The 72,089-nt window shown below is 45.7% G+C and overlaps 1 protein-coding gene across 1 annotated transcript; it reads right to left on the bottom strand.

Moving 5' to 3' along the window:
• Positions 1 to 18,661: 18,661 nt before the first annotated feature.
• Positions 18,662 to 51,172, bottom strand: RNF125 (ring finger protein 125). The gene is given in 8 exon segments (XM_073583715.1): positions 18,662 to 25,497; positions 28,035 to 28,139; positions 30,326 to 30,425; positions 37,385 to 37,479; positions 37,635 to 37,788; positions 50,753 to 50,897; positions 50,900 to 50,920; positions 50,923 to 51,172. Coding segments are annotated over 8 exon segments (945 nt in total). The 5' UTR covers positions 51,161 to 51,172; the 3' UTR covers positions 18,662 to 25,410.
• Between the last annotated feature and the right edge of the window lie 20,917 nt (positions 51,173 to 72,089).

Raw genomic sequence — 72,089 nt, 5'->3', positions numbered from 1 at the left:
TAGTAAAAACCTGGTCACACTTGTCAAACACTATGTTTGACGAGTGTGACCAACCTGTCAATCACTTTCCAAGCGATGCTTCAAATTGTTTGGAAAGTGCTTGAATATCGCACGCGAGAATCGCGGCAAAATCGCGATCATAATCGCGGTAAAATCGCGGTGAAATCGCGTGGAAAAAACTGCGTGATTTCTGGGAAGGAGTCCGGTTTTTAGTGAGCGTTTTAAAACGCTACGTGGGCACATAGCCTAATACTGATTAATCAAAGCTTTTATGTTGTATGTAAAAAGCTTTGAAAAGTTGCATAATTTTGGCGCAGCATGAGGCGACGCTATTTTATGATTTATGGCAATCAGGATCGCCCGACTCCAGCAAATCTGGCGTGACTAATGTCGGACAGCCAATCCGAGCATTATGTTGCCATCCCCTTTCCGAGTTATGCGGCTATCTGACTCTTCCCTTATTGTAGTCTGCACAAGGTCTTACCGCGAATTACAGCAGTTTTTTTTAGCAGCCTATTCATGTAAAATTATTGTTTTTCAAACCCTGCTTCACAAAGCGATGACAGATCAGAAGGAAATTATAGCAGTTTTCAAGTTTTTGATGGTGGGGTTTTTTTTTTTACCACGTGGTCAAAAAGTCTCATATAAATATACGCAAACACATTAAGGTCTCATTAAGACGAGTTTCACATCCATCTTTTTCACGAATACAACACATAGTCTCAGGGCTGCCGCATCAATTTTGGGGCCCCATACTGGCAAAATTTTCCCTTGAAACTCCACCCAGGCTACACCCTAGCCCCACCTTCACCCCGTGAACCTTCCACAGTCCCACCACCCTCTCTTGGAAAAATGCCACTTCTGCACCACATCCTCACCAATCACACATTTACAGTTCCCATCACCACATACTGTATATACTGTATTTTTCAGATTATAAGACGTACTTTTTTCCCCAAATTTGTGGGGAAAATGGGGGTGCATCTTATAATGCGGATATACCTTGCCGGTCACCGTGGTGCAGGGTCCCAGGGTCACTGCAGGCTGCAGGTTGGGATGAGAGTGTGTTTGGACGTGCGGCACGCCGCTGCTGGTGTTCAGTGCTGCGGGGGCTCTGCCGACATTTTGTGAAAGGCCAGGGCTCCTGCAATTGCATGAATTCCTATGCGGTGGACTCTGGGAAAATGGTTGGCAGGGGCGGCACATGCGCAGATGATCTCGTCACCAAGATCTTGAGAGAGGGGACACCAAGCAAACTTTGTTTGACCTCTTATTCTGGTAAAGTTACCCATATCATCATTTTGGATAGGGACTCTGTATACCTTTTTCGTTATAGCCATTAATGCATTATCATTGTATTTTATTTTGGTAACATTGTCTCTGATATTAATACTTACCTTCATCTTATCTTCATTAGTATTCTATGGTATAAGGGGTCTTTTTGTGGGGATATAGGATGTTGTGCCTTACATGGTTTATGCTTTGAGGACTATTCACATGAAATGTAGATTATCATATTCTATGAGTCTATCCTCCAGTATTTTACAAAGATTAGGCCACTTCAGCCATTTGGATTAGTTGTATACATGGATATAAATGTGTTATATTGTCACTCACGTGCATCTTAATTGATGTAATACCCTCTTTCTTTGTTTCTGCTTGGTGTCCCTGGATGGTATTTTGCTTTTGCTTTTTAGATTATTTTAAATTGATATTCAAATAAAGTCTAATTTTTTATCTTTACCTGTTTGGGATCGCTTCATATTTCCATGAGTGTTATACCTTTTTGAGATTTTTTTTGTTGCACTATTGATATATCTATCAATCTATCTATAGATATATCTATATATAAATATATATATGGATAGATAGATATATCGATAGATACAGTAGATAGATAATTCCAAAGCCGATGTTTATTAATGAAAATAATAAAATGGTACATAAAGAGTTAAATAAAGAAACACACACAAAATCTGCATTAAACGCAATATCTGTTTAATTTTAAAAAAGGGGGGGGAATTGTGTGGGCTCCCGCGCAATTTTCAAAACCAGAACAGGGAATGCTGGTGACTGGGGGCAGATATTTATAGCCTGGGAGGGAGGTATTACCCATGGATCTTGATCTTCCCAGGCTATTAATATCAGCTCACAGCTGTATAATTAGCCTTTACTGGCTATTAAAATAGGGGATCCCCCAAAAAATGATATGGGGTCCCCCTATAATTAATAGCCAGAAAAGGCTATGCAGCAAGCTGCAGGCTCATATTAATAGCCTAGGAAGGGGCCATGGCTATTGGCCCCCCGGATACAAACACCAACTCTCAGCCGCCCCTGAAATGGCGCATCTCTAAGATGCACCAATTCTGGCATTTAGCTTCTCTCTTCCCACTGTCCTATAGTGGTGGCATATGGGGTAATAGTTGTGGTTGATGTCACCTTTGTATTGTAAGGTGACATCAAGCCTGGCTTAGTAATGGAGAGGCATCAATAAGACACCTATCCATTACTAATCCTATAGTTGTTAAGGGGTTAAATAAAGAAACAGCCAGAATAAAGTATTGTAATTAAATAAAACAGCACACAGTTTCCCATATTTATTATACACCTAATTCCTGGGATGCCCTAGATCATCTGCAAAAAAACTAAAATAATAAACCAACACAAATACTCCCTGTTCCTATGTAATTGTGATGTGCGAACATGCTCACCACTACTCGGTAGTCGCCCGAGTATCGCTATACTGTACTATATATTCCGGGATTATTCAGTGGGACCACTGATCTCCGCCCTGCAAGTTTGGCAGAATCAGACAGTGTAGGGAGAGCTACGCCCCCCGAGGAAGAGGTATCTACATCGCGAAACACACGTTGGAGTTCTCCGACCAGCGGCTTATTCATGACATGATGGGTATGTGTTGATATACTATACTGTCTTTGTACGGGCATTGTGCAATATACTTTCTTATGTGACATCGGCATTTTGATTGACAGCACATTGCGGCTCTCTCCAGTGCTGTACTTTTTGACCTGCAACTACAGCACTGGTGGTGGCGCCCTGCAACTACAGCAGATATGACTACAGGCCATTATGACCCACAATGCAGTAACTATATACATGTTACTTTTATTGTGACTACTGTATGTCTGCTGTGACTGCGTCCTCCACCACCATGTCAGCAGCCTATATTTAGAGGCAGAGTGCAATAGACTGTGATCAATTTTCTGACACTTTTACATCTTTCATATATGACTATTTACTAGTTCGACTTCACATTTGATAGGCACTATATCTATCCCGATATTATTGTTTCAATTGACCTTCATATTGTCATTGTCGCTGCTCTGTTTCATTTTTTCAGGCTATTTCACCCTGAGGCTATGTGCACACGTATGCAGAAATTTCTGCATAAAAACCGGACTCCCTTCCCAGAAAACGCGCTTTTTTTTCGCGCGTTTTTGGCGCAAAAAAACACGTGTTTATGCGGATTTTTTCTGTGCGTTTCCAGACCCATAGAAAATAGCTAGAAACGCGGAATTTTCCACGAAATTAATGAGCATGCTGCGTTTTTTACCGCAAAGCGGTTTTTTCGCGGTAAAAAACGCATCCATATGCACAAAAAGTGCAAAATGCATAGAAATGAATGGGAAGCTTATTTTAAGCGTTTTTTGAGCGGATCTTTTTGCAAATCCACGGAAAAAACACTAAGTGTGAACACAGCCTCAGACCATCTTATTTATCTATACATGTCCTGTATCTCACCTATGTGTCTTCTTATAGAATAATACAATATTTATGCATATAGTTTTTGGACTCTTATTTTCTCTAGTTTTTTCATTTGGTATAGAGTCGTCTCTATGGGTACTTCATGAGGCAAGACTTAGGAATTTGATATTATGTGCTAAAGATGTATTTTTGTGGTCCTTTTTTCATTTCAAGTGTAGGGAGAGCTGCTGCTGAGATAGGGAGAGATTTGGGGGTTTATAAGTTAGTGTGGGTATACCATCAAAGAATCCACAAATCCAGCTAAACCAACAGTCCTTCTAAGGACTAATTATGGGGTATATACACTGCTCAAAAAATAAAGGGAACACTTAAACAACAGAATATAACTCCAAGTAAATCAAATTTCTGTGAAATCAAACTGTTCACTTAGGAAGCAACACTGTTTGACAATCAATTTCACATGCTGTTGTGCAAATGGAAAAGACACCTGATGGAAATGATTGGCAATTATCAAGACACCCTCAATAAAGGAGTGGTTCTGCAGGTGGGGACCACAGACCACATCTCAGTACCAATGCTTTATGGCTGATGTTTTGGTCACTTTTGAATGTTGGTTGTGCTTTTACACTCGTGGTAGCATGAGACGGACTCTACAACCCACACATGTAGCTAAGGTAGTGCAGCTCATCCAGGATGGCACATCAATGCGAACTGTGGCAAGAAGATTTGCTGTGTCTGTCAGCGTAGTGTCCAGAGGCTGGAGGCGCTACCAGGAGACAGGCCAGTACACCAGGAGACATGGAAGGGGCCATAGGAGGGCAACAACCCAGCAGCAGGACCGCTACCTCAGCCTTTGTGCAAGGAGGAACAGAAGAAGCACTGCCAGAGCCCTGCAAAACGACCTCCAGCAGGCCACAAATGTGCATGTGTCTACACAAATGGTTAGAAACCGACTCCATGAGGATGGTCTGAGTGCTCAACATCCACAGATGGGGGTTGTGCTCACAGCCCAACACCGTGCAGGACGCTTGACATTTGCCACAGAACACCAGGATTGGCAAATTCACCACTGGCACCCTGTGCTCTTCACAGATGAAAGCAGGTTCACACTGAGCACATATGACAGATGTGAGAGTCTGGAGACGCCGTGGAGAGCGGTCTGCTGCCTGCAACATCCTTCAGCATGACCAGTTTAGCAGTGGGTCAGTAATTGAGTGAAGTGGCATTTCTTTGGAGGCCCGCACGGTGTTGCGCTGTGATCACAACCCCCATCTGTGGACGTCGGGCACTCAGACCATCCTCATGGAGTCAGTTTCTAACTGTGCAGACACATGCACATTTGTGGCCTGCTGGAGGTCATTTTGCAGGGCTCTGGCAGTGCTCCTCCTGTTCCTCCTTGCACAAAGGCTGAGGTAGCGATCCTGCTGCTGGGTTGCTGCCCTCCTTTGGCCCCCTCCACATCTCCTGGTTTACTGGCCTGTCTCCTGGTAGCACCTCCAGCCTCTGGACACTACGCTGACAGACACAGCAAACCTTCTTGCCACAGCTCGCATTGATGTGCCATCCTGGAAGAGCTACACTACCTGAGCCACTTGTGTGGGTTGTAGAGTCTGTCTCATGCTACCACGAGTGTGAAAGCACAACCATTTAAAAGTGACCAAAACATCAGCCATAAAGCATTGGTACTGAGATGTGGTCTGTGGGTCCCACCTGCAGAACCACTCCTTTATTGAGGGTGTCTTGATAATTGCCAATCATTTCCATCTGTTGTCTTTTCCATTTGCACAACAGCATGTGAAATTGATTGTCAAGCAGTGTTGCTTCCTAAGTGGATAGTTTGATTTCACAGAAGTTTGATTTACTTGGAGTTATATTCTGTTGTTTAAGTGTTCCCTGTATTTTTTTGAGCAGTGTAGATTGCAGTGCTAGGTAGGCAGGGAGTGTATGTGTGTGTGTATATACACATCAGTGCAAGGCATGCAGACACTGTATGTGGGTATATAGATATCATTGCATACATAAAAAGGGACCATTTCTGTCTGCTGTTGCTGCCAATTACATACAGTCATGGCCAAAAGTATTGACACCCTTGCAATTGTGTCAGATAATATTCAGTTTCTTCCTGAAAATGATTGCAAACACAAATTCTTTGGTATTATTATCTTCATTTAATTTGTCTTAAATGAAAAAACACAAAAGAGAATGAAGCAAAAAGCAAAACATTGATCATTTCACACAAAACTTCAAAAATGGGCCGGACAAAAGTATTGGCACCCTCAGCCTAATACTTGGTTGCACAACCTTTAGCCAAAATAACTGCGACCAACTGCTTCCGGTAACCATCAATGAGTTTCTTACAATGCTCTGCTGGAATTTTAGACCATTCTTCTTTGGCAAACTACTCCAGGTCCCTGATATTTGAAGGGTGCCTTCTCCAAACTGCCATTTTTAGATCTCTCCACAGGTGTTCTATGGGATTCAGGTCTGGACTCATTGCTGGCCACCTTAGAAGTCTCCAGTGCTTTCTCTCAAACCATTTTCTAGTGCTTTTTGAAGTGTGTTTTGGGTTATTGTCCTGCTGGAAGACCCATGACCTCTGAGGTAGACCCAGCTTTCTCACACTGGGCCCTATATTATGCTGCAAAATTTGTTGGTAGTCTTCTGACTTCATAATGCCAAGCACACGGTCAAGCAGTCCAGTGCCAGAGGCAGCAAAGCAACCCCAAAACATCAGGGAACCTCCGCCATGTTTGACTGTAGGGACCGTGTACTTTTCTTTGAATGCCTCTTTTTTCTCCTGTAAACTCTATGTTGATGCTTTTGCCCTAAAAGCTCTACTTTTATCTCATCTGACCAGAGAACATTCTTCCAAAATGTTTTAGGCTTTTTCAGGTAAGTTTTGGAAAACTCCAGCCTGGCTTTTTTATGTCTCGGGGTAAGAAGTGGAGTCTTCCTGGGTCTCCTACCATACAGTCCCTTTTCATTCAGATGCCGACGGATAGTACGGGTTGACACCGTTGTACCATTGGACTGCAGGGCAGCTTGAACTTGTTTGGATGTTAGTGGAGGTTCTTTATCCAACATCCGCACAATCTTGCATTGAAATCTCTTGTCAATTTTTCTTTTCCGGCCACATCTAGAGAGGTTAGCCACAGTGCCATGGGCTTTAAACTTCTTGATGACACTGCGCACGGTAGACACAGGAACATTCAGGTCTTTGGAGATGGACTTGTAGCCTTGATATTGCTCATGCTTCCTCACAATTTGGTTTCTCAAGTCCTCAGACAGTTCTTTGGTCTTCTTTCTTTTCTCCATGCTCAATGTGGTACACACAAGGACGCAGGACAGAGGTTGAGTCAACTTTAATCCATGTCAACTGGCTACAAATGTGATTTAGTTATTGCCAACACCTGTTAGGTGCCACAGGTAAGTTATAGGTGCTGTTAATTACACAAATTAGAGAAGCATCACATGATTTTTCGAACAGTGCCAATACTTTTGTCCACCCTCTTTGTTATGTTTGGTGTGGAATTATATCCAATTTGGCTTTAGGACAATTCTTTTTGTGTTTTTTCATTTAAGACAAAGTAAATGAAGATAATAATACCAAAGAATTTGTGTTTGCAATCATTTTCAGGAAGAAACTGAGTATTATCTGACAGAATTGCAGGGGTGTCAATACTTTTGGCCATGACTGTATATACCTAACTCCAGGTATCAGTGGCTAGGAATAATTTTTTTTGCACCTCAATCCTGATTATTTTATTCCAAATCAATCCTGAACCCTTTTTTGCTCCATTTGCTTGTTGACACTGCAGACTACAGCCAGGTCCTTTTAATAGCACTGCGTGAAAATCCAGCAATTTTAAACACCTTTGCCTATCCCAGGCATCACATCTGAGTGCGCAGAAAATTCTATAATTTTTTGTGGTATTGTAGTATTTTTTGGAGTGTCTTATCCATTTTTTTGACACCATTTTGCTGACCAAAAATTTTTTAGCTGCCAAGAAAATATTTAGCTGGCAAAAAAATATTTATCTACCAACAAAATATTTAGCTAAAGTTCATATATTTAACACTGTTTTGTCTGCCACACGCAGCGCACATCATTGTGCTAAATATTTTACAATTTTAGTCCTCCAATGAATGTTTTTTGCAGTGTCATAGCCTACTTATTGACACAATTTTGGTGGCCAAAAATAAAAACAAGCCAAGTATTGAAGAGTCTGGTATCTCAGTCAAATGCCAGATCTATCTTTGGCCTACAAATTGTGCCATTTCAGGGCTACATTCCACTGTATTTGCTGTCTTTGACCATATTTCTATACACTATTTTCAGGTCCAAATTGTAAAAATACAGGCCACATATTGAACAGTCTGGTATAGACGCCTGATCTCTCTGTGGGCAACAAATTGTGACATTTCAGGCCTCCATTCTCCTTTTTTACTGTGTCTTACCCTAGATATTGACACCAGCTTGATAACCTAAAATAAATTTTTACCTACAGTCCAGATATTTTAAAGTGTGGTTTTACCTGCACACGGATCACATACAAGTTTGCTACCAATTCAGCCATTTGTAGTGAGCATGGAAAATATTGTAGTCCATTTAAAATGGGCAAGGCGCGTGGGCAAGGGCCGGGGAAGTGGACGTGATGGTGATGGTGCATGCAGAGGCCGAGGCAGTGGGCAAGATGAAATTGTGCCACAACAAACACCGACATCTTCAAGCATGACCTTTCTGTCTAAACTCCTAAGGGACCACAGAACAGCACTATTGAAACCAGAGCAGTGTCAAAAGGTTGTTGGTTGGATAGCGGATAATGTTTCCACTCACTTTTCCACCACCAACAGTACCCTGCCTTCCACACGGTCAAGTCTGAGTAGCCATGAGTGTGGACTGCATATTTCTCACCCTAATCCTCCTTCCTCCCGCCATGCTGAGAGCCTGGAGACAACTGATCCCACATTTGGACACTTTGAAGAGCTGTTCAGTTTTCCATTTACAGATTGGGGCCTTTCACCCGGTCTACTTGAAGCGGGGCAAGATGAGATCGTATGTAGCGATGCCCAAATATTTGAGCAGCCACGGTCACACAAAGGCAACAGCAGGAATGTGTAACAAGAGGTGGACAATGATGAGACACAAATTGCCAGCAAGTCAGGAGGAGAACCAGGGTGCGAATGTGGAATCCAAGTTGGTGGATGATATAGTAACTGACCCAACCTGGCAGGAGGACATGCAGACTAAGGACAGCAGACAGGGGGAGGGAGGTGTAGCACCCCAACAGGCAGGAAGAAGCAGTGTGTTGGCTACAGACAGAATGCAGGCAACAGTTCCTCGTAACACCAGTACGACGGAAGCTAGCAGTACAACTGTTAGATCTTCCAGAGTCTGATTGTTTTTTAAAGACTCTGCCGATAACCCCAAACAGGCCATTTGCACCACCTGCCATGCCCGCATCAGCAGGGGTAGCAAAACTAACAGCCTGACCACCACCAGCATGATCAGGCACGTGGCAGCAAAGCATCCGACTTTGTGGGCTGAACCCCAGGATCCAGGAACAATGTCTGTGAGTGAAAACACTGCTTCTTCCACTGTTGTGCGTGCAAGCCAATCCCCTGTCCATGGTGCATGCGAAGATGCCTCCTGTCCTGCACCTGTCATTGCGCACACTCGCCATCATCAAGCACGTCAACGTCCTTGTTCCAGCGCAGGCTTCAGTTGTCCATACCCCAGTCATTGGAACCCAAGCGTAAATACGCAACCAATGCCCCACAGGCCACAGTACTAAATTCATACATTTCTCATCTGTGGTCGAAATGTTGCCTTTTAGGCTGGTGGAGATGGAAGCTTTCCGCAACCTGATGGTGGCAGCCTTCCCAAGGTACTTGGTCCCCAGCCGCCACTATTTCTCCCGGTGTGCCGTCCCAGCATTACACAAGCATGTGTCCCTTAACATTACCCGTGCCCTGAACAATGCTGTTACTGGGAAAGTCCACCTAACCACGGGCATGTGGACAAGTGCCTGTGGGCAGGGATGCTAAATCTCGCTGATAGCACACTGGGTTAACATAGTGGAAGACGGGACCCAGACAGACCTTGGAATGGAACACGTCCTCCCGATGCCGAGGATTGCGGGCCCTACGTCAATCAGAGTTGCCCCCAGAGTCTACAACTCCTCCACCTCCTCCTCCTCCTGCTCTTCAGCCTATATCTCCAAAATGAGCACATCAGTCACAAGCTGGAAGCATTGCAGCACTGCCTCAGCCAAGCGTTAACAGGCTGTACTGAAGCTAATATGCTTAGTTGACAAACTGCACAATGCTGAAGAGTTGTGGACTGCATTGAAAGAGCAGGCAGATGTGTGGCTGACACCGCTGAACCTACAGCCAGGCCTGGTCGTGTGTGACAATGGCCAGAACCTGGTCGCGGCTCTGAGGCAAGGCAAGCTCACACACGTACCATGCCTGGCCCATGTGCTTAACCTCGTTGCTCAATGTTTTCTCAAAAGCTATCCAGAGCTGCCGGATCTGCTTGTGAAGGTACGCCGCCTGTGTGGGCATTTTTGAAAGTCAGTTCTAGCTTCCTTCGCTCTTGCCGTGCTTCAGCAGTGATTGCAGCTTCCAGCTCACTGACTGATGTGTGATATCCCCACACGTTGGAACTCTATACTGCATATGTTGGAAAGGCCGTCGTTATTCAGGTCAGTCTCCACACATAAGACCTCAGGAGTGGACATGGATGTCAGACATATGTACCATCCTCCAAAACTTTGAGGAATCCACCAATATGGTGAGCGGCGATGATGCCATAATTAGCGTCACCATCCCACTTCTCTGCATTCTGAAAAGCTCTCTGCTCACAATGAAAGAGGATGCATTGCAGGCGGAGCACAAGAACATGCAGCAAGAAAGCATACAGGGTAATTACATGCAAATTGCCTCTTCAGAAAGAAAGAGGACTTTTACTCTACAGCGCCACCTATTGGTAGTAGCGATCCTACAAGTCACAATCAACCCTTTAACGAGTCTTGCAATATGACTTAGGATACAAGCCAAATCAGAATCTCAATTTGCAGACACGGTGTTTCAAGCTATTGGCTCTCGTCAGTGCAAAGTATGAGATCTGATTTGGCTAGGTGAGAGGCTCTGGACTGAGGTCTAAGAGGTAAGGTTTCTCCTTGCGGAGAGTGACATGCCAGCTGTGGCTTGTCAAGGTAAGGAGGCTTATTCGCCGTGCAATGCTCCTCTGGGAAAATAATATGCAAATTGCCTCTTCAGAAAGAAAGAGGACTTTTACTCTACAGCGCCACCTATTGGTAGTAGCGATCCTACAAGTCACAATCAACCCTTTAACGAGTCTTGCAATATGACTTAGGATACAAGCCAAATCAGAATCTCAATTTGCAGACACGGTGTTTCGAGCTATTGGCTCTCGTCAGTGCAAAGTATGAGATTTCTGAAGAGGCAATTTGCATATTATTTTCCCAGAGGAGCATTGCACAGCGAATAAGCCTCCTTACCTTGACAAGCCACAGCTGGCATGTCACTCTCCGCAAGGAGAAACCTTACCTCTTAGACCTCAGTCCAGAGCCTCTCACCTAGCCAAATCAGATCTCATACTTTGCACTGACGAGAGCCAATAGCTCGAAACACCGTGTCTGCAAATTGAGATTCTGATTTGGCTTGTATCCTAAGTCATATTGCAAGACTCGTTAAAGGGTTGATTGTGACTTGTAGGATCGCTACTACCAATAGGTGGCGCTGTAGAGTAAAAGTCCTCTTTCTTTCTGAAGAGGCAATTTGCATATTATTTTCCCAGAGGAGCACTGCACGGCGAATAAGCCTCCTTACCTTGACAAGCCACAGCTGGCATGTCACTCTCCGCAAGGAGAAACCTTACCTCTTAGACCTCAGTCCAGAGCCTCTCACCTAGCCAAATCAGATCTCATACTTTGCACTGACGAGAGCCAATAGCTCGAAACACCGTGTCTGCAAATTGAGATTCTGATTTGGCTTGTATCCTAAGTCATATTGCAAGACTCGTTAAAGGGTTGATTGTGACTTGTAGGATCGCTACTACCAATAGGTGGCGCTGTAGAGTAAAAGTCCTCTTTCTTTCTGAAGAGGCAATTTGCATATTATTTTCCCAGAGGAGCATTGCACGGCGAATAAGCCTCCTTACCTTGACAAGCCACAGCTGGCATGTCACTCTCCGCAAGGAGAAACCTTACCTCTTAGAGGGTAATTACACAAATCCTAGCCTCATGTCATGCCAACGTGGATTGGTTGATATTGAGGAAGAGGAGGAAGAACAGGAGCTACTTTCATGCACTATAGATGGTACTACAAGCACAACTGTCATACCGTCTGTTCAGCGTGGATGGCCTGAGGACAGGGAGGAGGAGTACGCCTTGGTCAGTCATCCTGTTGGTGAGGACATGGAAGCAAAATCCAAGGATAAATGGCAGGCACCGTCACATAGATCCACAACTCTGAACCACACTTAGTGTGTGTGAGAGACACAGCCGGCAATTAGCTGTTAACCCTTAGGTGCACATTCATAAAAAACAAGCAAATCCAGATTGCAAAAATGTAGAAAGAATGGCACTCACCGTGTAATCAAGGCTTTATTATAAAAGCATGTTAACGGGAGAACAGGTGCAGGAAAGTAGCAATGACGATTGTTTCGCGCGGAGAAGGCGCTTCCACGGGTCACATGGAAGGCTTGCCTGTTACCAGTCTGGTACACATGGCTGACTTTATGTTGTGCTGCCTTTCTCGTGACCCTCGCATTATGAAAATTTACAGTGACACTCATTACTGGTTGGTGACACTTCTAGACCCACGCTACAAGGAGAACTTTCAATCTCTTCTTCCAGAGGCAGACAGGTCTATTAAAATGGTGCAGTACCAGCGGGCCCTTGTTGTGGAATTATTAAAAAATTCCCATCTGAAAACGCTGGCGGCAGATGTCACAGTTCGTTGGACAACAAAGGAGTACAGGTGAGAGAGACAACTCCAATCCAGCAGAGGCAGGGGAACACTGGACAAGTTCTGGGAGAGTTTTCTCAGACCCTCCCATCGCCCTGGCCCAGAGGCGCTGGGTAATGTCACAAGGAATGGAATGTTTTAGAAGATGCTGAGGGAGTACCTTGCTGACCGTACCAACGTCCTCCATGATTCCTCTGTGCCTTTTAACTCTTGGGTATCCAAGCTGGACACGTGGCATGAACTGGCTCTCTACGCCTTGGAGGTCCTGGCCTGTCCTGCCGCTAGCGTTTTGTCAGAGTGGATTTTGAGTGCCGCTGGTGGAATTATAATTGATAAGCGCATTCGCCTTTCAACTGAAAATGCAGACAGGCTGACTGTTAAAAATGAACAAGGGCTGGATTGGGCCAGACTTCTCTGCACCACTGAATGATAATAGCGAAACATAACCTCCAATACAGTGTCTTTTTTGGGAGGTGTATTCCCATGCACCTCTTTACACCCACACATGGGTATACGCTTCCTGATTTTGGCTATTTGTCCTCATCCTCATCATCCACCAGATCACCAGCACTAGAACACAAGGGTGATCGTGTTCAGTGCTGCTACAGTCACTCTAGCTTGTTGAAAGGGTCTTTAAGATGCCCGTCAAAAAATTTTAAAAAAAATATGTACCCTACAGGGGGAAATGTTTGTCAGCCCATACACTTAGTGTATAGGCATTCCAAGTAAAGGAGACCCGCTCCTTTATAATGGGAAAAAAAATTAAGAGGCCTTCCTACACGCACCTCCTAATTTTTGGCAGGCCTTTCATTCAATGCATAGGCAAACACAATAGCAGACCCACTTCCTAATAATGGAGACATTGTTTTCAAGAGGCCCACCTCTACATATGTTCCAAGGATTATTGTGATGCATGTAACTTTGGTGCAGGGCAGGCCTTGCATTCAATGCATAGGCTAACAGCATGGCAGTACCAAAAGAATGTGAAATTGGTTTTCCTGTGTCCATCCAGTCTGTGAGTTCAAAGGCTTATTGGGGTGCATGTAAATTTGGGGCAGGGCGGGCCTTGCATTCGATGCATAGGCTAACAGTATGGCAGTACCAAATGAAAAATAATGGAAACTTTTGTTTCATTTGACCATCCAGGACATCTGTTTAAAGGGTTATTGGAGTGCGTGTAACTTTGGTGCAAGGCAGCCCTTCAATACATAGGCAAACACTATGGGAGACCCACTTTCTCACAACGGGAACATTTTTTCAGGCGGCCCTCCTGTATGTCTCGTGAAAGGGGTATGGGGGTGCGTCCTAATTTTTGGCAGCCCACCCACACAATGCATAGGCAATAACTGTATAGGAGACACACTGTTTTATAATGGCACTTTAAAAATAGTTATGCGGATTGATGCCCCTATAAAAATAGGCTTTGTGACTTTAAGAGTCACTCCTTCATAAATGATACAAGATATGACTGATGATGTGTCACACACCACATGGCCAGCTAAGGTTGTTAAATGCTACAATGACATTTCCCAGTAAATGCATTTGTATTGGTTGAAAGCAATGGTAACGTTGAAAAACGCATAAAAAACGCTATGTGTGAACATAGCCAAAATGCTACGTGTGAACATAGCCAAAATGGTGGAGGAGCATTTTTTGGGGGGGTTATTTCTTTTGCCTTACATACTAATTATTACCCTGGAAAGGATGTCCCTTAACATATTTCCCTGTAAAATCAATTTTGGTTTCATTTTTGTATGTTTTTGTGTGCGCCTGTAAAAGTGGCATCACACTCTGGCAACACTGGTCACAGCAGTGACCTAGGAGTCAGAAATACTTCCAGGGGTGATCCCCATGTCATTTTTGCACTGTTCCCATACATTTCCGACATTTTTATAAACTAGAAACACCGCCTGGGGAGGGGGTGTCATGGCAAAAAAGCTCGGATTTCCCATAGACTAACATTTGGTTACCCGAGTATTCCAATTTGCTTGACCCGAGCAACGAGCACCCGAGCATTTTAATGCTCGCTCATCACAATATGTAATCCATTTAATAACGAGTGTCCCAAGATGATCTCCTGTGTAGAGCTGTCACATCAGGAGATGTGACCGTTCTACAGGGCCTCCGATGACACACTGACCGGAGATAATACTCCCGCAGTGTACTTCATCTGCATTCACTTTACTGCACTACTGCTGTGAGAATTTTCTCACGCAGCGGTGCCGCAAGTGACAGGATGAACTCCAGTGACCTCCAGGCGGCGGAGTGATACACTGCGGGAGCTCCTGATGTGACAGCTCTCCACAGGAGATCGTTGAGGGACAATCATTATTAAATGGATTACGTTGGAGCAGGGAGAATTTGTGTTGGTTTTTTTTTTTTTGTCAGGTGATCGAAGGTGGCAGGGATTAGCTGTTTGCTGAGTATGTGTACTGTGTGTATGTTTTTGTTTATTTTTTAGTATTCAACACAGTAGCCGGATGATGGGACTACTACTGTCCCATCATCGGCTAATGCTGTCACTGTTAGCAGACATAGCCGGATGGGACTAGTAGTCCCATCGGACGATGCATGCTTACATCCAGACCCCCGCACACACACACACACAGATACCTGCAGACAGACCTGTACACATTCTCTGTACACACAGTCTCCGCCCACACACACTTCCTCCTCCTTATCTGCGTTTTTCACATGCAACTCCGCAGCAAAACTGCAAATATTTTTACACCTGTGGTTTTTCTGCGAATGTAACTGACTCAATGGAAGTCAATGGGTGCAGAAACACTGCCGATCAGCTAAAAGAAATGACATGCTGCGGAAAATAAAAGGCTGCAAATCTCCCTGTTATTTTTCCGCAGCATATGCACACCAATTCTGAATTTCCCATTGACTAACATGTTGTGTGCTACACTGCGGATTTGATGCAATTCCGCATGTCCAAAAACACTGGGGATAAGCATCAAAATCTGCAATGTGTGCACATAGCCTAAGATTTTAATCAATATGCCACTTATCAATTTCCAAAATCAACAGGGCAGATAAGTATGCCTGCGCAGGAGCGCAATGCCGGGGAGCGATGAAGCAAGCAGGAGGCTGGCATCGCAAGAAGACGGGAGGTGCCGGACTCAGACCTGCGACACCCATCGGACCAGACCGCCCCCTCAGGTGAGTATGTTATTTTTCTTCTCTTGCAAGTCGGATCGGGGGCTTATCTACAGCATTATAGAATGCTGTAGATAAGCCCTGAAATGCAGTGGCCATATCTTATATCGGCCAAAATTGCTGACAGGGTCACTAAGATAATATCATGCTACTACAAGCAACTACTTGATAACTAATCACCATACACCTCGGCTTCACGATGCTCACTGGGCATGAGGTGTTCACACCCCGGGGGTCACATCTACGCTGACGTCAGCTGCCTGGAGCGAGCTAAGGAAAAAGAGTATACTGTACCATCCGATGACATAGTAGCGGTTTTTCACTCATGAAAGTTAGTTTTTACTTTATAGCGATAGCAAAACCACTACAGACACGTAATTACATGTAGATCATGGGATTAGTGTAATAAGCAAGTGATGATATAGCTTCACAGAGACCGGATCTCATCATCATCCAGTCTGACCTGGATTATCATGAAGAGACAGAACGATTTGTAGAAGCCTACATCCACAGGAGATCTGTGATTATTTCTCCAAGAAGTGTGCCAGTGTAAGTAGAAGAATTGATGCTGTTTTGCAGGGAAAGGGTTAAATTTTATTTAGATTTTTGTCTTTTGATCATTCACGTTGCATTCTTTAACAGCATTACTTTGAAGCATTTTTTTCATATCTTCCTAAAACATTTGTACAATACTGTATTTGTAAGCGAAAGCATAGAATATATGACTATTAAAAAGGAACTAGTCGGGTCCTCTAACTGTCCCAAAATGATACTATTAGGGTATGTGCACACATTGCAGATTATCCTTCAGAATTTTTCAGAGGATCCGCAGCTCCTGGCAGAAAACGCAGGGAAAACTGCTTGCGTTTTTCATGCGGAAGTGATGCGGATTTTAATACATTTTTTGCTGTGCGGATTTGTTTGGTGTTACTGAGAAAGGATTCGGGTAAACTTTTTCCTTTGTATCTCTGGAGGAGAGATTTTTATATGAGACTGGAAAACGCTGCTGTGGATCCACAAAAAGAATTTACCTGCTCTGGGAAAAAAAAACGCAAATCTGCGAGGATTTTTCCGCACGTGCACAGCAATTCTTCATTTACCATCTACTAACATTAGATGTGCCCTACACTGCAGATTTCATGCAATTCCTCGCGTCAAAAACCACTGCGGATCCGCATGAAAATCTGCAACGTGTGCACACAGCCTTAGTGTTATATATGTAATTTTCACTATTTTAGTGGCAAGCACGGCACCCGCATCCACAAGATTTCCTACAGTCCTACCACGGCAGGGATTGTTGGAGTAAGTCAATTATGCCCAAGAAGGTGTGGATAGAGGAGCCGCTACCACGGCAGGGATTGTTGGAGTAAAGCCCCCGTCACACACAGCGAGATCGCTTGTGAGTCACAAGTTTTATGACGCAACAGCGATATTGCTGTGTGTGACACTTATCAGTGGCCGGCCCCCCTGCCGGGTATCGCTGATCGTACTCGAATGGCCTGGACATTTTTTTGATCATTGGTCTCCCGCTGGCCAGCACGCATCGCTGCGTGTGGCAGGCGGGAGACCAGCGATCAGCGAGCTGGTAACCAAGGTAAACATCGGGTTTCTAAGCGCCGCGCGGCGCTTAGAAACCCGATGTTTACCTTGGTTACCAGCTCCATGCACCAGCGCGCTGGTATCTAACGTAAACTGCAGGTAACTAAGCGACGTGCATCGCTTGTTACCCGTGTCGTCGCTGTCCTGATTGCTGCTGAGATCTGCCTTTTTGGCAGCTCACCAGCAATCATGTAGCGACACACCAGCGATCCTGACAAGTTCATATCCTTGTCGGGATCGCTGGTGAGCTGCTAGGTGTGACGGGGCCCCTAGTCAATTATGACCAAGTTGGTGTGGATAGAGGAGCAGAGGCAGGACTAGTCGGGGGGGACAATGTCTCGTTGGACTAGACCTGCCTCATTAGGATAAGCCAAGCCAAGCTCAGGAGTACATTTCAATTTTAAACTATAGCATTGCTAGTGTTGCACAAGAAAACCCTCACTAGAATACAAACATTGGCATATATAATGCTACAGTGGTGTTTGGGGACATGTGTAAGTGTCCCTGAAAGAATTGATGCTTTTTTGAAGGCAACTAAATTAAGATTTCTCGTTTGAAGTGAATGAACAATTTGTTAATGATTTATTTTTTTTAACACTTCGATTTTTAAAAGTATTCTTACTTTGTGGCATTTTTTTTCCCCACACCTGACTAAAACTTTTGCACAGTACTGCACATCTGTATAGAATAAAAATAGAGTAAGTGTTCTTACCGCTAGTGGAGTAAAGTAACTGCACAGACGTGAAGGCCCGTGGTCTAAATGCACGGGTTAAGTTTGTAGCATTCATAGTTTACCAGCATCAATTGTCCACAACGCGTAGTTGAAATGTTCCTCCTTTATTGATGATTAAAAATTCTAAAAAGTTTCCAGACACGTCTGTACGACACCAACGTGATTCAAACTGTAAGATCTTGCATCCAGCATGATGTGAACGAAAAGTTAAGGTTCAAAATGCACTGGTGTTGTACAGACGTTTCTGGAAGCTTTTTATCATTTTTCGTCATGCATCTACAATCATTCCCAATGAGTTGATTGTACCTTACTTGTGTAAATGCTGCACATAAACATCGTACAGTCATCTCAGTGGGACTGAAGGTTGTCCAAATTGCTTGTTGAATGACATTTACAAATTCCCAAAGAGTAAAAGTGAAGTAATCACAATCAAAACACCACATTTTTCAAAACATCTTTATTATAAGAAATGGGAATTAAGACTGTAGAAAAACCATATACAAAATACAGTACTTTTAATGATAGTGGAAAATAGAAGGCATATTATAGGCATCATTCTGAAACTACTGTATGAAATGGCTTATAAAACCCAAGATGTGACCAGATTTGTAATGTGCATATTTACTATATGAAAAATCCAATGTTGGCCTTGAACTGCCGCCAATGCTGTCCTTACAAACCTCAGTTATGGTTTTCCCGGTCGCAGGCCGTGCTGTAGAGCCATAGGTTACATAGTCCTGGAATGGGTTCTTATATTGAGATTTACCTGCATTCAAGGTAAATATCGAAGCGCAAGCAGATGGCACCCTGCAGTCAGGCCAGGGGTACACAGCAACATCACAATACCAGTAACGGTGTGTGACCAAAAACATTTATGCAGCCGGTCTGTGATATTTTAAAGCTGCAACACATCGCTCTCCAGCCCTAATTTTGTAAAATGTCCGTCCTCCTTTGGCATCATAACAGGATCTCTTTGTAGAGATAGCATGAATGCAAGAGACCAAAAAAAAAAAATGAATGCATGCAGCGCCTCCTATGGGAAGAAGAAGGCACTGAACCCATTAGAAGAAGCAAAGCAGTGATTACTGGACAATACAGAATTACGAGTAAAATTCTGATTCTTTTTCAGTTTATACCGAGACCGGTGCTTGTGGTTAACTTACCACAAGCTTCAACCCTGTCGTGTATAAAGACAGCCAAGGTGGATCATGGTAAATAAGACAAAAGAATGAGCTCACATCTGTAAAAGAGCCAACAGGTTATGGTTCATGGTTCAATGTTTCATCTTAGTAATAGATTATTATCCCCTTAATGACAGCCAATACGTCTTTTTACTAACCGGAGCTATAAGAGAACAGTTTCCCTATACAGGTGACAATCCAGCAGCTGCCGGCTGTCCACTATAGCTGACAACTTGCTGTATCGCGAACGGTCAGTGTTGTCACCGTCCATATCTGTTTATCTCCTTAATGCTGCTGTCAATGACTACATCATATAAATTATTAACAGAGTGTGAGGGCTCCCTCTTTATCCCCATCGTCACCCTGAGATCATGATTGTGTGGTTCTGATGTTTGCGATGGCAATTCACACCCAAATAGCGGCCTTAGAGTCTGCCGGATACAGTAACATGTACAGACGTTAGCGAGATTTAGGTGGTAAAAATCAGTTTTTCATTCCTGTCATGCCACTTTGAATTAATTCTTGAAAAGCACCTGATGGGTTAATAAACTACCAGACAACAGTTTTTAGAATGTTAAGGGGTGCGGTTTTTAAAAAGGTATCATTTTTGGGGGGTTCCCAATATATAGGACCCCCAAAGCCACATCAAACCTGGATAGGTCCATAAAAAAAATGATTTTGTAAATTTCCTTGGGAAAATGAAAAATTTCTGCTACACTTTTAAACCTCCTAAAATGCTAACAAAATAAAATAACATTTTACAAATGGTGCCAATGTAAAGCAGACATGTGATAAATGTTATTTATTAATGTTTTGCTGTTGAATGACTATCTGGATTAAAGGGATAATTATTCAAATAAAAAAAAAAAAAGCACCTTTTTTTTTACATTTATGTCAAGTTTGTGATTTTTTTTTTTATAAATAAACGCAAAACAAATCGCCCTAAATATACCGCTATCATAAAGTATAATGTGTCATGAAAAAACAAAAAATGACAAAATCGCTGGGATTTATGGAAGCGTTCCAGATTTATTATCACATAAAATGACACTGGTGAGATTTCAAAAATGTGGCCGGGTCACTAAGGGGTTAATAATAAAGGCACACATGCTTAGTAATAAGCCTGTCTACACCCGAGTCCTACAAGAAGAGAGAATTACCGGTCCGTGTCATCAACATCTGCTTGTACGTTTTTCCATCACAATTATATAGCTATAAAATCCGTAGACCTGAATCATAAATCTATTGATCGTCTGCAGCCCTTAAAATGGCACTCATGTTTACTCATATTCATCCCCCCAAAATTACTTAATGTTTTGAGAGGTGAAAGAGGATCAGCCAGGAAAGCAGGGGACATCTGTACAAAAATCTTACAAATGTATTCAATCTTATAAATATCAGACGTCCTTGTTCTAGTTACCTGACCGCTGCAGTCAATCACAGTGAACACAATCTTCAATGGACAGGTGACGAAAGAATGGGGCATCATCGTTTTTATGCAGACCACCGGAGCGGCCAGCGCTGGATCCACGGTGGTAAGTGTGTGACTATGCCCCATATTATTGGTTTATAACCAACCTTGACATTTTTGAAAAAGTTGGACGACCTCTTTCACTCTATGCATGGTTTACTAATGCCCAACTTCTAACATGTGGATGATTTAAGGTATGGCACTTTGGTAAAGGCTTGGGTGCAGGCACAGAACAGTAAACAGGCCACACTGTAAGAGGTTACTGCTGGAAAAAGGCCAAGAGTCCACGTTTCTGGACACCAGCCTGTTCTAGCTGCAACAAAAGGAATTTCTGAATGAGGGAAACACTTAATGAATCAATTGCACCAATTTGTTCTGCCATGACGGCTCCTGTCTACATCGGTAAGGCCTCTTTCACACATCAAAAATACTGATCAGTATTTCATCAGTATTTGTATGCCAAAACCAGGAGTGTCTCCAAAACAAAGAACAGGAGTCAGTTTTTCAATTATATTTTTTCTTGCTAAGTTCCATTCCTGGCTTTGGCATACAAACACTGATGCAAAATACTGACCAAATACTGATGTCTGAATGAGCCTTAAGGAACACTCTACCTTACTACCTGATCATAGGATCAAAGGCCCTCGTTAGTTCAAATTAGCAACAAAGGTACCACAGGTCAACTGTGTGTTCACGCTGTATGTACCTGTGTGTATGACACATGTATACATCCTACATATCATAGTTCACAGTATGTGACCTTAAGGCCGGGATCACACTAAAGTGTGTGATGCAAGATACTCGCACAAGTCTCTCACATCAACATCCGGCACTCAGGACCGAATTTTGTGGCTTCATATATTTCTATGCAGCCGCAGCGCCGGTCGAGTGTCGTCGGCAACGCTGGGTGTTGATCCGAGAGACTCATGCGAGTCTCTCACATTACACACGGTAGTGTGATCCCGGCCTAATAGTCATGGTTATTACGCAGACTGATTACAATGCAGGCTGATCGTGCAAATTACATAGAAGCACTGTTGTATAGAAGCCATGGACTCTACAGATAGCACTACGGACTTTGTGGACTATTTGTGATACTGGAATGTATATATTTTTTTTTTTACATGTCCATCAGATTCAAATACAATAATAGTAAAGGAAAGGTTAGCACGCACTCATTGCACCTATATTACTACCCATACATAATAATGAACTTTTTTTAAGAGAAGTATCCATTCTCCAGTGCTCAAACACCTCCATAGAAAAAGTAACGCAATGTACCTTCTCATAATGGCTCCTTCCAATACTAGTGTAGGCTATAGGATGGCGAAAATAATGATAGATGAATACTAATGGCAGGTACTGGTGAACAGAGACAATGTCGAGCAGACAAAACCAGTAAAATAATTGGTAGGTATCAGATGAAAGAGTGACATGTATGTCCACATCATAAAAAGGATATCCAACTAAACTAATTTCGAACATCCTACTATGGTAGTGTGAATGCGGTGGATTATGTGGCGGATTTACCGCAAACGGCAGTCATGAAAATCTGCAGCAAATGGAATGAAAAATCTGCAGCTCGTGTATGACATTTTCGGAAAATCTTATCCACAATGCAGGAACTGCACTAAGCAGCCCATTTTCCATGGAAAGGTAGACATGGAACAATTATACAAAAAAATTAAAATTAACAAAGCAATATATATTCAGAAAAACACATCCAATCCCATAACCAAAAAATACCAACATCAGCACAAAATAAGAAAAAAAAAAAAGACTCAAAAAAATTATATTACTGCTGTCCATGTACAGTAAAACTAAACCTAAAGAACACCAATGTCTCTTATTAAAAGCCTTACTAATATATTGTTTCCACACACAGGCAGATATATGTAGGAGGAAGTATGGATCGTGAGAGGAGGGCATGTCCGGTGAAACATTGCCATTATGTGGTTATATAATAGATTTTATATAATGGCCTTCCTAAGCTGTGATTAGTCTGCACAGCATACATATATTCATACACGGGATAGCAGCGGGACAGAATTCTCTATAGATTTTGTGTCCCTTTATAATGAACACTTATTTTTTTATCATAGTCATGTGATACCAATCCCATTTACAATGCCTTGCGAAAGTATTCGGCTCCCTGGAACTTTTCAACCTTTTCCCACATATCATGCTTCAAACATAAAGACACCAAATGTAAATTTTTGGTGAAGAATCAACAACAAGTGGGACACAATTGTGAAGTTGAATGAAATTTATTAGTTATTTTAAATTTTTGTTGAAATTCAAATACTGAAAAGTGGGGCATGCAATAATATTCGGCCCCTTTAACGTAATACTTTGTTGCGATACCTTTTGCTGCGATTACAGCTACAAGTCGCTTGGGGTATGTCTCTATCAGTTTTGTACATCGAGAGACTGAAATTCTTGCCCATTCTTCCTTGGCAAACAGCTCGAGCTCAGTGAGGTTTGATGGAGATAGTTTGTGAACAGCAGTTTTCAGCTCTTTCCACAGATTCTCGATTGGATTCAGGTCTGGACTTTGACTTGGCCATTCTAACACCTGGATACGTTTATTTGTGAACCATTCTATTGTAAATTTTGCTTTATGTTTGGGATCATTGTCTTGTTGGAAGACAAATGTCCGTCCCAGTCTCAGGTCTTTTGCAGACTCCAACAGGTTTTCTTCAAGAATGGTCCTGTATTTGGCTCCATCCATCTTCCCATCAATTTTAACCATCTTCCCTGTCCCTGCTGAAGAAAAGCAGGCCCAAACCATGATGCTGCCACCACCATATTTGACAGTGGGGATGGTGTGTTCAGGGTGATGAGCTGTGTTGCCTTTACGCCAAACATATCGTTTGGCATTGTTGCCAAAAGTTCGATTTTGGTTTCATCTGACCAGAGCTCCTTCTTCCACATTTGGTGTCTCTCAGGTGGCTTGTTGCAAACTTTAAATTACACTTTTTATGGATATCTTTGAGAAATGGCTTTCTTCTTGCCACTCTTCCATAAAGGCCAGATTTGTGCAGTGTATGACTGATTGTTGTCCTATGGACAGACTGTCCCACCTCAGCTGTAGATCTCTGCAGTTCATCCAGAGTGATCATAGGCATCTTGGCTGCATCTCTGATCAGTCTTCTCCTTGTTTGAGAAGTTTAGAGGGACGGCCAGGTCTTGGTAGATTTGCAGTGGTATGATACTTCTTCCATTTCAATATGATCGCTTGCACAGTGCTCCTTGGGATGTTTAAAGTTTTGGAAAACATTTTGTATCCAAATCTGGCTTTAAACTTCTCCACAACAGTATCACGGACCTGTCTGTTGTGTTCCTTGGTCTTCATGATGCTCTCTGTGCTTCAAACAGAACCCTGAAACTATCACAGAGCGGTGCATTTATACGGAGACTTGATTACACACACAGGTGGATTATATTTATCATTAGACATTTAGGACAACATTGGATCATTCAGAGATCCACAATGAACTTGTGGAGTGAGTTTGCTGCACTGAAAGTAAAGGGGCCGAATAATATTGCACGCCCCACTTTTCAGTTTTTGAATTTCCAAAAAAATTTAAAATAACCAAAACATTTCGATCAACTTCACAATTGTGTTCCACTTGTTGATTCTTCACCAAAAATTTACATTTGGTATCTTTACGTTTGAAGCATGATATGTGGGAAAAGGTTGAAAATTTCCAGAGGGCCGAATACTTTCGCAAGGCACTGTAGGAACTATAGTGGTCACACCATACTCGGTCCATTCATTGTGAGCTGGCTCCACCAGGCTAGCTGGCTCCACCAGGCTAGCTGGCTTTGGTTTATGGTTATTTCTTCTTACATAGCATGCAGTAGAAAAAAAAAATCCATATTTTTGTTTTACGACTGTTTTGACATTTCATCAGACTGTTTGACACTTCCTTCAATCCCTAAGGGTAAGCAATATTTCTTACAATGTGGTCACATCGCTGGCCTAGCATATGCCAACATTTCAGGAAACATTGTATTAGATCAGACCCTAAAAGATCTTTACATTCTTTAGTTTTCATGGTAGTGGTTGCCCCTACGTGACACCTTCCATCTTGTCCTTCCAGTTACACACACACTTGTTCTACTGATCGTTCTGTAGATCCATCTTCCGCCTGACAATTTTCTGAGTTAGTTGCGTTACGGGTGTCACTTTACTAACAGTGCACTTATCTGATGTAGCATGTGAACAAAGCATTACTCCAAACTGTAAAACTGCAATTCTTCAGGTGTAACGACAAGTCACAGCATGCCAAAACGGCAAAGGACACTTGAAAATATGGTGAACTATGTTCATTGACTGAAAAGTGTCATATAACAGTTCCAGGACAGCAAGTAATAGTCCGCCCAGCAGAATTACCTACAATAAAATATATTTTACGCTGTAGTCTAAACATCAGGTTTTGAAAAAGAAGAGTAATCTTCAACTGTAAACCATCAAGCACATCAGCAACTCTCCTCCTACACTCCATACTGATGATCTTCTGTCCCGAGGATGCTTAAGAGGTGTCTGAATGCCTCATGTAGTGTATCAGAGATAGATCTAGTACTCTTTCAATAAGCGCCTCTTCCACAATGTTTATATCCTAAGAGAAAAACACAAAAGATTGTAAGCATGTGTTGGAACAAAACACAGGGACTTTTCAGCGTGTACCTGCAGTGCATATATATGTATGTACTATAAGTGCCATAAGAGATCCAAGCACACAAGTTCAATGTGTCCATGGGCCTTCATTCAACAAACTTAGGCCAAAGGTGTCTATTAAGTCTCCATTCATTTCATCTCCATGGTCTCTGATGGGACGATGGCCTACGACACCCCATGACCATGTTGGCATGCCTCTCCATTTATCCTGCACTTAGCACCACACCATCAGTTGTTGTTTCTCCTCCATTACCTTATATTAGTGATGCCCTAGGGCGACGGCACCTCTGAGTTGTACTTTAGAGAATGGCACTGAGTGGTATCTGTAAGAATATACACCCCAAGGTTCTAGCAAGAAATCCACCCTATACAAAATGTTTATGGACACTGCCTACATAGGACAACTTCAATAATATATCACTTTATAATATATACAGTTACCATGTAATGGTGTATCTCAGACTCTGCTGTATTAGATCAGTATTCCGCTGGACTGGTTTAATCATATACTGCTCAGCTAATTCCATCTTCTGTATATTCTTTCTTCAATCCATATATTTTGATTTACTTTTTATATTCTGGTATAAAATCTGACATGTTATTGGTGAGGTCGGTACCCCCATAAATTGCCGAAGTAACCGTTCAAGGTTTTGTGCATTTCAACTAAATGCTAGAAACTTGCCATTAATAAGGAAATAATAATGATGTAATCAGTCCTGTCTTTCGCCATGAGTACTCGTACTCTTCAGGCCTGCGTATTCTGTCATTGTGTCATCCATATTGCGCACTCTGTATCTGTACAGAGATTTTACATGGCTGGTGTAATTTTGCATTCAGGCTACAGAAATCAAATTATAACATAAGTACCATGTTAAGTTAAGGGAAATTATGCCAACAAAAGAGCACAAAACTCCAGGGCCATGCAATGCAATATAGTGAATTGACACCTAGTGGTAAAAATATTAAATGCAATAAGAGAAGATGTAAAAGGCCAATAGGTTAGACAGAGCACACAAATAAGCTCTCGAGTACCTGTCACACCCTACGGCTATGGAAATACTACTACCTTATACCATGTGTACCAAGTATCAGAAGGTTTTGCAAGTTCAGGGAAATATCCCAGATCTATAACCAACTGGGGTTTTTTCAATCTGAGCATAAACATCTGGCATCACTGTGTGAAAAACCCTTTAGCCTCTTAATGACCGGGCCAATTTTGACCTTACGGGCCAAGCCAAATTTGACAATTTTGACCAGCGTCACCTTATAACTATGGAACGCTTCCCATTGATTCGGAGACTGTTTTTTCATGACATATTATACTTTATGATGGAGGTAAAATTTCTTTGATATGACTTGCGTTTATTTGGGGTGAAGGGGGGGGGGGGGGGGGGGAGGAAATTTGGTAAAAATGTTGCAATTTCCAAACCTTTAATTAAATCAGAAAGTCATCTCACACAAAATAGTTCATAAACAACATTTCCCACATGTCTACTTTACATCAGCACAATCTTTGAAACAATTTTTTTTTGTTAGGAAGTTATAAGGGTTAAAAGTTGACCAGCGATTTCTCATTTTTCCAACAAAATTTACAAAACCATTTTTTTTTTGGACCCCATAACACTGGAAGTGACTTTGAGGGGTCTACATGACAGAAAGTACCCAAAAGTGACACCATTCTAAAAACTGCACCAGTCCAGGTGCTCAAAACCAGATTCGAGACATTTATTTACTCTTCATTTGCTTCACAGGAACTGAAGCAATGTGGAAGGAAAAAAATGAACATTTCATTAGTTTCACAAAAAATATAATTTAGACCCAAACTTTTTTATTTTCACAAGGGTAAAAATAGAAAATGGACCACAAAATGTGTTGTGCAATTTTCCCTGAGTGCGCCAATACCTTATTTGGGGGAAAGTCTACTGTTTGAGAGCAGGGCTCGGAAGGGAAGGAGCGCCATTTGACTTTTTGAATGTAAAACTTGCTGGAATAATTAGCGGACGCCTTGTCCAAGTACGCAGCGTCCAACCGGCAGAGCTTACTGACCCATGTGCACCTAACCTTAGCGGACGCCGCATTGGCGGTCATTAAGCAGTTAATTCTATAGACTATACCAGTGGCATCTGTACTCACAAACCTTACCAAGAACTGGTTTGGTGTTGTAGATATTTTCGCTTTTCCAAAGCGGAGCCTACACATTAGATAACTGGCAGCTGATCTACTGTTCAGTTCCAGCTTCTATTCCGATTCCCCCATACACAGGAATGTTTGGCTTAGCCAAGCGTTCTTATGTTTTCTATGAGAGAACTGTTGCTAGAATCATCGGACAGCGAGCATCTTACAGTATGCCCTCGCCAAACAAAAGGATCAGGCAATTGGATTCCAAACACACGTTCCTTATGGCCCAGACATAATCAGGAGACTCCCACACACACTGACAGACAATAAGCAGACATTAGGAATACGTATTTTACTCACAATGTAGTTTTCATAGTATATTGAGTGTCTGGCTTGGAGATGCTTATGGAAACTTGAGTTATAACTGGAGTCTCCTCCCGGCCTCAGGTGACAAATTGGACACGTCTAAAAAATAAATAAATAAAAGATGAAACCCATTAAAAATCAGCAACATATCACTTTATAATATATACAGTTACCGTGAAATGGTAACTGTAAGTATTATACAGTTATATTATAGCTCCGTCATGAAGGGGTTAAAAATCTTACGTGATACAGACTTTTGGAGCACATATTCATGTTCAGCGTATCAAAATCTATAAGATACAATAAAATTTTCTCAGGGGACAAGAACTTCCCTGAAATTTGTTGTGCAGTGTTATTCAAGATCTCCTTTAATGTGTATGTTAGCCCTATAAGAATCTATATCTTATTTTCAATCTGTAAAACCACCACTCCAGCTTTTTGTTTTTGTTGTGGTGCCACTGATGTAAGTTCACTAGCATTATTCTTGCCAGATGTAGTCTTCAGCTGTTCCCAGTGCCACCATCTTGTGACCACAACTTCTGACTGACCGGAAGTCAGAGGTAACGATCACAAGCTCTAAGTGTAAAGGCCCCGTCACACACAGTGAGATCGCTAGTGAGATCGCTGATTTTGTGACGCAACAGGGATCTCGCCAGCGATATCGCTGTGTGTGACACACATAAGCGACCGGGCCCCCTGCCGGGTATCGCTGATCGTGCAGGATCGTCCTGGACCATTTTTTGATTGTTGCTCTCGAGCTGGCCAGCGCACATCGCTGAGAGTGGCAGTGGGAGCCAACGATCACCGACGCTCCCAGCGCTCTAAGCAGGCGCTGGGACCTGGTATCTAAGGTAAATATCGTGTTACTAAGCGGCGCGTGTCACTTAGTTACCCGATGTGTACCTTAGTAAACTGCGTGCTCGCAGCTCCCGACGCGAACAAGCTGGTATCTAAGGTACACATCGGGTAACTAAGTGACGCGCGCCGCTTAGTAACCCGATATTTACCTCAGATACCAGCATCCTCGAAGGTGTTGATCGCTGGTGAAGCTGCCTGTCTGGCAGCTCACCAGTGATAATGTAGCGATGCACCAGCGATCCTGACAAGGTCGTATCGTTGTCGGGATTGCTGGTGCATCTTTAAGTGTAACGGTACCCTAAGTCTATGAGATCCTTGTTCAGGCTCTCATAGACTTACATTGAGCAGAGACATCCAGCTCACATAGCAAGCACTGGAGCGATCTGGCAGGTAAAAAGTTGAAGAAGATGACCACAGTGTCGCTGATAACAGATGAAGAATGTGGCTGGTAAGTATATTACTAAGGGCAAAGAACTTACATTAGTGATATCAGTCCAGATCTGAAATAAGAAAATAAAATGCATGTGTGTTGCTTTAATTACTTTTTAAATATCCAAAAGCTGAGATAGATATATACCGTATTTTTCAGATTATAAGACGCACTTTTTTCCCCGAAATTTGGGGGAGAAATGGGGGTATGTCTTACAATGCGTATATACCTTATCGACGCACCACTGTGGATGTCCAGTGGTGCTGAGGGGGCTCTGCCGACATTTTCTGAACGGCCAGAGCCCCCGGCAGTTCTATGGTTTCCTCCTATGCGTTGGACTCTGGGGAAAAAGGCCGCCGGGAGCGGTGCATGCGCAGATGGAGATCTCAGCACCAAGATCTCGGGACATGAGGTCTCAGTGCTGAAATCTCATCTCCGTAGATCTTGGTGCTGAGATCTCCGCCCATTTTCCCAGAGTCCAACGCATAGGAGGAAACCATGGAACTGCCGGGGGCTCTGGCTGTTCAGAAAATGTCGGCAGAGCCCCCACAGCACCGCTGAACACAGGGCAGGGCAGCACCAGACACAAGTAGCAAAAGCACCGGACACCCACAGCGGTGCGCCGCACATCGGAATACCCGTTCCTGCAGCAATGCTCAACTCTTGCCTCCTTCAGCAGTAAGCCTGGGACCCAGCTTCACCGCAGCCATCACCCCGGGTAAGCAATAAGACGCATGGATTATAAGAAGCACTACCATTTTACTAAAAAAAAAAAATTTTTTTCCTATTTTTCTCCTCAAAATTTGGGGTGCACCTTATAATCCGAAAAATATGGTGTGTGTGTGTGTGTGTGTATATATATATATATATATATATATATATATATATATATATATAGAGAGATATGACACTACATCTATGATACAGCCCTTTAATCTACAGCAAAAGGGAATATGCATTTTTTTTCCCTATGTAATAACATTTCTTAATTTCTTACCACCAATCGGCTCTCTGACGCGTGATATATAAAGCAATGCTGCACAAGATCATCTTCATCCAGTTCTACTGGACAGAAAGGACAAACATAGGTCTGTTCTCTGAAAAGCAAAAGATGAGTGAGACTTCGGCACTTACATATAGAGCAGTCATTCACTCCTCCTATAATTTAGTGGGGGCTACACAACATTTGTGTGACATGTCTGTCACTTGCGGTCACACCGCTGTATAACAGCTGTGATTGGGCTGTCAGGTAAACAGCCATGTTGCACACACAAGTCACACGTGAGTAATACTGAAATGTATGGTGGCACAGCCGTGTGCAGAGTCATACTTTGTGCTCCGTTTCACTATATTTTCCATGCCCCCATTGTATTTTGCATTCAGTATAACTGTTCTAGATCTGTGGAGCGCGATGTATCTGTGATGTTGTCTTCTCTAGTGTTCCTATGTTACTGAGACTGATGAAGGAAGAAATTTAGGAATACGAAGTTGCTTTACCGCCGTGCTGTGTGGCGACAGCTCTTGGGTACATGGCAAGACAATAAGGCCACAGTCACACACTCAGTATTTGGTCAGTATCTTACATCAGTATATGTAAAATCAGGAGTAGAGCAATCAGAGGAAAAGTCTAATAGAAACACGTCACCACTTCTGGATTTATCACCCACTCCTGGTTTTGGCCTACACATACTGAGGTAAAAAACTGACCATATAATGAATGTGTGAATGTGGCTTTAGGATGTGAAATAAAATTAAACAATGGAAATTATTGAGGCATCTGAATGGGGCCGCTAACTATTCTGAAGGCTTCCAAATATGCTACATGGAAATATATTTACTGCAAGTTTGTGGTGTTACTTTATATATTTCTCAAGTTCAAAATTTTGCTTTTGTATTTTTTGTTTTTTTTTAGTTTAAGAAGTTTTAAGTTACAGCTCAAATCAAATACATTAATATCATGGAAGAAAAAACAGGATTTTTGGGTTGCTTACCGTAAAATCTGTTTCTCGGAGCCTTCATTGGGGGACACAGAGAGACCTTGAGACCTTGGGTGTATGCTGCTGCCACTAGGAGGCTGACACTATGCACAAAAAAAGGTTAGCTCCTCCTCCGCAGTGTACACCCCACCGACCGGCAGAGAATTCCTCAGTTAGTGAGAAAGCAGTAGGAGAAGTAACAGAATAGGTTGACAACATAAACAACTCAACTGTAACCATTCAACCAAAGTAAGAACAGGTGCTGTAAAACATGGGAGGGTGCTGTGTCCCCCAATGAAGGCTCAGAGAAACAGATTTTACGGTAAGCAACCCAAAAATCCTGTTTTCTCGTTCGCCTTATTGGGGGACACAGAGACCTTGGGACGTCCCAAAGCAGTCCCTGGGGTGGGAAACAAACTTCCATCAGGCCAGCGGACTCACCACCGCGGCCTGCAGAATCCGTCTACCTAGGCTGGCGTCCGCCGAAGCGTAGGTGTGGACTCTGTAGAATTTCACAAACGTGTGAACCGATGACCATGTTGCAGCTTTGCAAAGCTGCAGTGCGGAAGCTCTGTGGCGCACCGCCCAGGAGGCACCCACTGCCCGAGTAGAGTGGGCCCTGATACCCGGAGGGGCTCCGCGACGCTTAACACGGTAGGCTTCCAGGATAGCCGATCTGATCCAGCGAGCAATGGTGGCCTTTGACGCCGGGTGACCTTTCCGCGCTCCATCAGGGATAATGAAAAGAGACTCTGTCTTTCGCAAGGAAGTCGTCCTAGACAGATAGACTCTTACCGCCCTAACCAGGTCCAGCTTGTTCAAGGACCGCTCTCGGGGATGAGTTGGATTCGGAAAAAAGGACGGTAGCACGATATCCTCGTTGAGGTGAAACGAGGACACCACCTTCAGAAGGAACGAGGGCGGAGGCCGCAGAACTACCTTATCCTGGTGGAGAACCAGAAAGGGAGAGCGGCACGAAAGAGCTGCCAATTCTGACACGCGCCGGACGGAGGTGATGGCCACCAGAAAGGCTACCTTCCAAGAAAGGAGAGAAAGGGAAATATCCCTGAGGGGTTCAAAGGGCGGACCTTGCAGAACCTCAAGAACCAGATTAAGATCCCATGGATCCACGGGCGCCCGGTACGGCGGGACCGTGTGAGCCACGCCCTGAAGAAAGGTCTTAACCTGAGGACGGGAAGCCAACGTTTTCTGAAACAGAATGGACAGCGCCGAAACTTGACCCTTCAGGGAACTGAGGGCAAGCCCCGCATCCAATCCTGCCTGAAGAAACGCTAGGACTGAAGGGAGCGAAAAGGACATGGGCGCGACGTCATTGGTCTCACACCAAGTGAAATAGGCCTTCCAAGTACGGTAGTAAATCTTGGAAGATGATGGCTTTCTGGCTCGGATCATGGTCTGAATTACGTGGTCGGAAAATCCTGCTCGTTTCAGAACCTCGGTCTCAACAGCCACGCCGTTAAATTGAGCGGCCGAGAATTGGGGTGGCAAATCGGACCCTGAGACAGCAGATCTGTTCTGTCTGGAAGCTTCCAGGGGGCGTCCGCGAGAAGGTTGACAATGTCCGCGAACCAAGACCTTCTGGGCCAATTCGGGGCGATGAGAATGACCGGAAGTCCTTCTGCCTTGATCTTCTTCAACAGCTTGGGAAGAAGAGGCAGAGGAGGGAACAGGTAGGGAAGTTCGAACTGGGACCAAGGAACGGCCAGGGCGTCGGCGCCCATTGCCAGAGGGTCCCGAGACCTGGACACGAATTGTGGGACTTTCCTGTTGAGGCGAGACGCCATGAGGTCTACATCCGGGGTTCCCACCGAAGGCAGAGCAGATGAAACACTTCCGGATGTAGGGACCATTCTCCCGCCGCGAGACCCTCGCGGCTGAGAAAATCAGCGGCCCAGTTGTCTACGCCGGGAATGTGAACCGTGGAAATTGTCGGAACGGAAATCTCCGCCCAACGAAGAATCTTGGACACCTCCGCCAGGGCTGAGACACTCCGTGTTCCCCCTTGGCGGTTGACATATGCCACCGCTGTGGCGTTGTCTGTCTGAATCCGTACCGGCAGTCCCTTGAGGAGCCTTTCCCAGTGGACCAGAGCAAGATGGATCGCTCGAATCTCCAGAACGTTGATCGGCAGTGCTGATTCCCGATCCGACCATCGACCCTGAACAGTGTGGTTGCGGAACACAGCACCCCAACCGAGGAGACTGGCATCTGTGGTTACTATCTGCCAGTGAATGGGAAGGAAGGATCGACCCGATAGAATGAGAGGTGACGACAACCACCAGTTGAGAGACCGCTTGATCCGGTAAGAAAGATGGACAGGGCGATCCAGGGACCGAGGCGACCTGTTCCACTTCGACAGAATGGCCTGCTGGAGAAGCCTGGCGTGAAATTGGGCAAAGGGAACTGCCTCTATCGCCGCCACCATCTTTCCCAGGACCCTCATGGCTGTACGGAGGGATGGGAATCGCGAGGTCTGCAGCGATCGTACTTCCTGCTGCAGAGAGAGAATCTTTTCTTGTGGGAGAAAGACCCTTGACCGACGAGTGTCGAACAGAAGACCTAGAAAGACCAGGCGTTGGGTAGGAACCAGACAGGACTTTTTCCTGTTGACGATCCACCCGAAATTGGAAAGAGTGTCCAGGACGATTGACAAACTTTGGTGAGCCTGTTGGAATAAGGGAGCCTTGATCAGAATATCGTCTAGGTACGGGAAAAGAACGAGGCCTCTGACTCTTAACAAAGCCATCAACGCAGCCATGATCTTCGTGAAGACTCTGGGAGCGGTGGTAAGACCGAAGGGCAGTGCGACAAACTGGTAGTGGTGCTGTCGAATCGCAAAGCGCAGGAACTTCTGATGTCCGGAGAAAATTGGAACATGTAAATAGGCATCTTGGATGTCTATTGAGCACATGAATTCCTGCTCCTCCATGGAGGCGATGACCGAGCGAAGCGACTCCATGCGGAAGTGGCGAAGGCGGACCCTCTTGTTGAGCAGCTTGAGATCCAAGATGGGTCGAACTGCGCCGTCTTTTTTCGGCACTACAAACAGGTTCGAGTAGAACCCCGTGAAGCGCTCCGATTCGGGAACGGGCACAATCACCCCGGAACTGAGGAGAGCGGCGATAGCCGTAGAGAACCCCGGGATCAAGGCTGGATCCTTTGGAGGCCGGGATTCGAAGAAACGATCCCGTGGGAGAGAGACGAACTCTATCTTGTATCCTGAGGATACGACCTCCCTGACCCAGGCGTCCTCCACGGCGGCCAGCCAAACGTCCCTGAAGGAAAGAAGTCGACCTCCCAATTGGAAAGGCCCCTCGCGTGCCCGATGATAGTCATGCTGAAGTAGACACTGCCCTGGGAGGAGTGGGGTCGCCAGGAAGGAGTGGGTCTGAAGGAAACTTTCTTTCTCTCCTGGCGAGCCTGCGGTCTCTGTTGGCTGGAGGAGTTGTCCGCCGTATTGAAACGGCGGAAAGTCCGAAAGGGTCGAAACTGACACCTTAGTGGGGGTCTGCGAGGCTTGGACTGAGGGAGGAGTGAACTCGTGCCTCCGGTGGCGTCCTTAATAATATGGTCCAATTGGGACCCAAAGAGGCGCACCCCCTGAAAAGGCAGGTTAGTGAGGGACTTTTTAGAAGACAAGTCCGCTTGCCATGCCTTTAGCCAAATTGTACGTCGAATTGCAACAACGTTGCTTGACGCCTGAACTGCACAGGATGCAGCATCCAAGGAAGCGGAGAGAAGATAGTCCCCAGCATGGGAGATCTGATTGGGGAGATCTGATTGGCGAGATCGGCCAAATGCTCCGGTTGCGCCTTATCTAAGATGCCCTGCCGAAGGTCGGCTGCCCACGTGGCTATGGCCTTTGCTGCCCAGGATGAAGCAAAGATTGGACACAACGCCGCTGAAGCCGCTTCAAAGGCAGACTTCGCCAGGGATTCTATAATCCTGTCATTAGAATCCTTTAGGGACGCCACGCCTGAAAGTGGGAGAACCGTGTTATTGGATAGCCTGGACACGGGCGGATCGACCGAGGGAGAGGCCGACCAGTTGTCCGTGAGCTCCTTAGCAAATGGGTAGAGTATGCCGAGACGTTTTCCTCTTTGAAAGCGTCTGGTCGGATCCTCTCTTTCCTTGGTAAAAATTTTCCCAAACTCGGAATGGAAAGGAAAAACCCTGGAGGGAGTTTCTGCCCGTCTGAACGAAACCTCCTGATCTGAGGATTTCGCAGGGGAGTCAGCAATATCGAAGGTATGATGGATCGCAGCAATGAGGTCCTGCACTGTGACCTTCATGCTTGCATCCTGGTCTGAATCCAGCTCTAAAATCCCCTCAGATGACCTGTCCGAAAGCGCTTCCCCTGACTCGGGAGAGGAGGCCCGAGAGGGAGGCTGGTGAGAAGGGCTATGCGGTGAGATGGGACTAGGAGAGGATTCCGGCTGGGAATCTTGCCTGGGTCTTTTGCGACTACCGCTGGCTGATTCAGATGGAACAATTTGGGACCTGCTTGGCCCTGCTGAAGAGTCCAGGGGCAACTTATCAAGAACGGCCACCAGGGACTGAGACACCCTGGTGAGGTCTGCCACTGATTGAGATAGCGAGGAGGCCCAGCCAGGCATGGGGGGCTCACTCTCACCTGGGGCCGCAGATGGCTCCTGGACGGCGTCAGGCTGAATTGGATTGCTACAATCCAGGCAGAGGGGAGTGGACTGGCCTGAGGGAAGTTTGCGATTGCATGAAGAACATGCAAAGTACTTGAGTAAAGTGCAGGGGGGGGCGGTAGAGCGGGTACGATCAGACTTAGAGTTAGACATAGTGAAAAGCTGAGGTAATGCCGGAAGGTTGGGGGACAGAGGGCGGAGAAGGGTCAGTCTGCAGTGCAGAGCTACTCACGGTCCGGTGTCCCCAGAAGCGATGCTCTGCGACCTGTCAGTGGATGCAGGTCAGAGCGAAATCCGGCCGACAGACCTCCTGAAAAAACCAGCTGGAGAAGATGCTATAGCTGGTGCCCGGCTAACAGGCTGGGAAAATGGCGCCTTCCTGATTCAGGAGAGGAGGGAGGGCGGAGCACCACGCAGGGTTAACAATTCACCGCCCTCTAGCCAATAACAGGCTGGGCAGGTGAATGACAGGCGGTGGGAGGGCCTGGGAAGAGCGGGAGAGAAGGCCGCTTAGAAGAAAGGGGCGGGGGGCGTGGCCGCGACGCAGCGGTAGGCCCGAACTGAAGCCGGGGCCTAAATTAGTTGCGGCGGCCGCCTGTCAGCAGGGGGTCGGCGCGGAGGTCCCAAAAAGTGGGACGCCGCAGTCGCAAGTCGCTCCCAATGGGAAAAAACCCTGTGCTCCCTGTCCCCAGAAAGGGGGGAGGGAAGGGGGGGATGCCCAGCAACATTGAGCTGCCTATAGCCTTGTGGCGACTGCGAGCGACCGCAGCGCCTACAACCGGGGTTCCCCTGTGACCATTGAAGAGGCGACCGTCGGGAATGGGCAGCCAGGTAAATAAATAAATAATAATAATAAATTAAAAAAAAAAAAATACTCACCCATCCACGATCCGTTACCTGTCTGAAGAAGTCTTGCGTCTCATCCAACCGACAGGCTCTGGTAGGCGAGTGGGAGGGAGACTGGCGACAAGGACCCCTGGAGTCACTGGCACGTCTTGGTGTCGGCGTCCGTCTGGCTGGTCCTGCCGCGGAGAACTGCAAGGATACGGGGTGGCAGTACACACCGTACTTGCAGACTCCATGTGGGAGTACAGATGTGACTTTTCACTCTGTATCCCTCCGTAGAACCTGAAAAGGAACGACGCACGACGAGGTAGATATGGGTCTAATAAAAGACCCGTGTCCACCTCCTACTGACACTAAGCTAAACTGAGGAATTCTCTGCCGGTCAGTGGGGTGTACACTGCGGAGGAGGAGCTAACCTTTTTTTGTGCATAGTGTCAGCCTCCTAGTGGCAGCAGCATACACCCAAGGTCTCAAGGTCTCTGTGTCCCCCAATAAGGCGAACGAGAAAAACAAAACAAAAACACACACACCATGCCATCGTCACAATGAACATACCTGCATGTCATCTTCCCTAACTCTTCTAGAGGTCCATACTTTGAAATATATGGCTGACACATGTTTAGGTGCGCTCTCATTTCACTCAAGCAGATCTGAAGAAAAAGCACAGAATACCAGTAAGACTTATGGTAGCGTGGAGTCTGCCTCTATATTATATATACATTGCCAGCCTCACATAGATAACCAAGATCAGCCGTATGCTATATTACATATAGTAGCAGGCTCAGCCCAAGATCTTCAGCCTTACCTTCTCTTTACATTCCTCGCAATTCTGAAAGACCGTTTTCATCTTCTTCATGACGTCCACAGCAAGCGTTCCTTCTGAAGATAGTGGAGCTCGGCAATAGGGACACGCGTCGGCGTTATTCCTTAGACTAGCTTTTATACAAGAGTTACAGAACCTAAAAGGCACAAGAGGAAACGACAGCAATGACCACACTGCATGAGAGAACACGTGACCCTAGCTATATCGACTAATGGACTAGCGCAAGAAGCGCATTATCATCTCGGTGTTGTGTTCAGTAACAAGAAATAAAGTTTCCATGATTGTCAAAGGAAAGCATTTTACATGAATATGTACAATTCCTATAAAAATAGGGCAGGGCAAAAGCATCAATTAAAAAAATAAAATCACTTTTTATTACTTCAATTTAAGAAAAATAAATAACATACATTTGCATATAATTTATTTTTAAATGGAAGGAATCAGGGCTGTGGAGTTGGAGTAGTGAGATCGGTGTCCATTTAGAGTCGGAGTCGGTATAAGACAGACCAACTCTGACAATAAATAACACATTGGGTTCAGTAGTTCAGTGCACGATGTGCTGTAAATGTTTTCACAGTAATTTGGGAAAGTTATGAAGTGTCCTATAAATGTCTGTTCTGTTCCTGATCTGAAGATCTCGGCTCTTAGGTGAGTGAATCTGTGCTGCACTTTATGTACATGCTCAGTAGTGATCAGTGCTGTGGGGTCGGAGGTGAGATGACTCTGCGCTGCACTTTATGCACATGCTCAGTAGTGACCAGTGCTGTGGGGTCGTAGTAGAGATGAATCTGTGCTGCACTTTATGCACATGCTCAGTAGTGACCAGTGCTGTGGAGTCATAGTAGAGATGACTCTGCGCTGCACTTTATGCACATGCTCAGTAGTGACCAGTGCTGTGGGGTCGTAGTAGAGATGAATCTGTGCTGCACTTTATGCACATGCTCAGTAGTGACCAGTGCTGTGGAGTCATAGTAGAGATGACTCTGCGCTGCACTTTATGCACATGCTCAGTAGTGACCAGTGCTGTGGGGTCGCAGTAGAGATGAATCTGTGCTGCACTTTATGCACATGCTCAGTAGTGACCAGTGCTGTGGTCGGGGAAGTTGAGGAGTCGGAGGTTTTTCTTACTGAATAATAAGGAGTTATAATAAAAGTACTACAATAGTCTGTGCAAGAAATTGCCTGGGCCACATTGTTCAAGGCAGATTGTCTTCACTAAATCCCTTGTTCCTGCTCATTTCCTGACAAATGTCTTGTCAGACTGAACAATGCCTGAACACAGCTGTGACCTCCTGATAAGAATATCTCCAGATACTGTTCTGCAGGGGTCTGGTCCTGTATATACTGTATTTTACCGCAGTCGCCCTGTATGGTGATTGATGCAGCCTCCTTATCGCTAACATTCACCTCCAGTGAACCCACATGAATATAAATATATGGAAATGACGTACAACACGTGTATAAATGTCAGAACATTATTCTACATTTTTCCCAATATATTACAGGCAATCTTAACATAATCAACTGATTGTAGAAGCTTGCAAAATAAAATTATTGTGAGTTCATCAGCATTTGACGGTACAAGGCCTGTAAGTGACGTTTCCCCATGTACCACTGCTACTGACTGCAGCATTTACAATAATACTAGTATATCTGGAATGTGGTATAAAAGACTAATATTATAATGTAAGCCTCAAAAACGGTAAAGAGATTGACCAAACCCCTCCTGTTCTGCTACTGGAACCCTAAGGGCAGGTGAAGATCATAGTAGTTGCGGTCCGAGTGCGTATTCTGCCCAATGTTAATGAGGCCGTGCAATTGTGTGATTTTTTTCCCGCAAACCGAATGGTCCAAGGAAAGAAAAAATAAAAATTGCAGTATGCAGGATTTGCCTCCAATAATCGGATGACACTCGCCCATTCGTGTCTATGGGTACTTAGAAGGCATCAGACCACACTTGGATGACATCAGAGTGCAGTCTGATTTGCACGGACTGACTGAATGGAGAAGATGAAGATTTTTTTTCTTTCCACCTCCAAGAAAGTCGGATCACATTCTGATCAGAGTGTGATTAGCATAATGGGGCAGATTTCCTCAGATGAAGAGGATACGGTCGTCGACACCTGCACTAAGGATCAGCTGTGGACTTTTACATATTTTTTCAATACTGTGGTGTAGTGACCACTGTGTCCGCTAGGGGACACTGTGTGGGTGTCCCAGGACGGACGGATAGCCTTGTCCAGAGTGGTAACAGGAGCAGGGTGCTAAAGGATCGTTATGTATCTCAAGGTGGGTGGCCTTGGGATGGAGGCTTGATTATGTGCTGATCAGCAGAGCTGATCTTTCGTTCCAATGTGACAGGGAGAAGCCTTCAGATGGTTGATGAGACGGGTGGGATCAATCATCTTCAAATCAACCCAGGGGTGGGTCTAGAACGCCATACTAAAGAATGTATGAATGCTTGCAGGACCTGTGATGAGGTCATAGCCATGTGACCCGGTGGGCGTGGCTACGGACCATATAAGGTGGCCAGGGTAGGTCACATGAGAGAATGCCTGGACCTGGTTGGTCCGTTTTGGAAGATCTCGCTGGGAGATGGGTCTACCTTCCTAACAGCACGTGGAGTGGCTGTGTTTAATGGCTGCAAGTGCCTGATAGTTTCCTGGAGGGAATGGACGTTTGCAGTGTGGCGTATGAAGCAGTCATGAGATAACCCTGGCCGGGTGAGATAACTGTGAGGCTGAAGAGCCTGAGTACTGGACATTGCGTAACCACAGGCTGGACAGAGTGAGGCTCTGTCAGGGACGCTATGATATGGATATGACCTGTCTATTGCTTTGAGGGTTTATGATGACTGAATAAACTGCATGGACCGAGATTGTTTTATGGCAAACCCGTGCCGGATCTGATTATTTGGCTGCCAAGCGAGTGTCCCCTATCTGAATGACAGCGCTACCTTACAATACATAGAGGATCAAAGTCCTCCATAGATTTCAATAGACAGAAGGGAGATAATTTTAGTTACATCTATAATTCTGATTAAATAGATAATAAAGAACTGCATCCCCCTACTCTGAACTCTCTTCCCCAATATATCAGACTCTAGCCTAAAATGGAAACCTTCAAAGGAACCTGAAGACCGACCTCTTCCGACAACCCTACGACCTGCAGGATCCACCAAACCGCTGCACGACCAGCTCTGCCCTCGCCTACCCATCCCTTGTAGGCTGATCCCTCGCGGGCAGGGTCCTCTCTTCTCCTGTACCAGTCGTGACTCCTTTTGTTCAAGATTACTGCACTTGCTTTTTATTATGTATTCCCCCATCACATGTAAAGCGCCATGGAATAAATGTCTCTATAAATCATAAAACGGCCAGTCTCTGCAGAGCTAAGCACAATCATACAAATAAAGCCTCTTCCCCATCCACTGCATGGAAACGATCATTTACTTATCCACACATTTTATTAAAAAGGACTTTCTGATTTATCAAAAATAGCAATTGTAAGGCTCTAATTCTCTACCCTAGAAGGAATTAAACCAGAAATAACCACAAATAGTCTAACGCTGGGGATACATTGGATAGCGATTCTGGACACATAGTAACTATAAGGCTGTGTGCACACGCTGCGGAAAAGGTGCGGATTCATCCGCGCGGATTTTGTACAATCCGCAGGTGAAACCGCAGGTCAAAAGACCTGCGGTTTTACCTGCGGATTGCTCTGCGGTTTTGCCCTGCGGTTTTTCATCTCCTCAATGGAGGAGATGGCAAACCGCAGGAGAATCCGCAGAAAGAATTGACATGTCAATTCTTTCTGCGGATTGAAAACCGCAGATAATCCGCGCGGAAAATTCCGCACCGTCTGCACTGCGGTTTTTGATTCCCATAGGGAATCATTGTACTGTACACCGCAGCAAAAACTGCTGCGGGTCCGCAGCGGCCAAAACCGCTGCGGAACCGCAGCAAAATCCGCAGCGTGTGCACACAGCCTAACCCTATATTTAGGTTTTCCCATATATAAATATTTCTCTTTCTTCCCATATAGTAAATAAAGCATGTGTCACACACATTTACCATAGTCTACAAATGTATCTCTGGCAAAACCCTTTTACATTCTATGCCAAGTTTAGCTATTAGCAGATTGATGGAGTGAAAAATACTGTGTGCGCTGTATGAGAACACAGGTCTGTGACATTCCTGACCACATTCACAAACAGGACGTTGTCAGCCACAAGAACAAGCCTGGTGATAGTCAGATGGTGGGATCAAAGCAGCTTATCTAGAAGAGCAAAATGGACTGTTCTGCAGACTGGAGATAGCTGTCATCCCATCTGGTGGCAGTCACTGGCAGGGTTGGGTAAAATCCAACAAGCTCGATCCTTTTTTCTCTACAGCAGAGGAGTGTAGGGACTATTTTACATACATTAAAGTTCAGACAGACCAGATCAGATTGGCACGGTTGGCTAATGTGCATCTCTGACCTAAAGGTTGCCCAATCTGTGGCCCAGGGGGCCCCATGCGGCCCGTGATGTCATTCTGTGCACCCCCAGACAAGTCGGATTCCTCTGCGTTCAGTAACTCTAATAACTATGGGCATAGCTGGCTCATTGTATAGTCATCGGGAGTGCAGCTAGGAGAGCAGAATACCCTTTTTTTTTTTTCAAAACAAGAATGGAAGTTGGTGGCTCAGTGATTAGAATGGTGGCTCAGTGGTTAGCACTGGGGTCCTGTGTTCAAATCCCACCAAGGACAACATATGCAAGGAGTTTGTATGTTCTCCCCGTGTTTGCATGCGTTTCCTCCGGGTTCTCCGGTTTCCTCCCACACTCCATAGACATACTGATAGGGAATTTAGAGTGTGAACCCCATCGGGGACAGTGCTTATACTGTCTGTAAAACGGTGTGGAATTAATGGCACTAAATAAATGAGTAAAATACACCTCCATTTAGTCAATTATGGCACATATGCTACTTCAAATTTTATGCAGCCATTGGCAATCACAAAATTTGTCACTCAGACTGAAGACGACCATGTACCTCTGGTTTAGGCGAGTGTTGTATCCCCAATGCTTTGGACTGTACTGCGGTGCCGGGGACTGAGAAAGAAAACGATTTACCGGTATGTAACACAGACTTGTTAAATAGTTCTAGGACACAAGGCTGTCCTCATCCAGTGTAGTGTACGCAATGGCACTTTGGTGAATATATATATCCAGACTGCATAGCCAAGCACTTCAATAATGGCTTCTTACTTCCCAATTCACGCCTTTTCCAATTAGGCTTGTGGTGTGGAATCCCCTTTTCACAGAGCAGGAGGATATGCTCTCATGATCACAGGAATGTTTTTGTTCCTTCATGCTTCCCCTTAAAAAAAAAACAAAAAAAAAAAACTCACGGACATGCAGAATCCGAATGATATCATTTTGGGCAGAAGCCAGGAAAGACAGGGATTATGAAAAACACATGTGCAGTTCAAAAAGTCATCATTTTCCAACCTGTGCTAAGTGTATCATTATCGATTCCCAGGCTGGAATTTCCCCACACGACTGTGTAAAACGCTGAAAATCTGGCTCATAAAACAGCCACCTATAGTCAAAGCCAGCAAAATGTCTGAACCCTTTATTCCAATGTCACTTCACATTATAGTAAATGAGTAGGGGGGCTTGACACAATGTGGTAATATGTGCGGCTCCACATTTTTATTCAATAATTGTGAATGTCGATTGCGATCGTCACAATATGGAACTAAATCCAGTCGGCTTCATTTAATAGTCAAAATCACAGGCACATATTTACAACAGCAGCAGAGGTTTTAGTCTGTAAGGCTATGTGCACACGCTGCGGATTCCGCCTCTGCGGATCCACAGCAGTTCTGCAGACCGTGTACAGTATCATTATAGTCTATGGGATTTACAATCCGCAGTGCAAATGCTGCGGTTTTTCAACTATGGAAAAGCTGCGGTTTTGAATCCGCAGAAAGAAATGACAATTCTTTCTGCGGATTCCGCTGCGGTTTGCCACCTATTCCATTGTCCAGGTGTCAAAGTGCAGGGGAAAACCGCAGGCCAATCTGCAGGTCATTTTAGCTGCGGTTCCGCACATTATTATTATTATGCAGTTATATAGTGCCATTTATTCCATGGCGCTTTACATGTGAAAAGGGGAAATATAGACAAGTATAATAAACATGTGTAAGACAAGGGACACATAAGTACATAAGGAGAGGGGACCCTGCCCGCGAGGGCTCACAGTCTACAGGGATGGGTGAGGATACAGTAGGAGAGGGTAGAGCAGGTCGTGTGGTGGTTCAGTAGACCGAGGATCATTGCAGGCTGTAGGCTTGACGGAACAGGTGGGTCTTCAGGTTCTTCTTGAAGGTTTCCGTTGATGGTGAGAGTCTGATATGTTGCGGCATACAAATCCGCGGGTAAATCCGCAGCGTGTGCACATACCCTAAGAGCAACAAATCGGTGATGTATTGCAAGACCCCATCGCTCATTATCATGTGTAATCCAAAATCAAACAACCGCCATATGTATGTTTTTCGCAAATAATTACAAATAATAAAATCAGCACATGACTACAGTAGCCAATCCCAAGACAATGTAGTTGGAAATGGACTGCTGAGCCCAATGACTGGCTGCAGTGGTCACATGCACTGTAGTCATGATGTCACTGCTGCAGCCTGTCAACAATAAGAGCGCTTCGACAGACATCACTGGAGAAGGGGAGGGTGGAGGTAAGTTTATTACTTTTAACTGGAGCAAGCTGATGGTGATGCAAAACTTATTTATGGAAAATCGCTTTAAAAATATCTCAACATTTGTGTCTTCAGCTCCAATGAACAGCTCTGTATATACAGATACAGGCGACAAGCAAGTCCTGTGCTAGTCGGATCCTGTAGTTCCATACGTATTACTAAGTTACCTAACTTAATGTAAAACTGTAGCTTTAAATCAATGAAAATCATGAAGGTTCTGGCTAAGGTTTATCCAATAATGAACATGCTGGAGCTTTTAAAAACCGCAGTATTATTCATTATTACTGCAGATTCTATGAAATTAATGGAATAGATCCATTAATGTGAGCAGATCCTCTGTCCAAGACACAACAGAAACTGTTTCAGCAGCAGATTTCTCAAGAGTCAACTGGAAAATCCACAGATCTTCCCATGACAAATGCCCCAAGACAAACTGGGACGGGTATAACTTATAGAGTATCACTACGGTATACACGACAAGATATAGATCCGGGGACAGAGTCTGCAGTGGAGCCCAGTGACCTCAAGCTGCTCCTCGGATCAATATGTTTGAACTGGCCAAGTGTGCTAACAAACAGTCTGAGGGGCCCACTTAATGGAAGAAACAAGATATGCAGAGAAAAATAGCAGCTGTGTTTGGTTAATATCCTAAATGGACAAGCTAATATTCTGAGCTTTGGATAAAAGCATCAGTGGCATCACTAAACAAATAACCAGAAGAGCAAACCAAAGTTCAACCAAACTCAGAAAAGTAAAAAGGTCACCGGGAAAAGAATATGTCAAAGAGAAGTCACTAAGATTAAAAACCTACAGTAAAAGACAACTAAACATGGCACCAAGGATGAACAGTGGGCAATGTATGGTAACCAGTTAGCTCTGAGACTTTGTGCACTCAGGGATTATGGTATAGGTATGGTGTGCACATTGTCTAAGGATGGGTGCACCTACATGTTTGACCTCTGTCAGGCTTAATGATGAGCCGAGATCTCATTCTGCGCATGCGCCACCTCCGGCACCATTTGCCTGAAGACCATTTTATCATGATGATTTAACGAATACCAGGCTGCAGATTTTTACATTAAACCTATGGATTAGATCAGTATGACGGTGACATTCTGCCCATACCTTTAGTTTAACATGGATGATCCTGATCACAGGTTCTCTTTAAAACATCAAACCATCTCTAGAGGAAAGAAAAGTGACAAGCCTAGAATGTCTCCTAACTAAAGCTATGATGAATAATAACCAGCGGTGACTACAAGGTCATATACGAATGGTCCCACATACTTTCCAAAGTAACAAGATTTTACACTTCGTGAAAGGAAAATTAGTACATTTCTTGCTTACAGAGCAGACAGTGTTCCAGACTCCAACAAGAAAATTCAATAAGTAGTTCATATTTGTATGACCACAGTTAATAAAAGGCAAGTAATAAGATTCTGCTTTAGTAGGGTAAGCTCACTCTGCAATTTGAGGAGGTCCCCTATCAATGAAGAGAGCTGCACACGAGCAGCCAGCGCTCCAGTCCTGACCTTGAGCAATGGGTTAAAACATAGTAATGAAAGCACTCCTGTCAAACGTATGGTATATTCTGTAAGATATATTCCCAACATAGGACAATCTCTTAATCTAACGTCAATGGTCGGCGAGTAGCTGACACACACCACTGTCACCAGCTCATCTCCTGCAGGAACCAATGATCTGACCTGTCCTCCAAGACACATAGGACGGCTGGACTGTGAACAGCACATGATAGTTGGGGGCTAGTACAGACGTTGCAGAGGGGTCAGATACTTTAGGTTACATCTCGCTCTACTTTAGGCTATTTTATCATGTCTTGTAGTAAGAAATGCCAAGATGTGACACAGACATAAGGGACATAACGTTCTTTGTGCATTGTTGCTTCCTGCAATATTCACAGTCATGTCTCTGGCATCATCCTTAGTCTTGCCGTTCTCCCACTCATTGTATTGTTTCAGGATGCGGCCTGTGTTTTTCTTCATATGATGTCATTTCCTTGAATCCACAGTAAAGCTTCTGTCTGTAAGTGAACGACAGTAAAACAAATACAAGCCATTTGCAACTTGAACCCTATGGAACACGTCAACAGGATGGACACGGCAGCTGCTTTACATGGAGGTCCTGCTTACTCGCCTCGCTTTACGAAACACTTATTTGCCTAATCAGCCAAAGTGTTGCTGAACAAGCAAAATAAGATAAAAAGTACAACATTGTAGACATTATCTTGGCAAACACTGACATATTTATACATGTATATGAACCTGGGTATGACCTCATTCGAGAAAAAAAAATGACCATTTTTAATCAGAGCTTTGGATCCAATTTTCATCTAGATTTGGTGCTTGAGCCGATTTTTATCAATGTGGCGCCATATTATGGGGTATTCTCGGCTAGATGCACTGCATCTAGGGGAGCAGATCTCTACAATATGGTGTTGTGTCTCATGCGTTTCCTTGTATCACTATACCCACTAAAGTCATCCATCAGCGATCACCCTGAGGTCATAAACACGAGCATTCAGCTCAGCCACTAGGGAGAGTTATGTGGATGACGGCCCCTTTACATTGCCCGATCAAAGCCACTACGCAACCGCCAGTCAACTAAACGCGAACCAACTGGTGGTCGCTTATTGACCAGCTACCAACCACACTGACACACGCACAGAACAGCTGTTAATAGGATCATTCTGGGGGAGTAAAGATCCTGGTTTTGGCCACACAGGTCCCTGTTTACACACAATTTTATGCTGCAGAGAATGAGTTTTCTGGGATTGATTGTTGGTTGTTTAATCAGGAAACAATCAGTTCACAATTATTAGCTTGTCTGAACAGGCCCGAAAAGGAAGGAGACTCTTCGCCCAGGGCACAGTTAGCCCTAACTCATACAACTGGATTACAGAGAGAGACACAGATAAATCCATCCTGAACTTCTGTGAGATTGCTGAAGACTTTCCATGTTGAATCAGGCAGGATCCAATGTGTCAGTTCATTCCACAATTTCTATCATAATAAGCAAAGTCAAAGGAAGTCACTTATCCTGCTGCCGCAATACACAAGCATGAAAGTGTTCCCTCTTTAGGGGTCTACAGCATGGCCTCGGTCATATGAATGTGGCCTGCTGTAGTCCCCTCATACTCAGGAACAGTAAAGGGCATGGACTTCAGTACCCCCACACGCTCTACCCAAGCCCCAGCAAACAACCATGATGGCATATACAAGCCATATGCTCTCACTTAGTAAGGTGGGAAAATCCTAATGTGCAGACAGATGTAATGAATGGGACAATCTGAGAGAAGAAACTGAAGACCCACCTGTTCCGACAAGCCTACAGCCTGCAATGATCCTCAGTCTACTGAACCACCGCACGACCTGCTCTACCCTCTCCTACTGTATCCTCACCCATCCCTGTAGACTGTGAGCCCTCACGGGCAGGGTCCCCTCTACTTATGTACTTGTGTGTCCCTTGTCTTACACATGTTTACTATACTTGTCTATATTTCCCCTTTTCACATGTAAAGCACCATGGAATAAATGGCTCTATATAAATGCATAATAATAATTCTGGTTACTTGCTTTGTGTAAAGGGACAATCAGTGAATATTTATGACCAATGTAAGATGTAAGACAAGTGCAAATCTGTATCTAGAATGACAAGTACATCCTGGAAATGACAGTTTTATCTATAAGACTCTCAGTTCATGTGTATGTATGAATATGAAACTTCAAAAGTCACAACATGCTATTGACCCCATTAGGAGCCACCGAGACCAGTCTCCAAGTCAAAATAATTTTTTACTGGCCAAGTTATTCGCTATTCTAAAGACATGATGGGTATGGTCCCACGGAGCAGTTACCATGTAAGGGTGAGACCGAGCCCACGAGTGCAGGGCCGGCGAGCCCACAAGTGCAAGCGAAAACATCCCAGTGGCTTTTGGGCACACACAATAGCCACACCAGTTGATCCAAATTCCCAAGAAGTTGCATATACAGAGACTAATGGGCTACCTGGCTATTGGAATGGTTTCGTGTGAATGTGGCCTGAAATCAGCCGTATACATAACAAGCTCACCATAATTATGCACAGACAACTGCTTTGTGGGCACAGGCCGGGGCCACCACGCACATAAAGCAGGTCTCACACATCCCACATTCACAATCCGAGTACAGACCACAGGGTATATATAAGATATATATAAAGTATATATAAGATTTGGGATCAGGAGACCAGTGGCCGGTCTGGATTTTGCAGGCTGTATTTGGACTGTGAACGCTGAGCGTGTGAAACCGGCCTTAGGCTAATTTCACATTACGTTTGGCCTCTGTCTGTTTGGCATACATTAGTAAAAAAAAAAAAAAAAAAAAAATTGGTATGTAAAAACTTAGTACACTACACCAGTCAAGTGACAGGTCCATTCTACATTTATGCCTCAGCATGTATGGAGGCCACGAATGTGATCAGATCAAGGCCCAACGGAGTCACCAGAATCCACTAACGGTGATAAACCACGAGCCACCAAACAGTGTATTTTACAAGTGTAGCAGATCAGTTGTAAAGTATAATTTTGCACACATGAAGTGTCCCTGAAAACAAGAAACAACCTGCTGCCTGGACCGTGCGGTCCCCGATGACAGCAGCAGAACTATGTGTGACCTCCCTTACTTAGCTGGAGGGCAGGACAAAGAACAATGTGAGATTTTCTCAGGGAATGTAGGTCAGAGCTGTGACTACTGATTCTCCACAACGCACCATACTGTAGTACAGAATAAAGAACAAAGGGCACTGCTGTGCCCCACGCTGCATGGCCACCAGTCAGTGTGCCACCGGCAACTCGACGGAACGTGACCACAGCCTGCCGGACTCCCATTAATCCTAAAACTGAAGTGATGTAAGATCAGCCCAAAGGCTAACAGCAACTGTCCATCTATACGCCTGGTAGAGAAGTAGACCCCACAAGGGGCACAGCTATGTGGGTGCAGAGGAAACACATTCCCTGGTCCTCTGTGCTCCATAAAAAGTCACCACTATCCTAAATGCATTGTAGGTGGCAGCTGATCTATGACTACCATTGCCATACCATAACCCCAAAGACAGTAAATGGTACCAGACGCCTCCAGTCATGTGACGTAACTCCCAAAAGTGGGTAAGAGTGCACACTGCGTCTGTGCACTCATCGGTCAGGAGCTTTCACAGATGTATAAATAAGGTCTCCATTCACCAGCTGGGGGGCACAAGTGTGTCCTTGTGTCCTCCTGCATACTGTTTGTTTAACTACCTAGGAAAGCGCTGTAGACTGCATATTTCAATACAAAAAAATACACTAACAGAACGGGATACGCTATTTTACAATAGATCCCTATGGATAACCGCATCTAATGGGACTGTACCCCGAGGCTGCGGACCAGAAATGCAGTGTGTCCCTAGACGAGCGTGACTGCCTTGTGGCCCACTGCCTTCTACGGAGCTAGGACTGGGTGTTTGGCTGCTTCATATACACAGCTGTAGAGTAGAAGTAATGTCAGGAAGGTGTACGGACCCTCATCTACAGCAGCTCTGAAGACCCCGGGTGGCCTAACTAGACGATTTCAGCTCTGGCCGACAGGGTGGCTCAGTGGTTAGCACTGCAGTCTTTCAGCACTGGGGTCCTGGGTTGAAATCCCACCAAGGACAACATCTACGAGGAGCTTGTATGATCTCCCCGTGTTTGTGTCGGTTTCCTCCGGGGTTCTCAGGTCTCAAGCCAGACATACTGATAGGGATTCTAGATTGTGAGTCCCATCGGGGACAGCATTGATAATGTCTGTAAAGCGCTGTGGAATGACGCTATATAAACAAGTAAAATCCATCTGTATGTGTATGGCGGATATCTGTATGGCGGCCTCCTGACGTTTCCAACAGGTGTAATTGGGAAGATAATGACCAGTGGGACATCTAGCGGAGCAGCCATGTGTAAGGGGGAGACATGTCCTGGGCTGTGGGGTCATGGATCTTGGTGTGTTGCTGACAGCTGCTCAGTATAAACTGCACGTGTTCAGAACTGAAGCAAGTTTAGGTAAAAAGTGTAGAAAGACCCCGATAACTGGTGTACAGTGTGCGCTGTACGGGCAGGACCATAGTGGGGCTAGCGGAGACAATAGTGGGACTATGGCGAGGACGCAGCAGAGACAGTAAGGGGCTACATTAGAGACCATAATGGGGTCTACACCAGGGGCTAGACCCTGCACAGGACTGGCTGGATATGGAGGCCAAAGACATTAGCTACATGACAACCCCCAGCATCTGCACTTTAGGAGCCGTAGTCTGAGCAGCCGGTAATAACTCACACATGCCCGCAGCGTGTCCTCGTCGGCCGGCTCAGCACCTCCAGGCACACGGCGCAGTCGTAGCTGGGGTTGGGGTCTTCTTTTTGGTCTCTGTCGCTGCTGAGTATGGAGCCCATGTCTGCGAGGTGAGGGAGCCGCGGCTGCAGCCTTTGTGAGGGCACAGGCGGCTGTGAGGCAGCGGCCGCTCGGGTTACACCGCTCCGACCAATGGGCGCTCTCCGCTATTGTTGGGGGCAGCATGTGCTCGGTGGTGGCAGCGCTCCAGCCGCGGCGTCCTCCTCCTCCCCCGGCCGCACCAGTGATGGAGCTGCAGGCGGAGCACATTGTCACCCCGTCAGCAACAAAGGAGACGCCGACCACATGGTGAGAGCAGCCGGGGACTCCCTGCACTGAGGGGCGGCCTCTCATGGCGTCACACGAGTGGATGGCAAATGTGTCCAGATCAAAATAAAGGCAGGGCCGGCTCCAGGCTTTTGAGGGCCCCAGTGTCTCTGTGGGCCCCCCTTTAACACATACCACGATTCATGCCCTGTGGCCAGGGGTGAACCTAGCCTCCCTGCTGCCTGAGGCGACAGCAAAATGCCCCCCCACACACAAAGTGCATTCTCATATCTAACCTGTAACACTGAGTACAATAGTGGACATTTTAATTTAGATAAATAGAAAAAAAGTGTCCAAACACAAGGATGTCAGCGCCATGACACGCACATACGGGAGCAACACTCTCTTAAAGGAGTTATTTGAAGAGCCACATGTGAATGGCGCCACAGTGCGTATGACTGACCACAGCTCCATTTACATGGTGCTCTCCAAAGCTATGTTACCTAGGATCATGGGGGTCCCAGCGGTCAGATCCACAACAAACAGAAAGTCATCCCCTATCCCCACATAATGGCCATACAGTATAATGAGCCCCATATATTACTTCATACAGTATAATGGACCCCATATATTACTTCATACAGTATAATGGGCCCCATATATTACTTCATACAGTATTATGGGCCCCATATATTACTTCATACAGTATAATGGGCCCCATGTATTACTGCATACAGTATAATGGGCCCCATATATTACTTCATACAGTATTATGGGCCCCATATATTACTTCATACAGTATAATGGGCCCCATATATTACTTCATACAGAATAATAGGCACCATATATTACTTCATACAGTATAATGGGCCCCATATTTTACTTCATACAGCATAATAGGCACCATATATTACTTCATACAGAATAGTAGGCACCATATATTACTTCATACAGTATTATGGGCCCCATATATTACTGCATACAGTATAATGGGCCCCATATATTACTTCATACAGTATTATGGGCCCCATATATTACTTCATACAGTATAATGGGCCCCATATTTTACTTCATACAGCATAATAGGCACCATATATTACTTCATACAGAATAGTAGGCACCATATATTACTTCATACAGTATTATGGGCCCCATATATTACTGCATACAGTATAATGGGCCCCATATATTACTTCATACAGAATAATAGGCACCATATATTACTTCATACAGTATAATGGGCCCCATATTTTACTTCATACAGCATAATAGGCACCATATATTACTTCATACAGAATAGTAGGCACCATATATTACTTCATACAGTATAATGGGCCCCATATATTACTTCATACAGTATTATGGGCCCCATATATTACTGCATACAGTATAATGGGCCCCATATATTACTTCATACAGCATAATAGGCACCATATATTACTTCATACAGTATAATGGGCCCCATATTTTACTTCATACAGCATAATAGGCACCATATATTACTTCATACAGTATAATGGGCCCCATATATTACTTCATACAGCATAATGGGCCCTATATTTTACTTCATACAGCATAATAGGCACCATAAATTACTTCGTACAGCATAATGGGCACCATATATTACTTCATACAGTGTAATGGGCCCCATATAATTCTACCCAAACCCAGCTGTTCTGGTCTCCTCAGTGTATTCTGATCCTCCGCAGTGCTTGGCACAGGGACATCATTAACTTTACCTATATAATGGTCCACTTGGACTGATAGTAATAGTGATTTGTTTGTACCCTGTTGTCTGGCGCTGGCCCACTTTATGGGGGTGCTCAGGGCATATGATTATACACCAGTAAAAAGTATGAGAGGCTCAATGTGACCAATGCCACCTAGTTTCCTACCCCTCTTATTCAACTGGTACTGTGGGCACACTGACTGGTACTGAGGAAAAGAAAGAAAGAACAGAGAGAAAAAGAATACAGAGAGAAGGAAAGAAAGAACAGAGAGAGAAAGAAAGAGGGGAAAGAAGAGAGAGAGAAAGAAAGAAAGAAAGAGGGGAAATAAATAAAGAAAGAAAGAAGAAGGAAAGAAACAGAGAGAGAATGAAAGATTCTATAAAGATACTATAGCAGCCCGGCTCCCACTGTAGTGCCCACCTGAGCCTCCCGATGCAGGACATATCATGATCTCCTCACATTGCCGACATCCAGAGTCCACGGCGATCCTGCTGTCCACGCTGTTGGGGGAGGATACGGTGATGCATCTGAAGCATTCCCTGAAGTGCCTCCATGGTTACGTCACAATCTCCTCCCGAAATTACTTCATTTCCAGTCAGCTTCTAGCACGTCACTTCCGGTGGAACGTCACGTGCGAATTTTAAAGTGATCCTCCGGGCTCCGCCGTGTACTCCTGTGTCCGCGGGAAAAGTAAGCTCCCAGCCGGGGCAGTGGGGCAGAATCTCTCTCAAAATCGGGACTGTTCCACTGGGAGGTATGAATGCTCCCCACCATACACCTTGTACATGTATGGCTCCACATACATCATACACACACGGTTCCGCTTTTTATGCCTCATACACACATGGCTCTGTTCTGTACACCTCGCACACACACACGGCTACACTCAGTACACACATGGCTCCACTCCATAAACCTCGTACACATGCAGCTCTGCTCCGTACACCTTGTACACACGTGGCCACGCTGTGTAAACCTTGTACACAAATGGCTCCACTCCGTAAACCTTGTACACATGCGACTTTGCTCCATACACCTCGTACACACGCGGTTCCGCTCCATACACCTCACACACACGCGACTCTGCTCTGTACACGTGCAGCTCCGCTCTGTACACCTCGCACATGCGCTGCTCTGTACACCTCACACACGCACTGCTCGCTCCGTACACCTCGCACACGCGCTGCTCCGCTCCATACACCTCGCACACGCGCTGCTCCGCTCCGTACACCTCGCACACGCGCTGCTCCGCGTATACACACAGCTCCGCTCCGTACACACGGCTCTGCTCTGTACACATCTCTGCTCCGTACACCTCGTACACATGTGGCTCTGCTCCTTACACCTCCCACACACGTGGCACTACTCCGTACACCTCGCACACACACAGCTCCGCACACCCCACACACTTGCAGCTCTGCTCCGTACACACACACGGCTCCGCTCCGTGTACACACACAGCTCCACTCCGTATACATCTCTGCTCCGTACACCTCGTACAAACACACAGCTCCGCTCCATACAAACATACAGCTCCGCTCCGTACACATCTCTACAACGTACACCTCGTACACGTGCAGCTCTGTTCCGTGCACCTCCCACACGCGCGGCTCCGCTCCGTACACCTTGTACACACACACACGGCTCCGCTCCTTACACCTCGTACACACGCGGCTCCGCTCCGTGCACCTCGTACACACGCGGCTCCGCTCCGTACACCTCGTACACACGCGGCTCCGCTCCATACACCTCGTACACACGCGGCTCCACTCCGTACACCTCGTACACACGCGGCTCCGCTCCGTACACCTCGTACACACGCGGCTCCGCTCCGTACACCTCGCACACTCGAGGCTCTGCTCTGTACACACACACGGCTCCACTCCGTACACCTCGTACACGTGCGGCTCTGCCCCGTACACCTCGTACACGTGCAGCTCTGCTCCGTGCACCTCGTTCCTCGTCCACACGTGGCTCTGCTCCTTACACCTCATACACACGCGGCTCTGCTCCTTATACCTCGTACACACGGCTCCGCTCCGTACACCTCGCACACACACAGCTCCACTCCGTACACGTCTCCGCTCCGTACACCTCGTACACTTGCAGCTCTGCTACGTACACCTCACACACTCGCGGCTCTGCTACATGCACCCTGTAAACCCCCCTGACCCCACAAATAAACTTCTCTCATCCAGGACGATGACAGCCAGCACAGACAGCAGAGTCCTGCATAAAACAAGGGCTGATGCGCACAGGACCTGTGATGAGGTCATAGGAGGGTAGGAGCCAGGGTCACATGATATCCGGATTGAAGACGCTACAGATGAGAGGAGCGACTACAGGACCTTTGATGAGGTCACAGGAGGGGAGGAGTCAGGGGTCACATGATCAGGGGGCCCTGACTCCTTCCCTCCTGTGATCTCATCAATTACAGCCTCTTGCACGACCGCAGCACCAGCGTGCAGACGCTAAATTGTAGGTGCTGCGGGTAGAGGAGCGCATAATGCCGCCCCCTGCTGCCTGCCGCTTCAGCACCTCAACTTGCCTCATTATAGCTGCGGCCCTGTGTGTGGCATCCGTAGTGCTGGCCAAAAAACGGACTTGTCTCCGTGTGGATCACACGGACATGCATGTGATCCACACGGACACACGCTCTGTGGCAAAACACATTCATGTGATGGAGGCTATTGATTAGTAGTGTACGTATGAAGGTAAGATGAGAAAGAAAGGAAGAACAGAGAGAAAGAAAGAGGGGAAAGAAAGAACAGAGAAAGAGTAAGAACAGAGAAAGAAATAAAGAAAGATTAGAGAGAGAGAGAAAGAAAGAGTGGACAGAAAAAAAGAACAAAGAGATAAAAAAGAAAGGGGAAAGAAAGAAAGAACAGAGAGGTAGAGAGAAAGAAAGAGAAATAAAGAGGGGAAAGAACAGAGAGAAAGAAAGAACAGAGAGAGAAAGAAAGAACAGAGAGAGAGAGAAAAAGAACAGAGAAAGAAAGAGGGGAAAGAAAGAAAGATCAAAGGGAAAGAAAGAACAGAGAGAAAGAGAAAGAAAGGAGAATTAACAGAGAGAAAGAGGAAAGAAAGAGGGGAAAGAAAGAACAGAGAGAGAAAGAAAGAACAGAGAGAGAGAAAGAAAGGGGAAAGAAAGACCAGAGAGAAAGAAAGAAAAAGAACAGAGAGAAAGTAAGCGTGGACAGAAAAAAAGAACAGAGAAAATGAAAGAAAGAGGGGAAAAAAAGAACAGAGGGAGAGAGAAAGAAAGAGGGGAAAGAAAGAACAAAGAGGGAGAAAGAAAGAACAGAGAGAGAAAGAAAGATTGCAAAGAAAGAAAGAACAGAGAGAGAGAAAAAGAAAGAACAGAGAGAGAAAGCGAGGAAAGAAAGAACGGAGAAAGAAAAAGAACGGAGAAAGAAAGAAAGAAGGGAAAGAAAGAACAGAGAGAGAAAGAAAGAACAGAGAGAAATAAAGTGGGGAAAGAGAAAGAAAAAATAAAAGATTAGAGAGAAAGAACATAGAGAGAAATAAAGAACAGAGAGAGAGAAAGAAACAGAGAGAAAGATTCTATAGAGATACCATAGCAGCCCGTCTCCCATTGTAGTGCCCACCTGAGCCTCCTGATGCAGGACATATCATGATCCGCTCACATGGCCGACATCCCCGAGTCCAAGGCGATCCCGCTGTTCACGCTGTCGAAGGACACGATGATGGATCTGAAGCATTCCCTGAAGTGCCTCCATGGTTCCATCACAATCTCCTCCCAAAATTACCTCATTTCCGGTCAGTTTCCAGGACGACACTTCCGGTAGAAAGTCACGTGCGAGTTTTAAAGTGCTCCTCGGGGCTCCGCTGTGTACTCCTGTGTCCGTGGGAAAAGTAAACTCCCGGCTGGGGCAGTCTCTCTCTCAAAATCAGGACAGTCCAGCTGGACCTGGAATGGTTGAGAGGTATGAATGCTCCCCACCATACACCTCGTACACGCACTACTCCGCTCAGTACACTTCCGGCTCTGCTCCCCACACCTTTTACACATGTGGCTCCGCTCCCCACACACACGGCTCCGCGCCGTACACCTCATACACACGTCTTCACTCCGTACACACACGGCTCGGCTCCGTACACACGCTGCTCCGCTCCCCACACCTCGTACACACGCAGCTCCGCTCCGTATACACGGCTCCACTCCGTACACCTCGTACACACGCTGCTCCGCTCCCCACATCTCGTACACACGCGGCTCCGCTCCCCACACCTCGTACACACGCGGCTCCGTTCCCCACATCTCGTACACACGCGACTCTGTTCCCCACATCTCGTACACACGCGGCTCCGCTCCATACACCTCGTACACACGCGGCTCTGCTCCCCACACCTTGTACACATGTGGCTCCGCTCCGTACACCTCGTACACACGCGGCTCTGCTCCCCACACCTCGTACACACGCGGCTCTGTTCCCCACATCTCGTACACACGCGGCTCCGCTCCATACACATGCTGCTCTGCGCCCCACACTTCCGCTCCCCAGACCTCATATACACACACAGCTCTACTCCGTACACACACAGCTCTGCTACATCCCCCCTGTAAACCCCTCCTGACCCCACACATAATAAACTTCACCTCATCCAGCAGCATGATAGCCAGCACAGCCAAGTCCTGCATACACTGAGGGCCTTGATCATGTGACCCAACTCCTCCCCTCCTGTGACCTCTTCGCAGGTCCTGTGCCTGCAGAGAAGCCCAGCAGGAGCGTTGTCATTGCTGGGATTTATTAGGGCTGCGGTGGCCAGTGCGGTCTCTGGCAGGGTGAGGATGGGGTCGTACATGGGGGGCGTGGCGGCGGCCACAGGTGTCGATTCCCAGGCAGCGTGAGTGGGCTCCCTCGTCTCGCCAGGGCCCCGGCTTTGCCCAGGTGCGCTGGGTGCTGACGTCGGCCCTGAATAAAGATATTTCTGATATTTACGTCCATATGCCGCCATTAGCTGTACAGCCGTAAAAAATAAATAATAAAAGACCCAATACGGTTTAATGTAATGTTTATTTTATGTTACAAGACACGTTCATTTGAGGTATGTGCACACGTTGCAGATTGTAAGCGTTTTGCCGCATTTTTTCACCGCGAAAATGCTTACACAACTCAACCCATTAAATTCAATAGCATTCCGCATTGCTGTGCTAATGCTTATTTTTCGCACACGGCTAAGCCCACCATGCTCAAAGTAAGCGGATAATGTGCAGATGGTACCCAGGGGCTGAAGGAGAGGAGACTGGGTACCATATCCCTGTAAAAAAATAGAATTAAAATAAAAAAGTGTGATATTCTCACCTTCTGGTGGCCCCCGCAGCGTTCCCAGGCCTCAGCGGTGCTCCCGGCAAGTCCCGTTCCCAGGCCTCAGCAATGCTCCCAGCAAGTCCCATTCCCAGGCCTCATCGATGCTCCCAGCAAGTCCCATTCCCAGGCCTCAGCGATGCTCCCGGCAAGTCCTGTTCCCAGGCCTCATCGATGCTCCCGGCAAGTCCCATTCCCAGGCCTCAGCGATGCTCCCAGCAAGTCCCGTTCCCTGGCCTCAGCGATGCTCCCGGCAAGTCCCGTTCCCAGGCCTCAGCGATGCTCCCGGCAAGTCCCGTTCCCAGGCCTCAGCGATGCCTTGTGACAACGACCTGTGATGACGTAGCGGTCTCGTGAGATGCATTGTCACAAGGCATCACTGGGAATGGGACTTTCCGGGAGCATCGCGAGGATCGGGAAGGCTGCGGGGGACGCTGGAAGGTGAGAATATCACGATTTTTTTTTTAATTATTTTTAACATTAGATCTTTTTACTACTGATGCCGCATAGGCAGCCTCAATAGTAAAAAGTTGGTCACACTTGTCAAACACTGTGTTTGACGAGTGTGACCAACCTGTCAATCAGTTTTCCAAGCAATGCTACAGATCGCTTGGAAAACGCTAGCATTCTGCAAGCTAATTACACTTGCAAAACGCTAGTGTTTTTCGGGAATACGCATGTGAATTCCGCATGCGTTTTACCCGTGGCAGGGAGTTACAGGAATGCTGCGGAAATTAGCCTAAGCATTTTTTCCAATTCGGATTTGAAAAAACACCTGTCGGGAAAACAGAAAGGGCATGTCACCTCATAGTAGCAGATCCCAATGGAATCCACTCGAAGCTAAATATCGTCCAATCAGAGGGCTGCAAAAAATGCTTCCGTCAACAAAAAGCTCTTAGGCTACACTCCCACGATCGGGAACTAGCATCACTTTGGACTCGACAAATCTCCGCTGCTTCCAAAATGCAGCGGATTTCCCGCATCCAATACATTCTAGAGTGGACATTTCTGTTGTGGAGACTAGGTTCTCTGCTGCAGATAACTGACATGCACTGCGGCTGAGTTTACATCAAACAGAAGCACAGAACATGAGATTTCTGTAAATCCCATCCAATGTGCTTCTATCGTAGAACGCAGCGGTTTGGACCCAGCGCAGATGAGCTGCATCCAAACTGCTGCTATTCCCGATCGTGGGCACGTACCTATAAGGCTATGTGCCCAGGTTGCAGAAATGCTGCGGAATTGTCTGCAGCATTTCCACAACTCCCTGCCGCAGGTAAAACGCATGTGGAATTCGCATGTGTTTTCCCGCAAAACACTAGCGTTTTGCAAGCGTTTTTAGCTTGAATAATGCTAGCGCTTTTCCAAGTGATTTGAAGGATCGCTTGGAAAAGTGATTGACAGGTTGGTCACACTTGTCAAGCATAGTGTGACCAACTTTTTACTATTGATGCTGCCTATGCTGCATCAATAGTAAAAGATAGAATGTTAAAAAAAATAAAAAATGGAGATATACTTACCCTCTGTCGGCCCCCGGAATTCTCCCAGTCCTCAGCGACGCTGCCGGCAACTTTCGTTCCCAGAGATGCATTGCGCAAATGACCTCTGATGACGTAGCGGTCTCGCGACTGCGACGTCATCTGGGATGTTTCTTGCAATGCATCCCTGGGAACGGAACTTGCCGGCAGCGCCGCGTGCACCGCTGAAAACTCCGGGGGCCAACAGAGGGTACGTATATCCCTACTTTTTATCTTAATTCTATTTTTTACAGGAATATGGTACCCAGGGCATGGAGGACAGTCTCCTCACCTCCAGACCCTGCACATGAAGCGCTCACTTTACGCATGGTGGGCATAGCCACATGCGTAAAGTGAGTGTTTCAATGCAATCCTATGGCGGGGAATCACCGCGATTCCGCCAAATTAATGGACATGCTGCGGATTTTTCCGCTATGTGATTCTGCAATGGAAAAATCCACAGCATTGGCACAGTAATTGCGGAATCCCATAGGACTGCATGGGATGCTTTTTACCTAGCGTTTAAGCTTTTCCGCAACGGCAAATGCAACGTGGGCACACAACCTAAAGGTGAAAATGCTTCAGAAAATGCTGGGGGTCATTTTCCTGAAGCGTCTTTTCAGTCATTTTTGCTGCAACGTCTCTGCTCTATACTTAGAAGTGTAAAGAATGAATATGCTATGTCTTAACTTTTTTAACCCCTTCATGACTGGAGCTTTTTTCGGTTTTGCATTTTCGTTTTTCGCTCCCCATCTTCCCAGAGCCATAACTTTTTTTATTTTTCCATCAATATGGCCATGTGAGGGCTTGTTTTTTGTGGGACGAGTTATACATTTGATTGACACCATTGGTTTTACCATGTCGTGTAACAGAAAACAGGAAAAAAAATTCCAAGTGCAGTGAAATTGCAAAGAAGTGCAATCGCACACGTTTTTTGTTTTTCCTTTTTACTAGGTTCAATGAATGCTGACCTGCCATTATTATTCTCAAGGTCATTACGAGTTCATAGACACCAAACATGTCTAGGTTCTTTTTTATCTAAGTGGTGAAAAAAAATTCCAAAGTTTGCTAAAAAAAAAAAAATGCGCCATTTTCCGAAACCCGTAGCGTCTCCATTTTTCGTGATCTCGGGTTGGGTGAGGGCTAATTTTTTGCGTGCCGAGCTGATGTTTTTAATGATACATTATGGTGCTGTCAAGAACACCGCACTGCACTTGCTCACTGAGCCAGTGCGCGTGTTCTGAGTACAAAGACTGTGCACAAAGATACCTGCGTCTCAGTGGTGACGACGCATGCTCCAAGCTCACAGGACCTGAAGCATGTGACTGCTGGGGGCGTGGCCTCAGCACCACAGAGCCAGGAGCTGCAGGGACACTCCTAGACAGGTAACTACAGGGCAATGTTACCAAAGTGCATGGAGCGCTCACTTTACGCATGGTGGGCATAGCCACATGCGTAAAGTGAGTGTTTCAATGCAATCCTATGGCGGGGAATCACCGCGATTCCGCCAAATTAATGGACATGCTGCGGATTTTTCCGCTATGTGATTCTGCAATGGAAAAATCCACAGCATTGGCACAGGAATTGCGGAATCCCATAGGACTGCATGGGATGCTTTTTACCTAGCGTTTTTTAAGCGTTTCCGCAACGGCAAACGCAACGTGGGCACACAACCTAAAGGTGAAAATGCTTCAGAAAATGCTGGGGGTCATTTTCCTGAAGCGTCTTTTCAGTCATTTTTGCTGCAACGTCTCTGCTCTATACTTAGAAGTGTAAAGAATGAATATGCTATGTCTTTTAACTTTTTTAACCCCTTCATGGCTGGAGCTTTTTTCGGTTTTGCATTTTCGTTTTTCGCTCCCCATCTTCCCAGAGCCATAACTTTTTTTATTTTTCCATCAATATGGCCATGTGAGGGCTTGTTTTTTGCAGGACGAGTTATACATTTGATTGACACCATTGGTTTTACCATGTCGTGTAACAGAAAACAGGAAAAAAATTCCAAGTGCAGTGAAATTGCAAAGAAGTGCAATCGCACACGTTTTTTGTTTTTCCTTTTTACTAGGTTCAATGAATGCTGACCTGCCATTATTATTCTCAAGGTCATTACGAGTTCATAGACACCAAACATGTCTAGGTTCTTTTTTATCTAAGTGGTGAAAAAAAATTCCAAAGTTTGCTAAAAAAAAAAAAAATGCGCCATTTTCCAAAACCCGTAGCGTCTCCATTTTTCATGATCTCGGGTTGGGTGAGGACTAATTTTTTGCGTGCCGAGCTGATGTTTTTAATGATACATTATGGTGCTGTCAAGAACACCGCACTGCACTTGCTCACTGAGCCAGTGCGCGTGTTCTGAGTACAAAGACTGTGCACAAAGATACCTGCGGAGCGGGGTCTCAGTGGTGACGATGCATGCTCCAAGCTCACAGGACCTGAAGCATGTGACTGCTGGGGGCGTGGCCTCAGCACCACAGAGCCAGGAGCTGCAGGGACACTCCTAGAAAGGTAACTACAGGGCAATGTTACCAAGGTGCATGGACAGAGACAGAAACCAGATCAAGCCGGGTCAAAGCACGAGATAGCAATACAGTACCAAAGGGTTAGACAGAATGGATAGTCAGGACGTAGCAATAGATTAGAAAACCAGAACGGGCAATAGATGGTACAATAGGGACAAACTGTAACGGAGTAACGATAGCCAAGCCAGGAGGTCAGAACCAGAAAAGACAATAGTACCAAAACGAGAGACAGAGTACAGAGTGAGGGAACGGACCGGGTCATACACGGGAAGCAAACAACCAACGCAGAATACACGCACACCAGGGGTCAGACACACCAGAACAACAGTATAGCTGACAGAGAACCCTGGTAAAGAGTGAGTATAAATACCCCTCCCAGATCCAGAAAGAGGCCACGAACACTTAACCCTGTGAGTGCAGGGCAAGAACCCTGTTCAAACCATGACAGTACCTCCCTCTTAACGGGGGGCCACTGGACCCAAAGGCTTGTCTGGGTATCTGGCGTGGAAAGCCTGCACCAGACGATCGGCATGCACTGAACTGGCCGGAACCCATGACCGATCCTCCAGAGAGTACCCCTTCAAGTATATCCGATACTGGAGTCTCCGGCGCACCCACCGGGAGTTGACAATGCGCCCTACTTCATACTCCAGCTGCCCCTCTACCAGCACTGGTGGAGCATTTGATGAGGGATCCTCTCTCACTGTCCCCACAGGCTTTAACAGGGACCTGAGGAAGACATCAGAAATTTTAAAGGAGGTGGGCAGCTGCAGTCGGTAGGCTACTGGGTTAACAACCTCCACAACTTTGTATGGGTCAATAAACTTGGGGCCCAGCTTTATAGATGGCATCTTAAGCTTGATATTGCGGGTGGATAGCCACACCTTCTCCCCTACTGCAAATGCTGGACCTGACCCCCTCCTCCTGTCAGCAAACCGCTTATAATTTTCCTGGGCCTTAGAAATATTCCTCTGAACCTCCCTCCAAAGAATTCTAAGACATTGTGTCGCACCCTTAGCTCCAGGACAACCTGAATCCATGCGGGAAAACTCTCCAAAATGTGGGTTAAACCCATAGTTGATCTGAAAGGGAGACTTCCCATTAGATTGACTCACACGACCGTTGAATGCAAACTCTGCCATGGGCAATACCTCACACCAGTCCTCCTGCCTGGAAGAGGCCAAGCATCTCAGAATCTGCTCCAACGATTGGTTCGTGCGCTCCGTCTGTCCACTAGACTCTGGGTGGTAGGCAGAGGAGAAGGACAACGAAATCCCCAGCTTTTTGCAAAAAGCCCTCCAGAACCTGGCTACAAACTGCACCCCTCTGTCTGACACCACATTCATAGGCACTCCATGCAACCGAATTATATGCTGCATAAATAAGCAGGCCAGGGTTTCAGCAGATGGTAACGCGGGGAGAGGTACAAAGTGGGCTTGTTTTGAAAACCTATCCACCACAACCCATATCACCGAGTTTCCACTGGAAGGAGGAAGATTTGTGATAAAATCCATGGACAAATGTGTCCATGGTCTATCCGGAATTGGCAAAGGCACCAACTCCCCGGCCGGCCGGACCTGAGAACTTTTAGAACGAGCGCACACCCCACATGCAGTCACAAACTTTTTAATATCTGTTACCATAGAGGGCCTCCAGAAACCCCTCGCAATTGCCCCCCCCCGGGTAGCTGCAATCCCAGGGTGAGCACTCAACATAGAATCGTGAAATTCCTGCATAAGTCCGAGACGGAAACGTTCCGATACAAACAATTTACCCGGGGGTTTACCACCCGGAGCCCGAGCCTGGGCCTCCAAAATCTCTCTCTGTAACTCAGATGAGATTTCAGCCACTACTACTCCTGGCTGAAGAATGGAGGAGGGAGGTTCAGGAGGGGACACCGAATCAAAGCTTCGGGATAAGGCATCAGCCTTGATGTTTTTAGATCCCAGGCGGAATGTGATGGTAAACTGAAATCGAGAAAAAAAAAGCGCCCACCGAGCCTGTCTGGGGGTCAATCTCTTGGCAGACTCGATATAGGCCAAATTTTTGTGATCAGTGATGACTGTAATAGGATGAATAGCCCCCTCCAGGAAATGCCTCCATTCTTCAAAAGCCAACTTTACCGCCAACAACTCTCTATTGCCGACATCGTAATTTCTCTCGGCAGAGGAAAATTTTTTAGAGAAGAAGGTGCAAGGCTTCAGATTAGTAAGAGTAGGAGGGCCCCAAGACAAAACTGCCCCCACCCCTACTTCCGAGGCGTCAACCTCCACGATAAAAAGGTCTTGACGGGTCGGGTTGTACCAATACAGGGGCTGAAGAAAAGCACTTTTTTAATGTCATGAAAGAATTTTTTGCAGCTACATACCAATTTTTTACATCAGCCCCCTTGAGAGTGAGGTCCATTAGAGGCTTTACCACCTGTGAGAAGCCCTTAATAAATTTCCTATAAAAGTTAGCAAAGCCCAAAAATCGCTGCAACCCTTTCAAGTCATGAGGCTGCACCCAATCTGTAACAGCCTGGACCTTCTTAGGATCCATGCGGAACCCCTCCCCTGACACAATCAACCCCAGAAAGGATACTTCTTGCGTGAAAAATGAGCATTTTTCCAGCTTGGCATACAAATGATTCTCCCTCAGTCTCAGGAGAACCATCCGCAAATGGTGCAAGTGAGACTGACTGTCCACCGAGTACACCAGAATGTCATCCAAATAGATGACCACAAAACGACCAATTAAATCAGAGAAAATTACATTAATAAAATTCTGAAAAACAGCAGGAGCGTTGGTGAGACCAAAGGGCATAACCTAGTTTTCGAACAGCCCTTCTGTCATCAGGAAATGTTAGGTGTGGCGGAAGGCACTAAATAAAAATATAATTAAAGTGCCTTCGCCATTCGGGGTCCACCGTGCGGAAGCTGGAAAACCGCAGCTAAGTGAAGGCAGAGCAATCTGGCGGCAGTGTGCAAGGATTAAACTGCACCCAATTGCACTAAGCAAGCTCTGTTACAATCACAGAGGCTGCAAGCAAAAACTAAACACAGTAACGCTGAGTCTGTTTAAGGTCACAGACTCTCAGCGATGCACACGCAGTATTTATGGTCGCAGGAGTAGCCTTAGACAGCAGGACAACTCCGTCTATACCTACTGTAGAGACAAGTGTGCGTGGCGTCGCAACTGCGAACGCCCGGCAGGACTGCAATCGCAGCGCGGCGATAATTGTGCCGCTGGCAAAGCGCCGCTATCACGCTGGTGCAATGCAGACGCTAAGCTGCTGAGGTAGATGGAGCAAATGCGCGCTGGCGCTGCTACTGGCAGAACTCAAACACTCACACAGACGTAGTATCAGAGGAATGGGGGTTTCAAATGAGTCATTCACCAGTCCAAGCATCCATCAACAAACATACAGCAGCAAGTATGAATATACTAGCGCATGGCGGAACAGCCATGCGCGCTTTTTATAGCGAACGGGACCTTCCGGAAATCTCCAAGGCTCCAGGAAGAGCCAATGGGATTCGACACAGGACCTGAACACCTGACTCCCGAACTCCAATGGGAGTTCGTCCCATGAGCATGCTCAGATGAGGGAACAAAGGACAGCCTCTGGAGAGAGTTGCCGCAGGGCAATCTCCTCTGCAGCAGGAAAAGTGCAGGAGACTGCAGAATGTGAGGATCTAGATTTCAGCAAAGGAGAGGCAGAAATCTGACTCCTAACATTACCCCCCCTCCTAGAGCCCCCTCCTCCCTGAGCCCTCCGGACCATCAACCTGTGCCCTGTGGTGGCATAGGGCACAAACTCGTCCGAAGGCAAGCTTGGTGTCCTGGTAGGTGAGACGGTAAACCGGGACACCTGGACGGCATCAGTGGAGGCTAGGTCAGCAGGTCTCAGAAGAGACACCTGGGAAATGGTGGGAGCGGCCGATGCAACAGAGCGTCGCCGTGAGTCGGCGGCTGTCGCCACCCTCTGCCTAGGAAGGCTATCCTGAGCACATGAGGTGCATGCCTGAATAAATCTTTTGATGTCCCGAGCCCTGTGCAGCCACCGATACACACCGGCCAATAGCTTCGTGGTTTGCATATAGCCCCGATGGTTGTGCGCATTGGACGCGTGTGCCCAGGTGAGAACCTGAGTCCTAAGGTGAGGAGGGACAAAGGTCTCGACGACCGGTTCAGATTCCGAGCATTGCGGGGAGCTGGCTTCCTGAGAAGCAGCACACACTTGGTAACAACCGCAAAAGGACTCTTGGGTTGGACCTGTATCAAAACCGGTGCAAGACACCTCCATGGGCTCTGGGGGTAGAACCTCTGGCTCAGGCAGCTCAAGAGGTTCAAAAAATTTGGGAGCCGAGCTAGCTCTCCGCTTGGAGTGAGCCCGCTCCATACCGTGCTCCGACAAACGGAGGTCGATACGCGAGGAGACAGAAATTAGCTCCTCCAGGCTGGTGGGGACCTCTCTAGTTGAGAGAGCATCCTTTTTTTTTTTTTTTTTTAAATTCGTTTACTAAACTTCAGGGTACAAAGAATGTACAACATACGCAATGATTTATGATAACAAGCACTTTACAAAGCATACATGCCTCCATCCATAATAAAATATAATACAAAGAGATTGCACACTCTTATAGATAAACAAGGTAATGTCTACATTTCCTTCGAAACATATGCAAAAAATGACTGTTTATGTGTTTCCCCATATGTATATCACTCTAATTTCACATACCTTGTCTTGTCATGCAGCAGTAAAAACTAACTAAAACTCCTAAACTACAGCTACCAATACATCAACTATCCGCTATTTCCGCAGCCTGGTTTCCCATACCATATTATGTCGCATGTGATGTTCAGTCCTGCAAAGTGAGGTTTGAGGAATTCCACCTCTCCCAGATCTTTCCAAATTTACCCGGGCATCCCCTATTTTGGAACAGCGGGTGCTCATATGGAATAATTGAATTCACCAGTTTAATCCGAAATCTAAGGGAAGGATCCGAACCCCCCATCCACCTCAGTGCCAGCACCTTCCGTGCCATAAACAGCGTCTCGCGCAAGAAAATCCCAGTGTAGCGATTCCAGATCTCCTCCTCCCACACCACAAACAAGCAGACCAATGGCTCTAGAGGGACAGGGGTCTGCACCAGGGACATCAGTAGTGTAGTCACCTCTCTCCAGTAGTGCAGGAGAGTGGGACATTGCCACACCATATGGATAAAATCAGCATCTGGCGAGTGGCATCGTATACACTCTGACGATTGAAGCCGACCCATCCTAAAAAGTCTCAGTGGAGTCAAATTTGATTGATTTATTATATATAATTGTATCATTCTGTTATTAATGGATGGTGACACTCCAATCGGAGACTCCAGAATCTCCTCCCACTCCTTCTCTTGCGTATCAGGAATGAGCTGTTCCCACTTCATCTTAATAGAGCTTATGGCCGATTCTGCCCCTACCGACAGCATATATGTGTACAGAGAGGATATAAGACCCTGGGGACCCTGCGAATTAAGGATTCCTATCAGAGGTAAAGATGAAATAGTACGGTCCACACCCCCATCCCTCATGTGTGACTGAAGAGCCGATCTCAGCTGCAGATAGCGAAAAAATTGAGATCTCGGAATATCGTGTGTGGCCTGCAATTGTTCAAAAGACTTACAAGTCTCCCACTGACGAGACACCACACTGAGTCCAAAAAACAGCGGATGGGTGATTCAGCAGCTCGGGAAAATAGTTATTACTCCACAGGGGCATTTCAGCTAAACCCTATTACCTTCTTGATTTGTCTCCATATTAATCGTGCCAGCCGGAGCAGGGGCAGCAGACGTGGAGCGCTAGTTCTTTCCAACTCAAGGAAACCTAATGGGCAATCTGCTTGTGCAGCGTGGAGCAGGTGGCTTTCAGAATTAGGGAGGCAACTACCCGGCATCCATTTATTTAAAGCTTTCGCCTGTCCAGCCAAGTAGTATAGGAAAAAAATCTGGCAACGCTGCCCCACCTCCCTTCCTTGGTCTTTGTAGAGTGGACAATTTGAGTTTAGGCATAGTTTTCCCCCAAATAAAGCACGTGACCAGAGAATTAAGATTAACAAAAAAGGACTTGGGCACCGCTACCGCACTGTGTTGGAGCGAATAGCCAAATTTAGGGAGTAATATCATTTTAATCAGGTCGATGCGTCCAGCCACAGATAAAGGGAGCCTACTCCAAGATGCAAATTTAACCTTAACTAGATTCAGCAGCGGATGGACATTAAGTTGTAGATCAAGTGTACTATTATTAGAGATGTGAATGCCCAAATATTTAAAACTAGATACAATAGGCAGCGAGGAGAGTGCCTCCAGCCGGGGAATCGGAGCATGGGAAAGAGGTAACAGGGAAGATTTTTCCCAATTTATATGTAAACCTGAATATTTACTGAATTTATCTATAAGGGATATCACCTGCGGCAAAGTTTCTTCCACATCATTCAAGTATATCACCATGTCATCGGCATATAGGCCTATGGTATCTACCCGACCTGCTAAATCTATACCTCGGATATTAGGGAAGGACCTTATGCGTATCGCTAGTGCCTCAATCGAAAGGGCGAAGAGAGCCGGGGAAAGAGGGCAACCTTGACGGGTTCCCCTATGCAACTCGAAAGACTCAGATATAGAATTATTTATTATAATACGGGCCTTAGGTTTCATGTATAATATTTTGATCCATGTTATAAACTGATTGCCAAAGCCATACCTTTGCAAACATGCGGAAAGGAAAGGCCATTCAAGAGAGTCAAAAGCCTTGGCAGCGTCTAACGATGCCAATGCCCATCTATTGTCTAGCACCAGGGAGCTATATTGGACTATTGATTGGACTCTTCTGATATTAATAGAGGTACTTTTGCCAGGCATAAAGCCCGTTTGATCTGGATGTATGAGATTCAATATAATGGAATTCAATCTGGTAGCCAGAATTTTGGTGAAAATTTTATAGTCCACGTTCACTAATAAAATGGGACGATAGGATCCACAGTCTAAAGGGTCCTTCTCCTCCTTCCGAAGCACTATGATATTAGCCCTGTAAAAGGATTCAGGCATAGAATTCCCCTCCCATATTCCCCGAAACACTTTTACCAGAAGTGGCGTCAATATATCCCGATACTTCCTATATAGTTCAATAGGGAACCCATCAGGTCCAGGGGCCTTCCTAGAAGACATATCTGTCATAGCCTTATCTATCTCCTCTGCGGTGAACTCAGCGTCCATAAGGGCTCGCTGTTCCGAATCTAATGGGTGGAATCATATATCTGACAGATAGTCTAAACACCCCAAAGTGTCAAAGTCACTGTTAGATTCATATAGTGACCTATAATAATCCCGAAAACAGCCGAGAATATCCTCGGTCGAAGACACCAGTGTACCATCCATCTTACGAATTTGCAATATCATATTAGAGGTGTTATGTTGGCGCACCAGGTAGGCCAAAAATTTGTCCGCCTGGTTCCCCAATTTGAAATAGGATTGACGAGTAAAGAATAATTTACGCTTAGATTTAGTGTCCACGTGCTGAGTATATAACCTCTGGGCAGCCAGCCACTCATTCCTGTTCCCACTAGTTTGGTTAGATATATATGTTGCCTCTGCATCTTTCAGTCGTTGCTCCACCTCGTCATCCTTCCCTGCGGTTACCCGCTTAATATAAGAGATCGTGGAGGATAAACAGCCCCTCAGGTATGCCTTAAGGGCATCCCAAAATAAATTAATATCCCGGGGTTCCGGGTGGGACGCGATGAAGCAATTCAACTGATCGATCGTTCTGTCCGGAGACCCCATCAGTTTTAACCAGAAAGGATTTCATTTCCAAGCTATCCCACTGTTTACTCGCCCATATTTGAGTTTAAGGATGACCGGACTATGATCAGAGATTCCCCTACTTCCATGTTCTATATCAGCCACCCACATTGCTAGACCGCCAGAACCGAATATATAGTCTATGCGTGGATAGAGAGCGTTTGGTGGATGAGTGACAAGTGTATTCCCGTAACTCGGGGTGACGTACCCTCCACAAATCCAACCACCCGCCACCCCCCATAAATGATGACAATGGGGTTGTAGTCGCTGGGGAGGACCCCCCAGTCGTTCCATCATCCAGCCTCAACTTATCAAGGTGATTATTCATAACCATATTAAAGTTGCCCATACATATAACATCTGCGTCTGGATAGTCAAGAGCAAAACTCATTGCCTTCTGCAGAATGGATATTCGAGCTGGAGGGGGGTTATAAATAGATAAGACCACATATTTCCTGTTGTTTATCAATGCGTGGACAAAAATAAAACGACCCTCAGGATCCCTCCGAGTTTCCCTCGCCTCCCATCTGACGTCCCTATGTACCAACAGCGAGACCCCCCTCGAGTAGCTGGTGTGGAATGTATGGGCAGACCATTGTACCCAGGGTTTCTGTACGCACCGCGCTGTATCCCTAGTCAGGTGCGTCTCCACCAAGGCCACAATGTGAGGGCGATAATGTCTGACCTGTGAAAAGACCTTGAACTTTTTTCGAGGCATTTTTATTCCCCTCACATTCCATGTCATACATATTAACTCTGACCCCATATTTTGCTCCTCTGGACATGATGCAAAGTGTTACCCGGGCAAAGTGTAGAGACATCACATGGAGACTGAAATTGTTGTCGACTGCGATTATAACCAAAAAAATACCAAAATCCTCTGCGGAAGAAAAACAACAAAGTGAATAAACAACAAACAAAGTAGGAGCAAAGTCCTGTACTCCCACAAAAAAAAAACAAGGGGATACCATCACTGAGCCCAGTGTCCGGTATTGTTGGTATCCTGGACGCCTTCAAGTAATGCTCCAATCAGCCGATTAATGGAAAAATACCAACTGACAATAGATGCCTTAGGATTCCTTTTCAGCAGACCCTCCATGAGATCGCAGCCACTCTGCCGCCTCCGCCGGATCTGTAAAAAAACAAAGTAGAACCCCCGTGGACCACCCGGAGCCGGGCCGGGTAAATCATCGAGTACACAACATTTCTCTCCCGTAGATGTCTTTTGACCTCCGTAAATTGCGCCGTTGTTTCTGGAGTTCCGCAAAGAAATCAGGGAAAATTGAGATTGTGGCATTGTTGAACTTAATAGGGCTTTTTGCCATGCCATGCCATGCCAGCCGTAGAGCCACGTCTCTATCCCTGCAATTGAGAATACGCGCTAGAAAGGGTCTAGGCGGGGCTCCCGGAGGAAGAGGCCTAGTAGGGACTCTATGAGCTCTTTCCACCGCAAAGATTGAAGAGAATTTGTCGCCTAAAGTGGTTTTAAGCCAATCTTCTAAGAATTTCTCTGTCCCTCCGATTGCTCCGGCAGACCAATAATTCGGATGTTGTTCCGACGCATTCTATTCTCCAGGTCATCTGCTTTTTGCCTCCACGCATTCATGGAACCTGCCACTTTCGTTAGTTTAGCCTCCATGGGCGTGATGGTGTCCTCCACCTGGGATACTGGCGTCTCCACCTCCGTAATGCGGCCCTTCATGGCTTGCATATCTTGTCGGAGGCGTCCCACCTCGGTATATGCATCCTCTATCTTCTCAGACAGAGACGTCCTGGTCAAGGATATGGCCTGCATGAGTTGCTTGGACGCCTGTTTAAGGGTTAGTTCCTCCTGCTCACTCTCTCCCCCTCCTTCAGAGGGGCGGCTCTTACGCTGAGCTTGTGAGGAATTATTTTTAGTAGATCTAGAGCCCTCAGTGTTGTGAGTTCATTTTTCCCTTCACCATTGAGGTCTGATGAACTCCCTCCTCTGGTGAAGGAAGGTGGTGAGGCTGATTACCAAACACCTGGGCAGCTAGATGATGACTGGGTGGCTGGAATTGAGGACTGGATATAAGGCTGCCGACGCCCTTCTTCCTGGCTGGTGATTTTCCTGCT

This window comes from Dendrobates tinctorius, unplaced genomic scaffold (genome assembly GCF_039654945.1).
Source record: "Dendrobates tinctorius isolate UK_male_01 unplaced genomic scaffold, ASM3965494v1 ptg000081l, whole genome shotgun sequence".
Classification (NCBI taxonomy): domain Eukaryota; kingdom Metazoa; phylum Chordata; class Amphibia; order Anura; family Dendrobatidae; genus Dendrobates; species Dendrobates tinctorius.
The sequence above is the reverse complement of the archived record's forward strand: the minus strand, read 5'-3'. Positions and strand labels throughout refer to the sequence as shown.